At 50.3% G+C, this 70,532-nt stretch overlaps 1 protein-coding gene and 1 non-coding gene across 5 annotated transcripts; both read left to right on the top strand.

The window, feature by feature from the left end:
- The first annotated feature begins 22,529 nt into the window (after window positions 1-22,529).
- Window positions 22,530-39,236, top strand: CHST1 (carbohydrate sulfotransferase 1). Of its 4 annotated transcripts, none has more exons than XM_037069073.1 (4): window positions 22,530-22,899; window positions 35,098-35,212; window positions 35,912-35,985; window positions 37,132-39,236. In XM_037069073.1, exon 4 carries the CDS (start codon window positions 37,174-37,176, stop codon window positions 38,407-38,409), a length of 1,236 nt encoding a protein of 411 aa, XP_036924968.1. In that variant the 5' UTR covers window positions 22,530-22,899; window positions 35,098-35,212; window positions 35,912-35,985; window positions 37,132-37,173; the 3' UTR covers window positions 38,410-39,236. The 4 variants fall into 4 exon arrangements, with proteins under 4 accessions (XP_036924968.1, XP_036924965.1, XP_036924969.1 ...); XM_037069070.1 differs by having other exon boundaries at window positions 35,092-35,212; XM_037069074.1 differs by lacking the exon at window positions 35,098-35,212.
- A 12,600-nt stretch (window positions 39,237-51,836) lies between these two features.
- On the top strand, window positions 51,837-51,969 carry LOC119002992 (small nucleolar RNA SNORA66). The gene has a single exon (XR_005069859.1). It is a non-coding gene; the product is annotated as a small nucleolar RNA SNORA66 (small nucleolar RNA).
- The last annotated feature ends 18,563 nt before the right edge of the window (window positions 51,970-70,532 follow it).

Raw genomic sequence — 70,532 nt, 5'->3', positions numbered from 1 at the left:
GGTGACTGTAATAGAAAGTCCCTATAGCCCTTTAGCTCTGTCTAGTATCAGAAACAGCAGTACAAAAGTATAAGTTGAAGCTTTTGAAATTATTCTCTAGACGTGCAAACTGAGGTCTGTGAGATTCTTCCTGGGAAACCATCTGGGGGTTAAAACCAGAAGCTCCCTAACCATCCACAACCAGCAGAGTCAAGAATTTTAACGCCCTGCCGTGGTCAGACTGAGGTTTGGAAAATAACTCCTGAATGCCAGGTGGTCAGTGACTATTGAAGGTACCTGAAATAGTGCTGTGGCATGAAAAAAAACCCCACGTCAGGCTAGTGTGTGGCTTAGGATTTGAATGCCTATAAGGTGCGAATGAACAGAACTTGCAGAATTCCTGGGGAAGGGCTCTGGCCCACCCAATGGTTTAGCTTCTTGATTACCGTAATTATGAATCCGTAATGCATGTTATAGGAAAGGGAAAAGGCAGCCAGCCCCTGGGCTATAATGATAGTCTAGGCCTGTGTGAGCTGTGTGCAGCCTCTGACATATATCTTAATAGCAGAGGCCATGGATGCACTGGACGGTGCTTATTTCGGTTTCTAACCCATGTTTTACCCAGAGTGCTCCCGCTGCGCCACAGCACCTCAAAGGGAAGGCCAGCTTGGCCCAGTCTAAGCCACGCAGATTTTAGAAGCCAAAATTTAGCTGATGCTGTTGGAAAAAATAAGCAAACAATGGGCCTGGAGTTAAGAGAACCTGGCCTGGATACTCCCGTGTCATTAGCTGTGTCATAGTGCTATGCCTCAGCTTCCTCATTTGGAAAGCGAGGGCAACTTCTGCCCTAAGGCTGCTGTGCAATTGAATACATAAGCCCTTTGGAATGGTCCCGGTGTTTGGTGTTTGATAGGGTGAAGATGAAGACTTGAAAGAAACGTTAGGTAGGGACAGCTCAGCAAACAAGTCTAATTCAAGGGTGTGTGTGTCCCTGTGTGTTCAGTGACTTGTCCTGCTTGTCGCTGTGACGAGGAGAGCTTTTTGCCTGGCTGATTTCGATTTATTGTTTTGACCCTGTGAAGGGTGTTATACCCCCCAAAATGTGTTCAACATTTTTTTTCACCCAAACAATGCCTTTTTCCTTTCTTTTCAAATACGTCCTCTCCTCTGTGCCCTCACCTGATTTGGATGGTGACTGCGTTACTGCTTTGTGAGCAGGGTCCCAGCCTGTGACAGGCTGGAGAGGGGGTCGGGGGAGAAGTAAGCAAGGGGTAGAAGAGCACCTGAGGTGGTGGATGTCCAGCCATAGCCACATGTACCCTGAGGACACTGGTCAGATGAGTAAGAAAAGCCACAGGCAGTCCTGCTGGGGACTAACCTCCCGAGCTCCATGTTCATGACTCAAGTCCTTCCCCAGGGGATCCCAGGCCTTGCTCTCTGCACACATTCCTTCCAGGTTCTTTCCTGCTTCCCTCGAACTCTGTGGCCAGTCGAGGAATGTCCACCCTGACAATGTCTTCCTCCTCCTCTCTGGGTCTCTAATTAGTGTGCTGATCAGGACATGTTTTCTTGGCAGTCTGGATTGTGCTTGTTTAGTTCAGTCTAGTTTCCTACTTCTTAAAAAAGGAAAAGACAAAACAATTTCGTCTTGCCCTAACACAAATGATCATATCCACAAATGCTTACAGGACACCTTCTTTATGCACAGCACTTAACGATTCCTGTATATTAGTAAAATTTCTACATTGACTGGAGCTGGATCTCGTGGCACATTAACCACTTTCTGCCTCTTTGTTTATACGTGTGTCCATGTCTTCCAGCCAAAGGCTATCAAGGCTGAAACACATCTCTAGTTGCACAAATTTGGTTTATCAGGTCATCACAACAAAAAAGAAATGCAGCTCATAGGGAACATGGGGGCAGTCTCTGTAAGAGGGTGTTAGAAAGGACCTATTACAGGATTTGGCCTTTGTTTAAGAAATTTCAGGAGGAGGAGTCAAGGAAGCCGGGCTTTGCTCTGGATTGGATGCTGTCGGGATGAAGCATGACTTCTGTGATTTGTATCTTAATCTTTTCTAAAAGGCAGGAGGAATGAACTGAGACTCATGCCATGATTGCTAACAAAGCCACAGTCTCGGCCACAGTATTAGCCGAGAGAGGAGGATGTCTGGTCATTATTGTGGCTTGGAGAATACAAATGGCTAAGCAATACAGCCAAGTCAGGACCCATCTGGATGCTTTTCTCTTCCTTTGTTTTCCCTCTGGCCAAAGGCAAAGTCAGGCTGCAAGACTTTCATCTCTGATATTCAGGTCACCACCACTGCTGAAGCTTTCCTGATTAGGAAGTTGTGTAGAGAATGCAGTGTGTAGCTGGACAAGAGTTGGTCTCTTATTCTCCTGTGGCAGCCTGAGTTTTCTAATCTTCTGATGTGACAAGGGCTGCACCATAGCTTTGGAGACGCTGAACAAAGTAGAGGAGGCAGCTGTACCAGGGAGTGATCAGAAACGCAACATGGCATTGGTTCTTGTAAGTGATCCTGAAGAAGGTCCTGGATGATCAAATCCAGACAATGAAAACGTGTCCCAGATTCAACGGATTTTTCTTTTAGAGACTTAGGTGACTTTTTCCTTGAGTTGACTGAGAGATTGTCCCGCCCCCACCTGCAGTGTATGGGTGCAGTGAGAAGGACTTGCTCTGTGCAGGTTCCCTTGGGCCACTAAGAAGACCCGAAGGACTCTGTGGTCTTTCCTGGCAACTCCGGCGAAGGCATCCCAATTTAAATGGGTGGGTTTGGCCTCCAGAATAGTAGTTGTGTCGTTTATGACGTCTTCTGGGGTCAGGGGTACACTTTGGACGTGTTTTCCACTGAATTCTCCCTACTGTGGGAATTTTCATGTGCAAACCTCGCATGAAGGTCTGTGCTGCCCATGATTTTCCCAGGTAGTCCGTATTTGCTGCTTCTTGGAAGTTTCTGGACATTCTTTTCAGGGAATCACAATCCACTGGAGGGGCGGTCATTTTAAACTCTGAAAGTCTCTAAAAGTTGTCCTGAAAACAGAGAGGAAGTTAGCGTGTGGCAGGCGGTCCGAGTCTGCTGTCCACGTGGAAAGTCACCCCAGCCAGAGACTGAATTGGCCCTGTCATTTGTCCCAGGAGGAGTGTGTGTGTATGTGCCCTTAGGGTGAGAAGCTTTCCTGAGTGGAGTTAAACAGTTTCTGTAAAGCCAAACTGTGTATCTCTAAAGAGAATAAGCTATTGGAGCAAGAATTCCCCACTACTGGTTTCCATTTCTGATGGGCTCAGTTTTGCTGATCGGTTGTAACGACCCAAACAGAAGTATATTATCCACATGGGGTCCAAGTCCAGTTGGGTAAAAATGTAAGTTTGGGACTAATTATATGAGGAGAACTTAAGTATCAGCTCGAAGGAAATCTACCCTCTGAAGTATTTAAAGGAAGGGTTATTAAATGTTTGTTGTCAACTGTCAGCAACAGCTTATGGCCTGAAAAAAAACAAACAAACTAGAGTTTTCTTTTTTTCTGAAGGGGCAGAAGACCTCAGGGGGTCAAAAATAATAGGACTGAGATAAGAGAGGTCGTGCTGAGAAATCTGATGGGTGGTTCACAGGGAGTGTCAAAGTCCTAAAGAACAGTCAGAGACAAGATTAGTGGGAAAGGGAAAGAAAAATGGCACCGAGGAACTGAAACTCACCTTGTTTTTAGTCTCAGGTGGACGTTTCCCCTTCTGTAGTCAGCAGCTTCTCTGTTGTCTCAGGTAGAACCTCTTCTTGTCTGCAGTCGGCTTTTTCCTGGAGTTTTAGAAGAACCCTCAGTTTGACGTCCTCCACTAGGATCAATGTCCAGTAGTTTGGAGATGTCTCCTCTCCCCTGGAAAAAATGAACCACACCTTGGCGTTGTGTTGCTTGAGTTGTTAACAGGACATGACGAGTTCTTCAAGGCTCAAAGGTTGCTTGTGCGGCTATTTCAGAATTCCAGAACTCGAAACCTCCAGGTGTACAGACCACATAGAGGCACTTAAGTGGGACCTCCCCTAAGTTGTGACCCTGGGGACTCAGATGCATGAACTATTACAGAGTCCAAGATCCTGGGCCAAGGCAGTTAGCTGAGTCCTTCTGGAACCTTCATTTCTGTTGATTTCCTCTTTTCAACATCCCTATCGTTGGACAAGGTTGATTTGTCAACTCACTGTGAGTGAGGAGAACCGTGGGGAAGACTGGTTTCTTTCCCATATGTCCTTGACGCTACTGAAATCTTTAGGAGGATGGAGCCTGGGGCCCACGCGTGGTGTTGTTCCTCACTGTGTCTAGTGTTGCACCCGGCCCAGAGTGGTGGCTTAGAAGACGCCATTTGAGTGGCCAGCTGGGTGAGGCCCCAAGGGATTTTAACCTGTGACCTGGCAGAGCTGGTACATTCTAGGCCCTCTTCTTTCCCTGTTCAGCCAAAGAGACCAAAAAGAAGACACAGACATACTGCACAGAAGATGGAAGGAAGATGAAGACAGCACTCCAGAGAGAGCGACTCCCAGACTAGAGCCCTCCTTCCTGTTGTTTTCCAAGAATGGAAAGTTGAGCTTGTTCACCTGGACTGAATTAAGACCCTGGAGACTGCGTGGGGTGGGGGCTCTGCAGGGAGAAGGAGCTCACAGAGCTGCCTTTCCTGAGGAATATTTGTGATAAGAGCAAGAATAATTACATTGATTTCTCACCTGTTTATCTTGGTTTCATTTGCTCTTCCTTCCTTTTCTTCTTTTTCCTACTTTTGGTCTTGATAATTCAACAAATCCATAAACATTCCTGGTGCTTGTATACCAGGCCCTGGAGCTGGGTTATAAAGATGAGTAAGGCATGATCCCCAGGGTCACCCTGCAGTGATTTATGAGGCTGGGGCTGATGGCAGAGAAGTGGTGACCATCTGCTTCCTATTCTGAGCCCTCTGGGCTCCAGATAGCTTTTTGGTTTCTCTTTGAGTTTCTGTAAGTGTATAGAAAAAGAGGAATCTTCTTGCTCCTTAAAAGGCAAAATGAGAGTCTCCTGATGGCTACCATGGCCATTTGGAGAGAGAGGAGGGACTCACATGCTGGAGTTATGGCCTTAGCCAGCAATTTTCAATGGCCTTGCACTGAAGGGTCTGCAGAGATAGAAGAGAATGTTGGGACAAGGAGTAGAGTGGTTGAGGGGTGATTCAGGTTGAGTCAAGAAGGACCAAGGGCAGAACTAGGGCTGGGCAGTAAGAATGAGGCAGCTTGAGTGGCCTGGTGGAGGGCTGGAGAGAGCCTTGTCCAACAGCCCTCAGGCTCCCCAGCTGCCCCCCCGCCCCCCGCCATCTCCCTGAGGTCAGAGGGAGCAAGGACCTGAGGGCACACTGCCTGGGACTGAGATGACTACCCACTCTCTGCCCTGCAAGACCCTTAGGACGACTGAGGACATCGTGTTTCCCCAGGGCAGTGTCTCTCTCCCAACTTCTCTCCCTCCAAATCCATCTTCATTAGTAACCATAAATGTCAGAGTCAGAGCCATTAGAAGGCTGTGCCTAGATAAATAATGCTTTTCATATTTAATTTATGAGTAGTTCTGCAGCTTCTTTGGGGGTGTGCTGGGTTAATTAGGAGCTGAATTAGATGGAGTTGCATCTTCCTAAGGAGACTCAATTAAACTATTTCTTGGGAAAAAAAAGAGAAAAGAAAAGGTGGTTGAAGAAAGGTGTGCATTGGAAGACATCACCCCTTCATCATGACCTCAACCTGGGGCTGCGTGGAGAGGAGCTTGCAGTGCTTTTAGTTCAGCCTTTCCTTCCTTTACAGTCTGGAGCCCCCTCAGGTCCTTGAGTCAGGAGTTCACAGCTTGTGGGAGGGGCAGGGTGTTGCCTGCGGGGAGCCAGGTCAGCTTTTCTGGCTGGCGTGAGGCTAGTACCCTGTGACCGGGAAACTAGCCTGGAGCTGAGCTGGGCCAGTGTCCATGGGATGCAGCGAGCGGCTGGACGAGGTCCTGGGGAACCTGATGCCCAGGGCTAGCCTCAGTCCAGGACTGTGGCTCTGAAATTCCAACCCCCATTTCCATCCCTCCTGCCCTAGAACTCAGTCTGCTTTGCTGGGACTGAGCAGACAAGGGCCATATATATCCTGATTATTTCATAGGCAGCTGAGAAAATCCCACAGAGCTCTGCTCTCCACTGGGAGAAGCTGTTGTGGCTGGTGGGGACCAAGAGCCCTCCCCAGTGGCACTGCATCCCCTGCTACTCCAGGGGATCCGACTCCGGAGCTCAGACCAGTTGGTCCACTTTTCTAGTTCATGGGGAAGTAATACATTCAAACTCCTATAGTGAGTGAGTTGATACAGAGGTTTGCCCAGAATCCCAGGCTGCTGCCACTGACACACTCAATGCATGTGTGCCTGATCACACACATGCACACACATCTTTTTCACGGGCTCATGGAGACACAGAAGGCTCTTACACACTTCCAAGCTGGTAGTCCTTAGATACCGCATGGCCTCTGGGGACAGAAAGTACCCCCTGGATCACAAGCAGACCCCACCAGTCTTCTGTTCAGACAGGAGCCTCCCCACATCCCTGGATACCCTGTTCCACACCGCATTGTCACAGAGTCTGCATACTTTCAGAGTAATAGACACTGTCAGCACCCCTCTGATCCAAGACATCATGAATAAATGCCAGACACTCACAGACTGTCTCCTGACCTCATCACCACACACTGAACTCTTCATGTGAGCCTGGAGTTGGGAAAACAGTCTCTCTGACAAGCATGCATGCACACACATGTGCCCAGACACACGTCCACACACCTCAGCACAGGGTTCAAGTCTGGACTGCTGCTTGGTGGCGTGTACTCTAAGACTGTCCCTCAGCCTCTGGAGCAGTTATGTGCAGACTTTCCGGCACGTGGAAGATAACCTTCCTTGTGAAGAATAGGAAAAGCACTCCTCTAAGTAGGCGTACCTCTACCCTGTGGGACTCCAAGAGGACACTGTTTGCTCACTCATCCATCAAACCTGGCTTTGTGGCATCTTTTAGTCTGAGGCTGTGGTTCCCTTATAGGGCTCCTATAGCAAAGCAAGCTGAAACTTGGCCTCTGCCCACCCCTTAGGTCAGATCTCTGTCCTTAGGGAGATGCTGAGGCTGAATGGATGGGGTAGGGACTCTTGAGATGGGTGAAGGGGCACTGGTTCTCTCTGCATTGACCTGGTTCCTGATTTGTGGCTTCCCCTCCAGTTTCATGGCCAAGTTCCTATCTGGGGACAGAGTTGGCTTCTCTGGCTGGCCCCAGGAGGAGGGCTTCTCTTTGGGCACAGTTTTGTTCTTCCCCTTGATACCTTAAAGGTATTTACCAGGACCAATTCTCAGGAGAGATGGACTCCCCCAAACAGTGTTGGGGCCATCCATTCTGATTTGAGAGCTGTGAGAGCCTCAGAGATCATTTCTCCCCACTCTCTGCTGTACAGAAGCAGAGGGTGGACTTGCCCATGGCCGCACAGCAGGTCAGGGGAGACTGGATCCCAGCCCAGTGCTCCTGCATCCCCCAAGCCTTCTTCCCTGATACTCTTCACTGTACACACCATGGCTTTTCCTCATTGTAGCTCTTTTACATTGTTTTATTTTTATCTTGCATAGGTATATCTTGCTTTATACAACAGATAAGTTCTTTTAAATGCTGTTTGTAAGGAATAGCACAAGTCATGTTTAAGTAGACAGTATCTAAATGTGCTTTGGTTCTCAGTGTTCAGGGTGAGGTTCCCTCTCTCTATAAAGTTCAGGTTAACACATTCACAAGGTCCTGCATTGACCTGCCACCACATTTCAGTCTCAGCTTGCATTCTGCAATTCAGCTCCAGTAGCCTGTTATTAGCTCCTTATTCCTTTCTACCTCAGGGCCTTTGCACATCCTGTATTCTCTGCTTTAAATGCCCTCTCTCTCTTCTATTCGTTTAGTCAGCTCCTTTTTATAGGGTCAAATGTCACTTCCAAAGGGAAGCCCAACTGATTCCCAGTCTAAGCTGGGTTTCCCCATTTCCAACTCTTTTGACACTCCTTATATCTTCTTCAATAACAAATAGCAATTTTAGAATTAATTATTTTATGCTGTGTCTGTTTTACTGTTGCTGTATTCCTAGGGCATAGAAGAGTGTAGCTAATGGATACTCAGTTAACATTTGTGAAACCAATGACTATGAACATGGAAACAATAAATGTTTATAAAGAGAGCTTTTACACACTAAATTGTACTATAAAGTATGTCCTCACTCCCCAGGGGTTTGCTTGTTAGGCCCTAAAGTTTGTAGCACTGTAGTTTTAAAGGGGCTTTACATATTTCATTTGATTCTCATAAGAGCCCTGGCTAATGGCAAGATGGAAACTGGATTGTTTAGGTATAGTTCTGTGTTCTCCAGTGTGTGCTCCACGGAACATCAGTCCTGAGAAACCTGCTGTGTGAGAAAAGTGTTCCGGGGTCCAATGTGTTTGAGAAATGGTGCATTCTAGTGCTCCCTCCTGGAGACTGACCATGCCTGTCAGTGCACTGAAGGCTGTAGGAAGTCCTGCTCTAAAGTCTTCTTCAGCTCTGCTTTTCTGAACTTTGCTTGACCAGAGAACCCTTTCTTCCTGGTAATACCGGCTCTGCGGAGCACATGGTGGGAGATGCTATCAGTTTATCTTCTGTGTGTTGGGTTCTCACCTCCCGGGTTTAAGTGAGGACCACTGCACACCCCCCACTGCCTTTTTCCCTTGAGCATCCCTGGCCTCCCTGTAGCCCTCAGGACATGAGACACTGTAGCTGTTTTCTTTGGCTCTTAAAGGGGAAGGGATGAGGGCAGGGAGGGCTGGTGGTGGGACTGGGCAGAGTGACCTGAAAAAGCTTCGTAAAACTAAGTGGGACAGAAGGCTAATGAAAGTGAGATCAAGCCACCCTGGAACATGGTTCAGGGAGGGAAGGGTCACGCTTGCTGGCCCTGAGTCTCCCTCACCGCCCCCCAGCCCCCTATCTCCGGCCCTGTTGGCTGAGGGTTCTCCATCATGGACCAGCATTCTCTCTTGAGCTGTTAGTCCAGTCTCCTCCTCCCCTTGTCTTCATTACTTCAACTATAGCTTGGATTCCTTCACCTCTTGCTTGGACTCTGGGCTGAGGTGCTGTGATAAGTCAGGTTTTTCTGTCACCTCCTTTCCTTTGATTATACTGTCTGTCCCTTCCACCTGCCATGGCCCATTTTACCATGTCCTGTTTGAGGCTGGTTTGCTCACATTTGCAGTGTCTGGCCTGGAGCAGGACCTCCCTAAGCACTGACTGGACGACAGGGGGCAGCGCTCACTTTGTGACCCACAGAAGGGATTCCAGTACTGGCCAGGCAAGCATCCCCTGGAGAAGAAGGTGGAACAGGTCTCTCCCATCTTTCCTGAGGCTCTTTTTTGGGTTCAGCCTAAGAGCCAAAGAGCCCTCTGCTATAGCTCTTGCTGACTCAGTGACACTTAAAGTCTCTCCAGAACAAGGCACTTGGCATTTTGGATGCAAGGGTCCACCCTGGCCTGGTGACTTATGATGCTTGGCTCACTGTTTCCTCCCCGCCTGATGCCTCCACAGCCTCTGCCTGGCCACTCATTGCAATGTGCAAGAGGGCAGCAGAGTCCTGGGTGGGAAGCCAGGCAGTTTGGCTTCGGAGAAGCTGTTTTTTGCTTCTCATTTATTAATAAGACTCAGTTTGTTAGTTTTGAATATAAGGGGAAACTAGTACCTTCCTCATTAGTATCTATTGGGAGTGGAATGCAACAATAGGGACATAAAAGTACTTTATAAACTTTAATGAAATAAAGGCAACTTGTCAATTTCCCCCACAGAGAATGGAGAAGCACCCCCACCCCCAACCCCACTTATAGAATTTCCTTGCAAATTAAATGATGGTGCTTAGTTATTATAGGTGTTTGTTGAAAGCGATCTTCTATTTCTCTTACGAAATCTTCCCCCCTGATGTCAGTCACTGGGAAGCCCTGGGCAATGCCACAGCTGCCTGACCCGAGTCAGCCTCAAGCTTCTGTCCCTCTGAAACACAGTGGTTACCTCCAGGACAGAGCCTGCCCCCTTGCACAGTGACCCCCCTGGATGTGGAATCACGACCCCTTGCTAAACACTTCCTATGCGTGGAATTAGTGAAGGATCCTTTCAGAAAAACCTCCCTGGCCGGATATAGGGTCCTTCTCGATCAGTCACCCTGGGGCTGTGGGCAGGGAGCAGTCTCTGAGCACGTGGGACACAGCTGGATTTTACTGGTTTCAGAGCTCCAGTCTCATCCCCACATTCTGCCTCACAGGGTTGTGTTGTAATTGCCCAGTCCTTCCTGCCTATTTCTGGGGCAAGGATGTGGCCAGAGGTCAGCAACTAGTGGCCCTCTGCAAGCAGATCAGAGGTCAAGGCAGCAGGCCGGGCCCCTGGGAGGGAGGATGACACTGTGGGTGGGTGCGTGCTGTTTGGAGCACTCCTCCTCCTTTGACTGGTCTCCTAATTTCTTTCCATCTCTCTGATGCACACCTGTCTGAGCCCTGCTCTGCTTGCTCGGCTCCTGTTGTGGCTGACTCTGGCCCTTATCTNCCTCACAGGGTTGTGTTGTAATTGCCCAGTCCTTCCTGCCTATTTCTGGGGCAAGGATGTGGCCAGAGGTCAGCAACTAGTGGCCCTCTGCAAGCAGATCAGAGGTCAAGGCAGCAGGCCGGGCCCCTGGGAGGGAGGATGACACTGTGGGTGGGTGCGTGCTGTTTGGAGCACTCCTCCTCCTTTGACTGGTCTCCTAATTTCTTTCCATCTCTCTGGTGCACACCTGTCTGAGCCCTGCTCTGCTTGCTCGGCTCCTGTTGCGGCTGACTCTGGCCTTTATCTGCTGCCTGCAGCTGTCCCTGGGGACTCGGACCCCGCCCTCACTTTTCCTCCACTCTCCATTTCTGGCTCTGAAGGCTTTGCACATTTCCAAGCAAGGCCTGAGGTTCCATTCCAGAAGCCCAGAATTTTTTCTGATGGTTGTTTCTTTGCAAGGTTGAGCAGACAGAGGGAGTCAATAATGTGGGGAGGTGTTGGGGAAGGTGGTGGCCGGGGGACCCTTCTCAGGTAGTCTTAAAGTCATAATAATAATAATGGTAACTGGCATTTATTGTCTACTGTGTGCTTGTTACTTTGTTCAATGGTTAATTAATCCATTTATTTCCCTTACTCCTTTCAACAACCTGGGGAGATAGGTACTATCGCTGTTCCCATTTAAATGGAGGCCTGGAGAGCGAGAGAGGGAGCCATCTCCTCACACAGAGGGCTTCCCGCTGGGACTGACTGACAGCCATGCCTGCTGAAGAGGGCTCTGGGTGAAAGTCCCCTTCAGCAGGCCCTCGGTGTCTCGCTCAGTTCGCAGTCCAAAGTCTGTTCTCGCAACCTAAGTGAAATGCTTCCTGTCCCCAGCACGTCCCTGTATTATGGAGAGAGTTAGTGGGAGAGGGCAGTTCTCCTGGGTGTGGGCAGTGGAAGGAGGTGGGGGACAGTATTTTCTGTTACCAGGTTCTCGACTTAGGTCCCTACCTGCTCAGTGGGTTGGAAGCAGGTGTCCGTACCCCAAAAGCCTTCCCCTGGGACTCTATTTCAATGCTCTTCCTTTGGGTCCCAGGACCCCAGTGTTCTCCCTTTGCCACAGAAGCTGGACCTTGGGGCTGGGACTCCCTCACATCCCTGCCAGTAGCCCCCTGCTCTCTGACAGCTGCTACGCTCTGGCCTCAGGAGCAGAGCAAGGGGCCACGAAGGTACTCTGTACCCTGGGATGTGTCTCTGCTGTCCCCACAGCCTGGCCCAGGGCCCTGCAGGTGGCCATTGGAGGAGTTTGCCCTTTAAAACGATGTCTGTCTTTTAGAGGGTGAGCAGCTAGTTATTAATGTGAAGAGACCCTTCTAGGACAGATGTATTCTGGGCCTGCTTGGGAAATAGTTGAGCATTAATGGCTGAACCGCTGGAGAAGGACAGAGATGACTTGCATCCAAGAGAAGTTTTTTTCTGGAATGCCCAGAACACCAAATGGGGTGGTTGGGCATTCCATCACCCCACAGAANGCCCTTTAAAACGATGTCTGTCTTTTAGAGGGTGAGCAGCTAGTTATTAATGTGAAGAGACCCTTCTAGGACAGATGTATTCTGGGCCTGCTTGGGAAATAGTTGAGCATTAATGGCTGAACCGCTGGAGAAGGACAGAGATGACTTGCATCCAAGAGAAGTTTTTTTCTGGAATGCCCAGAACACCAAATGGGGTGGTTGCAATAACTCTAGGTGTTCCCCCACCTGCCTCTTAGACTCTGGGGGGATGCTTGGGCCCAGCAAGGGTCTCTCAGAGGTTAGCACTCAGGGAAGATTCAATAATATAATAGGGGCCTTTTGGAGACAGCATTTCTGGTATGGATTTGAGCAGGAGGAAGGGTATGGGTGAGAGGGTGGGACTGTTTTTAGGGTCTGGGGAGACACTTTCACCCCACAGAAGGGGCTGCCTACAGCTGTCACCTGCCAAGAAACAAAGCTGGGTGGTAGAAAGTTTCTCCCCTCCACAAAGGAGGCAGGGCCTGGCCGGGTACAGCCAGTGACTGGGGGATGCGGGCTGGGTGGGGATGCTCTGAGCAGTGGCAGGAGTGCTGGGTAGCAGCCTGCCCCAGGGAGCGGGGCTCTGGGCCCCCATCCCAGCATGGAGCCTTGGCATGCTCTTCTGTGAAATGGAGGTGTTACCAGTTGTCCCACCTTCCTGACTCCTCACTGCTGCCCTGAGGATGGCTTGAGCCATTGCTGGGGACGCTCAGCACAGACTTATGTCGGGGAGCTTGGGATCTGCAGGTCACTCTCTTCCCAGCAGGATAAACCCCTTCCTCTGTGTCCCAGGGAATTTGTTTCCCCCTTAGTCCTACCATTTATTACCGAGTGTCCTGAACCCTGGCCCTCTCTGGCTTGTCTCCACTGTGTCCCCACCTGGCTGGAGTGCAAGCTCATTCAGGACAGGGCTGCTGCCTGTTTCTTGTTGCCTCTCCTGTGCTCAGCACAAGGCCTCTACACAAAGGGGGTCTGTAATGTCCCTGCATGCAGGCAGCAGAGGGCAACAGACTCTGCATCTTACAGGGCTTCCATCCTGGAGAGAGAGAGAAGGGGTGCTGCTGACTGTCAGTGCTGTTAATAGGCCAGACAGTGCCCGGGCTGGGACATCTGTGCGCCTCACCTCACTGATAGGAAAAACGGGTCTTGGAGATTCAGTGACTTGCCAAAAGCAGCTAAACTTCAGGGACAGAGTGACATAGGCAGGCCCAGGCCCAGGGGCATGTGTGCAGGCCTTGCCTACCCTACACGTGGAGACTGGGGGATCTGGTAAAATGAGGATGTCCTGCCCTAACTCCCAACGTCATTGTCTTGGTTTTGTTCCTTGCAGTAGCTCTTGGCATCCTGGGGAGGGCCCCAGTGCCCCATGAGCCTGCCTGCTTCTCGGCCCTGAGACCTAGAAACCAGGTCTCCAAGCTCCTGGACATCCTGGGGTCCTCCCAACTGTCAACACCCTTCACTTTCTTGACAACCATTGCACAGGGAGAAACCCAGAAGGGACCTGGAACCCTGGTGGGGGCAGAGCCTCCCTCAAGTGCACCCCCTTCTGGGAGGCACTTTATAAACTTTTGTGAAGCTCTGCTTTCGTGATGCTACTCAGTGGTGGTGAGTGGGGTTCTTTAAGACATGCCTGCGCTGCTCCAGGCTCCTCAGCATGTCATTTTACCTCACAATAATCGTGACAAGGATATGTCATTGCTTTCATTGTGGAGATAAGAAAACTGAAGCACGAAGAGACCAGGTTACTTGCCCAAGGTCCTATGGCTGGGGAATGGCAGAGCTGGGATTTGAACCCCAGTGCAAGCTGGCACTTATTAAGAAGCCCATGCTCAGCAATAGTGAGCTTTGCAATTTTCCAAGGATGGCTGCCTCTTGCTGCCTTCCTCCAGCCAAGCTGGGCGGGTGTTCTGGCCACACTTGTTGGGCTCCCTGGCCCAGGCACCTCCTGGGTTTGCTTGGAGACCCCATGGAAGGGAGTATACGAGGCAGTGACAGTAATGGAGACAGTGACCTGGACAGACACTGGCAGCTGGAGGGCCTGGAGGAGGTGGCTGGCAGCCCTGCAGCACCGACCCCCTGCAGGGTGGGGCAGCAGCTTCTCTGAGGCTCCAGCCCCTACCAAGCCTCCTGAGCCTCAGGCCACAGAGGGTTCTGAATGGTCCGTGGTGGAGTCCAGCCATGAACTTCTCCCAGCTGGGCAGCCATAGCCAGTTGCTTTCTGGCTGGATTTAAGGGACGGAGACAGGCTGAAGACAGTGGGAAGAGTGGAGAGAGGCCCTTTGATTTTGAAATTAAATGCACAGAAACAATGGACATAATGGCTTGGGAACTGGCAACCGAGAAACTCACTGTTTTAATTTCACTTACTTCTTGGATAAGTAATACACTTCTGTGGTTTAAGAAAGGGTATATGGCATGGGAAGTCTTGTCCAGCCTCTGTCTGGCAGCATGGCTCAGGTTCGCAGAGGCAGCCATGGTTCAGGCACGTCTGTCTGGAGGTAATCGGAACGTCCGAGCAGGAATGCACAGGCAGCATTTTAAAATATGCATTTGCATGGAAAATACTGTTTTGCACGCCACTCTTTAGCAGTGTATGTTGGTGATCTATATTCATACACAGAGAGCTTCTTTAATTATGGCTAGGTAATATTCCATTCTATGGATGTACCATCATTTTTTAAAGTGAAATAAAATTCACATGCAGAAAAATGCATGAGTCTTCAGTGGATGGCACAGTGAATGCCCACACACGCATCTACCGATGTGGACTCCACCCGAGTTGAGAGCTTCTCCTTACCCCGGAGAGCTCCCTTGCACGGCTTCCCCACCAATATCCCCATCAAGAAGTTAGCATTATTCTGACTTCTATAACCTCATCTGTTCTCTTATCTTTAACATGGCAGTAATCTTTCTGTCACCTCTACTGTGAGGATGAAGACCACCCTCAGCAATCAGACTGCCGACATTCCAGAAAAAGGTCTAGAAAATGTCGACACCACTCTGAAGGGCTGCACGGTTATTGAGAAGTGATCTTGCGGAGGGACTTCAGTCACATCGACATAGAACTCAGTCTCCTTGGAAAGAGAAAGAAGAGGCTCCAGGTGCGGCCCCATGAGCGGCAGGGAACTAGGAACCGGCCGCCTTTCCCACTGTCTGCAGTCACGCACCGAACCTGATCGAGGGTGCATCGCTCCAGGGTCAGTTCTGTGTGTGCCCACTTCCTCGTCAGTGTCGGCATCCAGGAGAATGGCTGTCTTGTTGAAATCAGGACTTTCTTGGGTGAAGAACACATCCACACGGTTCAGATGAGGTCAGGCATCGTCCAGTATTTGAAGCCCAGAAAGATGAGTTAATTCTCAAAGGGCATGGTGTTGAACTTGTGTGAAATTTAGTTGCTCAGATTCGGCAAGCCCCAACAGTTAAAGAAGGATGTCAGAGAATTTGGGGCTGGCACCTGTGCTTCCAAGAGAGGAGCAGTTGAGCAGGTCGACGAACAGGGTCTACGTCGTCCAGCTCCAGGGGCAGCAAGATGCTCGGTGATTCCTCAGACTCCTTTGTGATATTTCAGAGGTGCAATAAAAGCCATGTGTTGATGAAAATGAAATAAAATAGTGGCAGTGTTGGAACTGACTCACTTGGTTGTTGTGAACATAGTGTGAGCACCCAGTACAGTGCCCGGCACACAGGACTTGTCTGACACAGATGGACATCAGGATTCCTATACATGAGTCCCCTGGTTGGTGTTCTTTCTCCTGCCTGTGCCTGGGCTCTCCAGTTACCTCCAGATTCCCTCTTCCTCTCTCTTCCTCTGTCGCGCGCGCACAGACACACACACACACACACACACTCACTCTCACTCACTCACTCTCGCTCACCGTCTAGCCATGGAGATAGACCAAGGAGGTCATTGTGCAAAGCACATGAATGGCCCCATTGTTCCCAGGCTGAGTTCCCAGAGCCAGCCGGTGCGGCACTGACCAGGGCTGGGCTGTCCAGCGGGAGTTGCCCATGGGCCCCTGACCAAGGGCTGACCATACCTGGCAGGACACCCACTTTCCCTTCTTCCACAGAAGAAGGCAGGAAAGAGCCCCAGTTTGGCATGGGGCTGGGCAGGGGGAGCCGAGGGGATACCGGCTCTTCCCTGCATGGCCTCCTGGCTTTCAAATGGCAGGGGCAGGGGTCTTGCAGATGGTGATCTCTGAGCTGGCACCTTGGAGCTGAGAGGCCAGGGGCAGAGGAGGAATGAAAACCAGTGAGAAAAGGGAAGTGGACACGGAATGCTTACTTATCCCTTATCCCTCCTTGGGGTGAATGAATGTGGGTCTGAGGGAGGAACCGGCCTATGGAAGCAGGCCTTCCCTGCCAGGCGGCTCACACCTCAGGAACTGTGGCTGCCTCTGGGCCAGAACCCCCAGCACAGGGCTTCTGTGTACGGGATGAAGGTGAGTCTGTAGGCCTCCCGAGCTTATCCAGGAGGAGGCAAAGAGATGAGGCCTAGGGACAGCCACTTACATCCTGACCTACACCTTCCAATGCCTGGCTGTCAGATGCCGAGCAGTGCCCAGTCTCTCCCTGCTTGTCACTGTCTTCCAACAAGGAATGTGCCAGAAGGGCTTCTCACTTTTTCAGCTCTACTCAGGTCTGGGAAAGGGCTGCCTTAAGGGCCAGTGTGAGGTGACCTCCCATGAGTAAGAGGTTAGGAGGGATGTGGGGTGGTGGGGGGCAGGTGAGGGCAGGAGGCAGAACAGGGAGAGATTTGCCTGGAGGCCAGTGAGGGGACTGGGGGGGGGGGCTTGGGTTTACCTAACCAGGATCCAGACTTTCCGGGTGGTTAGTTTCTTCCTGCTTCAGTTAAGATACTGGCTCTGGGAAGCCTAAGTTCTCAGAGTCTGGGCTGGAGCCCTGGTGGTCCCCCATAGACCTAGGACATACCATTCACTAGTGGCTCCCTGGGCCTAGGCACTGTCCCTTCTTCTCTATTGCTGCCAACTTGGGCATCTGTCCCACAGAGTCTGGGCTTCTACCTGTCCCTTGCTAGCTCTCAGCTGGCCTATGCACGCTGGTCTGAACTGTCCGACCCAGGGGCTGAGGCTTCTGTGGGCAGGGGCAGAGGAGGGAGCTTGCAGCCCTGCCAGGAGCCTATTTTTTCCGGGCCAACCTCCCTTGTCATGGAAATAGCCCTACGGAGGCCTGGGAATTACCCAGGATGGGAGTTTTAATAGCAGCCCAGGATTCTATTCCCCCGCCCCCAACTCCCACCACCTCCCCAGCCCCAGGGCTTGCAAGCCTTTTAGTGTACCTTATTTTTAGATCAGACACAGGGTCTGTGGCCGACTTAGGCCTGGTTTGCCTTTGGTCAGTCTGCCTATCCATCTCCTTGTGGCTCTGTGGCTGCGTGTCTCAGGGTCTGGCCTAGGTGGGGAGCCTGAGGTGGAAACCTCCTCCAGATGGATGGTGGCCCTGTGGCCACTTCTCCATGTCCCAGCAGGCAGGCTCTGGGAAGTGCTGGGCAAGCTTTGGGCCCCAGAGCACCCTGTGATTTTCCTCAGACTGGGCCTCCAGGGGGCGATCGTGGCAATGCCAGCCGAGTGGCTTAGGAAAGGTCAGCTCCTCTGTTGGATCTCTTCCCCAGAGGGCAGCTAGAGCAGGCTGGCCTCTCTGATCTCCCCTTGCTCCCAGAAACTTTGGGGCTTGAATGAGACCTTGGCAAGATTGGGTTGGACCACGTGAGGCCAGGGGAGAGGAGATGGAGCCTGGAGGTGGGGTTGGGGCCATTTTCAATGGGCTGTGGGCCAACACAGCCCACTCCTGACTCCCACCCACGGGGCTGAGCCCTGGGGTAGCTATGATGGTATGGGCAGCAGATGTGTTGTGAGTTAGCTACTTGCCAAAAGCAAATCACTCAGGTTCCCTGTTTCCTTCCATCCACCAAGATTAGCTGGCATATCCTCTAATTTACTTGGGGCATTCTGCTCTCTGTAACTAGAGAATGAGAGGGGCTGTCTATTGCAGGTGATTCTAAGAAGTCCAAGGAAGAAGGCGAGAACGGACCCCTTCCTTCCTGCCCCCTTGGCTTACATGTGAGGCCAGGCGTTAGAAGTTAAAGCCACGAGTAGGACAAGCTCTTTTTAAAGAGATCTTGGGAAACTGGGGAACAAGTGGTTAAGCTTTGGGACCATGGGGACCCAGGATCCCTGTGCTCGGGAAGATGCTGCTCTCCCAGCCTCTGGCAGCCCAGGGACTGGGGCTATGGGAGCATCAGGGGTCCCCTTTGGCCTGGATTAACTTCTCCACAAGGGCCATAATCAGGGAGCCATGGAAGGGAGGGGGTGGGGTATTCTGTCAGGTAGCCTTGTGGCTTTTGGAAAATTCTAGGACAGGAGCAGACCAATATGGCAGATGGCCAGTGGTAACTGTCACTGATAGGCTGGTCTGGGAGCAATGCAACATCCCTTTGGAGGATTCATGGAAACCCTTGTCAATGGGGCAGTGAGGTGACTTCAAGGGCAAGGACAGGAATTTTAGGGTTTTGTCCAAAAGGATGTTGTCTTTTGAATCCAGAATCTGGCCAGGCCTGGCCACTCTGGGCCCACTGATCCATGGAGAGCTTATGAGAAAGAAATAGAATCATGCATATCTGAGGAACAAGTTTAATATCTGGCCAGAGGGAAGGCCCTCAAATATTTGTTTTATTTCCACCACAGAGGAGTTCAGTTCCCTTGATTCAGAAGAACAAGAATTCATCTAGAACAGGGCAGGGCTAAGGGATAAAAGACCTGCAAGTCCCTTTTTCCAAACAGCTGGAGACCCAGCTGAAGGCTCAGCACACTTCTGTTGTCCTTGGGTAAGTTGCTTAACCTTTCTGGACTGCAGTTTGCTCATCTGTGAAATGAGGGGGTTGACTCAGCTTACCCCTGAGGGCTCCCCCAAGCCTGTTACCAAGTGGGCCTCCTGGGCGGCAGCTCCTGCACGTCATCCATGGGGAAACTGAGGCTCCAGGAGCCGGGTGCCCTGGGCCTGGCTTCCTCTGCCCGGGCTATTTTGATGGGAACTTTTTCTCTAGGTGCATGCGAGCTCTCAGGCCTGATGTTAGGGAAGAAGCCATCCTCTGTGTGATGGCTGCCTTGTCATTGTCCCCCATGAGACAGGGGAAATTGAGGATCGGAGACACAGATCTTAAATCAAAGCCCAGGCCATCCATCTCCTTGAACAGACTGAAATAACAAGGTGGGTGGCACAGACTGCCACCGCGTGAACAGGCAGGAGATATTAAAAAGCCGAAGCCTTGAGCCCCCAAATCCCTTAACCAATTTCCAAACACCCCAGAGATCTGCCTGCTGGGGGGAGAAGAGGGAATGCCTCATTTTAGATTTCCCAGGAAGGCAGTGGGGGCTCTATTTCAGGGGAATTCTCTGCCTGGGGCTCTGATGGCCCCCACCCCACCGTTGTGCTCCAGGGCCCACTCCACCACCTGTCCTTTCCTGAGAACACCCCCACTAGAGTCAGGCTGCCACACTTGGCCCAGCGGAGTGGTTAGGGTGTGCAGACAGACTGTCATCTTCTTTGGACTATAAGACGCACCCTCCAATTTGGGAGGAAAGTGGGGGTGCATCTTATAGTCTGAATGTGGCTACCTGGCTTGTGGGGGCAGTAGGGGTGGGTGGTGGTGGCCTATGTTATTTATGTTATTAAATATTTTACCAAATTTTTTTGCCTCAAAATTTCCCCCCCAATTTTCCTCCTTTAAAACCTAGGTGCATCTGATGGTCCAGTGTGTCTTACAGTTCGAAAACATGGGTAAATCCTGGCTCCGCTGCTCACCAGCTCTGCAGACCTGGGTGAGTGGCCTAAACTCTTTGGCTTTTAGTTTCCTCATCTGTAAACTGGCAATGATAACACCTACTTCAGAGGGTTGTTTTAAAAGTTAAACAATATAGCCCACACAAAACAAATAGCACAGTGCCAGGCCCAGGGTAATATCTCAAATGTTAACCATTAATATTAATCTCTCTATTATCTCATCAATAAGCTCCACCTGGCTGCTGCTTCCTCTCTGTCACAGGCTTTCCTGCCTTTTTACACTCTATCCATCCCTCAAGCCTCAGTTTAACTGCCTCCTCCAGGAAGCCTTCGCTGCATGATTCTCCAAGGCTCCACCTTCTTCTGACTTCAAAGGGTAGGTATTTTAGACTCAGTCATGTTTTCAGCAACTGTTTTTTGCAGTTTCATTGTGTGGAATCAAAATCCCCTGAACCAAGGCCTCTGCTTCTGCTTTCTCCCTCCTCTCTTTCCCCTATACCACTTGCCCGAGTGTAGCACACACAGTAGGTGCTCATGAAACACTTAGGCTTGTCAACTGGGAGATTCCAGGAAACTGGAGACAGAATCCTGGTGTTCTAGAGATGAGGTGTTTTGTCTATTTTTAGAGTTTAAGTGGTCTTAAAAAACATACATCCAAATTCCACTCTGTCTTTACATTACAACCACACCAATCTTTTCCTGTCAGCCAGATGTACACTTCCGTCTTCTCTGCCCAAAGTACATGAGAGTTTGAAAAATGAGGTGCTGGATCTGAGAGTGTGAGATAGAGAAAGTGCTCTCTAAACCCTCACTACTCTTGTCAGGCTGAAGACTTGGGGAGGAATTAGCTCTGGGGGAAAGCGAAGGTTCTGATAGCTCAGCTCTGGGTTTTTAGAAGTTAGTTTTCTGTGGAGGGACAAACTGGACTTTGAAACACGAAGTCCTGTTTCCAGAACGTCAGCACTCTCTGTAGGTACCTCAGAGCCCTGCCACTTCCTGGGGGCAGGTGGGGAACAGATCTAGTCACCGTGAAGTCAGGACTGAGGGCCGGCATTTCCACCCTGGCTGCAGTGGGTGGTGGTGGTGGTGGGGGCAGGGCTGGGGCCGGGCTACTGTCCCCGCTGCAGGAAAACACTGGAAGGTGACCTGGGATCCCACGGGTTCACACTCTGGCTTGATGGGGATCCATTGTAGGGTGAGTGGTGGTGGTGGGAGTTCATTATTACGGATTTGCTGCTGTGACCAAGATACACCACCATTTGGTCTGGTGGGACCCTGGAGGCAGGGGCCTTGGTGTCATCTGGTTCTGGGAGCACAGAGAGACTTGATGGCCAGAGTCCCCCGTCCTCCTCGGGAGCACAGAGGCCACATTTTCCTCTGGGTGAGCGAGTGAATGTTTGCTCTGGCTACCCTGAATACCGACCAGCCAATAGCAGTATCAACACTTCACAATTATTAAGCACTTAGCATGTGCCAGACACTGTGCTGAATGCTTTACATGAGTTTTTCCATCTGGTGTTTTACAGTGGCTCTGTGATTGGCGGGGGGGGGGGGGGGGGCCNGCGGGTGGGGGGGACGGACGACCAGTATCTCCATCTTCCAGATAAGGAGACAAACCTCTAAGGCGGCCAGCCCAGCACAGCCAGAGGTGGTGGCAGAGCCGGGCGGGACTCCCGAATCCTCTCCAGTCCTGGGGCCGCCAATCACATGGTGTTCTCTGCCTGTTTACTGAGCCTCTCCACTACACTCTGGGAGGCCAGGAGTCTGTTTGTCTTGTCACCAACGAGCCCCTGGTGCCCAAGCAGGCCTGGCCTGGGGGAGATGCCCAGTCAATATTTACGAAAAGCACGAAGGACTTAAGGTGCCCAGGTCTGTCTGCATAAGCGCAGCAGTGGGTCCAGAGTCCCAGCAAGGCAGCAGCGGTCCGGTAGGAAGGGGACTGCAGGACTGGCCTGGAAGGCTGTCTGCCAGCAAATCCACTCGAACATCCCCTGAGCCCCTCCTTGACCCTGCCCAAGAGGCACAACTGGATTCGTTTCCACACCTGAGAAGTAAAGGGGTGGGGGATGGGCTCGGGGTGTGTGTTGGGGCATTGACAAGGAAAGGTGGTCGGCTCTAGTTCTGGGTTCTGGAGTCCCTCCGTTGCACTGGATGGGGAAGAGGTAGAGGACAGCTGGGCCACGGGCCAGGCTGGGGCTCCTGCGGGACTTGAAGGGGGCACTCAGGCGGAAGGCCCTCGGGGAGCGCCCGCGGTGGAGGATGGGTGGGAGGGTAAGGGAAGAGGTGCAGTGGGCAGCCGGCGTTTTCGCTCGCCTGCCTTCCAAAACCCGGGGCGTGGGTGTGGCTCTCCTCGGGGGTGGTTGGGGGCTGGCGCCGGAGCCGGCCTGCCGAGGGGTGTCCGCAGCGCGGTGGATGGGGCAGCGCCGAACGGGGAGGGGGGCGGCGGGGAAAGAAGGGAGCCGGTAAGGCGGCGCGGAGAGCGGAGGGCGCGCGCTGGCTGGGTGGGGAAGAGCAGGGGGCGGGCAGCCGCCAAGGGGCGGGCGGCTTTGGGGGGTGGAGCCGGGACCGCAGCACCCGCCGCTCGCTCAGCGCTGTAGCCGCCGCCGCCGCCGCCGCTGCCGCCGCTGCCGCCGCCGCTCGGGGCTTCGGGCGCAGGGCGCTCGGAGAGGGTCCGGCGCCCGCGGCTGCTGCTCTTCTCCGGCACCCGGGCTGCTGTGGGTTCCGGCCGCTGGCCCGGCGCCCCTCGGTCGGGGATCTCGCGCCCTGCCCTGGAGAAAGCTCTCCGCCGGCTGAGCCGCCCCGGGATCGCGTCCCTGGGCCATGAAGAGGGGCCCGTGAGGGGCTTAAGGAGGCAGCGGAGGAGGGAGGCCGAAGAGGAGGGCGCGGGAGGCGGAATATGCAGCCGCCACCGTCGCCCGCTGAGACCGGGCGAGCCTGACTCCAGACCCGATGATGGAGCCGGTGCAGGGCGCTGCAGCGGCTCCCGGTGCGCCCCCGACCAGGTATCGGCCGGGCCCGGCTGGCCTCGGGGCGGGCGGGAGGGGACACTCGCTGCAGCAGTCGGGAGGGCGCGGGCGTGGTGGGAGTCGCCCCTATGATCGGGGACAGTAGCTACTGACGGTGTCGGGCTGGGGTGGACAGCAGCGTGTTGCGCGCAGGACGGGGTTCCCTGGGCTAGTGGTGGGTGAGCGCTGCGATCGCCCCAGCCCTCCCTGCCCCCATTCAGGGAGGGCAGCAAAACTTGAGACGCGCTGCGTCCCTGAGGCGCCCTGCTCCCCGCCGCTGCGGAGACTCCGGGGCTGCCCCGGCTCACTGTCCCATGCCCCGCCTGGCTCTGGGCTGCTGAGTCTACTCGAGAACCTGAGGTCCCCACAGCTGCACCAACTTTCCAAATCAGGGCTGCACTTAAAGACAGGGGCTTCCCCCTTCTCCCAGCCCCGGCTTGCTGCTCCCAGTCCCGGCTCCGAATCAAACCCTCACGACCACTTTGCGATGAGCTGTCTGGCTCCCCGTGGGGCCCGGGCCCCTGGCTGGTGCAGAGGTGTCCACGGGAAGCCAAAGCCAGCCTCCAGCTTTTCTCTGGGTAGGACGCCGGGATCACTTCTTCCCAGGTTCTGGGAACTCACTGCTTGGTTTCACAGTAACAGCCCTAAATAGCCCTGGCTGGTAAGCTAGGGGTTAAATGGTAGGACTTGAGGATTCTCCTAGGGTGGTATCTTGGTGCCCTGATTTTCGATGGCTAGGGTGTCCCCTCTCCCCATCCAGGGCCTGCCCTTTCCCAGGATTAGGTTCCTCACCTCTGATGCCAGTTTTCTTCCATAAACTTAAATACGTCTTCTGAGTGGGAGACTGCTAAGAAGGGCAGTTGGGGATTCCAGGTGCCAGAGGATGGGTACTGTTGACACAGAGGTGAAGGTTGCAGTTTGAGCCCAGCATCTTTGGACAGACATTGAGCCTAGCATCTTTCTGAGGGCTGGTAAGGGTGGTGAGCAGAGTGGACCTAGCACTGGGGCAGGAGGTGGACACCCTGGCCAGGAAGGTAGCTGCTTTGGCAAGCCAGAGGCACCGATAGATGTAAGAGGCAAGCAGGTGGGGGCCGAGGTACCAGGTTCCTGTCTTCAGGGGTTGCTCAACCCCTCAAGCTCGGGCCAGATGCCTCAGGCATCTGCTTACCTGGGCAGGCAGTTTCCAACTCCAGTCCCCAGCAGCTGGGGGCACTGACAGGCGTCGGCGTGACCCTGTTTCTTTTTCCAAGTGCTCTCACCGCCATGACTCACACACTGGATTCACCCGGGAGGTATCAAGCCTCCGAACCTCTTCTCTTCCCTCCTTCTTGGGTCTTCAGGGAGCTGCTGGCGAAAGGAGGGGGGAATTTGGGGGCTTTAGTCCCCTGTGGGAGACCAGGAGTCTGTCACTGCAAACTTTGATTTCTCTGCTATTGTTCCAATCAGAGCAGGTGAATGGCCATTGTCCAGGCGAGGATGGGGGCAAGTACGAGGAGGTCTGTGCTAATGATCCCCCATCCCTGCAGCTGGAGGTAGGGTGGGGGTGGGACTTTGAAATTATGACCAGTGCTTCCTCAAGGAACATAGGCTAACACTTAAGCCTCCTCATCTCCATGCAGAAGTACATTTCCCCTTGAAAATCCAAATTTCCCTCTTTGCTGAATATTGCAGTGCTTTTAGCCCGAGGTTTCCTCCTTGGCATCTGAAGGCAGACTCCTGTAGACCACTTCCCTCCTCCCTGGCCCTTCAGCCCCTTCTGCCATGTGAGGTCCCCACTAGGAGAAATGTCAAGCCCCCTTGCTTCCCTGCCCCTGCCCAAACCCGAGATCCTTGGGAAGGCTGGTACTGATGCTGGGGTGTGTGTGTACCGGCTCTACACACATGGAGATGTACATCTGTGCTCCATTGAGTCTGCAGGGGACCCAAATGTCAGGTTGTCACTGGGGGGCCCGGGGTTGTGCCCTGCCCTCCACCCTGCCTTCTCCTTGCTCACTTCCCTATCTTCCTCTCTTGCCCACCGTGTCTCTACTTTTCCAACTCACTCTGCATCGGTGTGGGGAGGGAGCATTTGATATTCATAATCTGGTTCAGAGAAGGTCCCGAAGCCCTGAGTCACTGTATGGTTTCCATGGAAACAGACTTGTTCAGAGGACTTGGTGTAGCTCAGCAGTGGTAGGGGAGAGGGAAACATAGTAAAATCAGGCTCCACAAGTGTGTCAGGAGTTGGACCAACTCCTGTTAAGGGGGACAGGGAGAGGCTGGGCAAGGCTCTGGGGGCCCCATAGGAGGTGCTGCCTCTTCCTACCCACTGGGGTCCCCCATCAGGAGCTGCGCATCTCCCACTGTAGAACTTGGCAGGCTGCTGCTCCTCCCATGGGTCTTCTGGCTAGGTGCCAAGGCTCCTGGCTGCTACTCTGTGCCTCAGTTTCTCCCTCTTTGAAATGGAGAAAATAAGAGGACGCACCTCATAGGGCTGTCGTGAAGGTCAAATGTGTTAAGCTGAGGAACATACTCTGAATGAAGCCATAGTAAGTGTTCAGTCAGAGTCATTATTACTAATTCAGGAGGTTGGAAGAAACCCCCCCAGCATATTCACCTGGATCCATCCTCTGTGTCCTGATATCGAGGGGATGGCCTTGACATCTGGCAGGGCCAGCCCCCTGCTCTGGCAGAGCTGCCTGAGGCAGCCCTGGTACACCCCCAGTTGGGAACCAGCCATCCGTTTCTCCCTCCCACAGAGCATTTATTTAGGTTGTGGGGGGCCTGGCACTATGCTAGAGAGCCCTGACTCCTGCTGAGACCCCTCTGCTCAAGGAGCCTTATGGGAACCAGTCCAAGTCCAGATGAACGGGTGGCTTTTTGCCTCAGCCTGCTTGGTACCCGGTGAGAGGGAGGGAGAGGCACAGGAGAGGTCCCAGCTCTGAGGTCAGAGAGACAGGATTGGGGTGACTCTCCTTGATCCGGGAGAGGCTAGGTCACCTGGCTGGGCAGGCCCCTCCCTCTTGATGATCTGCCCAGGAGGGATTAGGAACTCTCCAGCAAGATAACAGACCCTGGCCTTTGCCCCCCACACCTCAGTCTCCCCTGCCTGGGTTAAACCTCTTTCACTTAACTGCTCCTAGCCTATCCTACTGGTCTGGATGGCCTTGGCCCCAGCCTGTCCCACCAGCAGCTGGGATAGGGGCCTGCCCACTGCTGCTTACCCCAGCCGCACTGCCTCTGGGCAGTTGTTTCGGGGCCATTCAGGGTGCTAGTGATGGGCCCCCAGAGTCTCCCTTGCCAGCCCTCTCGATGGCTGCCCTTCCCTCCCTGGCCTGCAGACAATCCCCCCTCTTTGTGTCACTGTTGCTCCCCTGTCCTCCCACAAGGTGGGCTTCAGCTCTGGGCTCCCATCCCTGCTGGCGCTTAGAGCTGCAAGACATCCTTCCTGCCAGCCCTTCTATTTTACACACAGGAAAACTGAGATTCCTGGGGTTGCCTCTTTGGCCAGAACCCAAGCTAGCTGTGGCTGCTTCCAGCTCCTCGCAAGCCCTGGGATGCCCTTCCTTCTTCCCTGGCTCTCCAGGTAGCCCCAGTCGCTGGTCAACACCTCCCCCAAACCCCACGCTCCCCCCATGCTCTCAGTTTCCTGCCAAGGCTCTTCCCCACCCCCATCCCCCAGGGTCTCTCTGGACCGTTTTGCTTTTCTCATTGGTGTTCACAACACCTTCCAATTTAATATCCTCTGCAAATTTCATTAACGGACTGTTTACTCCCTCTCTCAGGACCATTAATGAAGATGTTAGGTAAGGCCTGACCCAGCACTGGGTCTTGGCAGCCCTGCCCCCACTCCCAGTCTCTGTCCCTGAACCCCTTCACCCCAGGGTGCCTCCTCCACCCGGGACCCTTGGGAACTGGCCCCTCCTGCTTTTGGCCACATGGCAAGTGCTTAGGGCCAAGTCTGTTTGAATTAATTTTGTAAGATTACTCGAGGCACTGTTATCAAGTGCTTTGCTAAAAATCAAGATATATTACCCTGCCTGCATTTCCTTCACCTACCAGTCTTGTAATTCTATCAAAAAAGCTATCAAGTTTGTCAGGCATGATTTGTTCTTTATAAATCCCACAGTGCCACGTGGGGCACAGAGTTCCCGCGTTTTCTAAATGTTTAGAGAGTCCCTCGTTGTGTTTGTTCCTTGATTAGAGCTGAAAGGCTATGGGCTGGGAATTGTCGGGATGCTCGTCTCCTCCTTGGGGACAGGGGTCAGGGCACAGCCCTTCTCCACTCGGATCACTGCTGGGGACCGAGAGTGGTTTAGCGCCCATAGAGTTTCTGCAGTGCACTGGGGGCCCCAAGCTGGGCATCAGAGGTGAGGGTGGGTGGGTGGAAGGAGGGCCTGGTGCTCTCCCTGGTGGATTCTGCAGGTGGATGATGAGGACAGACAAGTGTGATGCCAGCATTCGACGGTATCCCTAACTGAGTGATTGCTGTACACCAGCCAGCATGCTAAGAGCATTATAGGCAAGGAGATCTCATTTAAGCCCCTCACCTGCCCTGGGAGGTGAGCATGCTCTCCCCTCCCTGGCCACTTGGGTTGGGCTCAGAGAGGGCCAGGCTAGCCAGGACCCAAGGTCTGGGTTTCATGCTCTGCTAACTAGTTTCTAAGCACTTACGGGTGTGCACAGGACCAGGGGAGCTGCTTGGAGTGGTTCAGATCCAACGGTATTAGGACGTCAGAAGAGGAAGGCAGGGAAATCTGGAGGGAGAGCCTTGGTGAGGTGAGGACCTTGCTGCATGTGCAGGTCACAGATAGTGCCACAGAGTCTGAATCCAGTCCCCACCCTGCCACCTCCTGGCCGTGGGAGCAAGTCCCTGGGCCTCCATGAGCCTGGGTCTCCCACCTGGCAAATGGATCCCCGCTGAGCAGCTGCCTGCTCAGAAGCTGTGTCTACTTCCGCTGGTCCCTGTTGATGTAGGGGCAGCGATGCTCATCGACTGTCATGTTACCAGTGGGTAGCTCTCACCAGTGCTGCTTGCCCAGGAGACAGAGGTGTGACAGGTTGAGCTCTGCTGGCATCCTTGTGATCTGCTGTGGGCTGGTGATAAGTTCTGAACTTAGGGAGCTGGAGGCTCTACTCTGGGCCTTGAGCCAAACCCTGTGCCCCACTGCAGACATCTTTTGGTGTCCCCTTGGCTGCAAAGGATTTGAGCCTTCCTGGCTCCTTGACCACAAAGCTGCCCACTCTTCCATCATCTTTCCTAGCTAGACCTGGAGCCTCAGGCTGGGGAACAGAGTGAGTTTTGGCTACTGCCTGTCATGTGCCATCGCTGCACCAGGAATGTCTGCATTGGGATGTCCTGGTACCTGGTCGTGAACATTGGCCCTGCACCCCCTGCCCTTCCCCTCTGGTCTCCAGGAATTGGGTGATGCTTTTGCTCTTGGGTGTGGTGTGAGGCTTAGCTTTGTGGTTAGGGTCAGGGCCAGCACTTGGAACTGAACTTGAATCCTGGCCCCACCACGGATTAGCCGCTCGTGTGGTAAGGGCCTGCTTAATGAGAGCCAGAACCCTGATAGTTTCTGGGTATCTGCTCCCATACTCTCCTCTATCCTGGGTTAGAGCCCCAAGGGTCAGGTGAACCTCCCCCAAGCCCAGCCCTCCCTGGTCCCCAGAGGCCAGCTGGGCCTTATGCAAGTGCTTCAGGGCCTGGAGGCTCTGGGATCCAGGGACAGACGCCTCTGTCCTGACTCTTCTGGCAGCAGCTGCCTATACTCAAGCTGCTCTTGGTAGTTTCCCATCCTTGAAGATGGGAGGATGGGCCCAAGCCTGGGTGTCCAGGGGGTGGGGCCTCAGGACTATTCTGACTCTGACTGTGGCTGCTGGAGAGGGGAGGGAGGACAGGAAACTGGGCTGTCTGCCCAGTGTCCGATCTGCCTACCACAGGCCAGGCTATAGGACCGACCGAGGGAACTGGGCTCTTCTGACTCATCCCCCCCACCCCCCAGAGGTGCCGGGCACACTTGGGCCTTGAGCCAGGAGGTCAGTCAGTCTCCCCATTGCCTGGGAGAACTTTCCCTGGGTCTGGCCGCTGAGACCCTGCTCACTGGCTGCCGGGTGGGGTGGGACTGTGAGGTGGTCTCTGCCACCAAAACAGCAAGGGTCTCCAAGCACACAGGCTGTGGGGGCTTCCGTTGAGGAGCCTGCGGCATCTGTTTTAACTTCCTTAAACATTTCCAGGCCACTCCTCCCTGTTTGTGGGTTAGAGCAGCCCCTGGAAATCACGCTTGGGGGTCCTGCCTTGTGGGGACGGCCCTGTGCCCAGCACTGTGCTGTGCTGTTGGCAGTCACCAGCTTTCTGTCTCACAGCCCAAATACTTGAAAGATTCTGTGACCATCCTTCTCATTTCGTAGATGAGGACCACTGAGGCCTGTGCTGGGTAAGTGGCCTGGTTGGTCTCCGAGCTGTAAGGCAGCAGCAGTGGGAGTCACAGAGGGTGCCCAGCTGAGGGTGCCCAGCTGCCACCCTGCCTGTCTCTTCACATGCCTGTAGGTGACTCTCATGGAGGCTTGAGATACCCGTGGGGGTCCCCAGAGCCATCACGTGTGGACACTAGAGCAGCTTGCACTGGAGACGTGAGAGCTCCTAAGAGGCAGCTGAGGGGCTCTGCCACTGATGGGAAGAGCACCCTCAGTGCGTCAGTCATTCTCTGCGAGCCTGTCTTTGGAGCCAGGACTAGGAGCACTCTCGCCCCACCCCCGGAGGTAACCAAAGGACGTGCTGGTTTCTGCCCATGGGATCTGTGCATAGGCCACAGGGCCCAGGATTTCAGAGATTATTGAACAGAAACACCGTGTTTGTGTTGGTGCAGATTCTGGGAGCAATCCACAGACTTCACGGTGTTTCAGGTTGAGCGGCAGGACCCCAAAGGGAAATCCAGTGAAAGTGCCTCTAGTCTCCTCTTAGGCCATCCTGGACCATGGAGACTAAGTCTGGACACCATCAGTTCGCCTTACCTGGCAAGGCTGCGTTGGCTGAATTATGTGCTGGCATATTGTGCACCTTGAAGGATGTTCGAAAATACAGCCCCAGGGCTCTCTAGCAGACCCCTCAGGAGAAATCTGGTGCTGAAGTCAATATTAGAAGTAGCTGGGTATTTCTTGAGCTGATGCTTTAATCTTCATCTTATGAATCCTACAAAATATATAAATGAAATATTTCCCTTTTCGCATTGGCTGCCAGGTAGCTCTGACTTATATGCGTAGCCCAGAAGTGACTTGGTGCTTGTACACTGACCTGGCTTCTAGTTCTTTCAGACTTTCATATTCTTGTTTTCCACCTGCCTCATTTCATTACCACATTTTCCTTAGGAAGGGAAAAACCTTGCTGTTTTACGTGTTTTAGCCCCAACTAAACAAACATCTATGGCGGATTAGTGCTGGCCACTACCAATGTAGGATTAAGCATTTCCTTTCTGCAGTCTCCTTCCTAGAGGCCTGTTTGCCAACTCCTCCCTCCCTGTCCAGTTTGCCCTGCCCCTTGCTCCAGAGCCTTGGGGCCCCTCCAGACTGGCTCCTGGGTCTGGTTAGAAATATGATATTCAGGTTTTTTTTCTTTGCTCTCTTTAGGTCCCTAGAACTTCACAAACTGTTTTGGGGGAGAAAAAGCCGGGAGAGCAGTCATTTCCCCAATTTAGGCCTCTGCTGCCCCCCACAGCCTTGGGTCCTCTTTGAGGTCTCGCTCTTTTTCAGCAGCCCCAGCTGACTGCTGTCCTTAGGGGTCTGCCTGAGCAGACAGAGCCCCATTTTGGTGGAAAGGTAGTGACTTTGATCCTGGTGCCTTGGAAATGGGGGAGGAGAAAGTTGGCTGGCAGTGCCGTGGGGGCAGAATAGTTGGCACAGGGAAGTGCCAGTGCTGATTTTGGGGGCCCCACCCTGTCATTAGTCTTCCAGTTCTTGCATGGGTGGCTTCACTCTGTTCCAAAAAGTTAATAAATTCAAACTGAACCAAAAAGCTCTGTGTAAACTGTGACTTCCTTGCATCTCCATCTCCTAGCTCCCCTGCTGGGGCTTCTACAATTACTGGTTCAGCACATGTTCTTTCAGGGGTTGTTTATGTATATGCATGTATGTATGTATATATATATATATATATATATATATATATATATATATATATACATACATACACACACACACAAATATTCCTGTTCAAAACCCAGAAATGGCAGTATACTATTGCACACGTGTTTTCTGGCCCTAGCTTTTTTTGGTTAATAATAAATCATGGGTAATGTCTGCAGAACCTTCTCTGATAGCGTTACCTGCAAAGAAAATCCTGGGGTTGGGTGAGTGCTACTAGTAGGTTCCTGGACCTCTGAAAGTCCACCCATGGGTGCCCCTTCTTTCCCCTAGAGACTTAACCTCTCCAATTGTGTGTGTAAAATTGTGGGCACAAAGGGATCTTTCTGAGAGGAGGGATTGTGTCTCTCTAAGGGGCCTGTGGCCCAGGAAAGGCAGAGTCACATCTCTGGGTGGCCTGGGATTTCATAGAGGGGGAGACATGAGGTTGAGGGCAGGTGGTGCCGACTCAGCAGAGGGCACAGCCCCTTGTTCCTTGGGCTGGACTGCACCAGCCATGGATCAGGCTGAGGTGGTGGGCAGAGTGCTCTGCCCATCCTTAGTATCTTCTGGGAAGATGACTTGGGCCTTCCCACTCCCAAAGAAGGGTCCCTAACTTCAGAGAGAATGGCCCTGCCTCTGAGTGTAGAGTATGGGGCCTTCCTGGGCTCAGAAACCCCCTGTGGTCAGACCTGGGAGGCCCTTAGTGTTGCTGGATCCGCTGAAAAACTGAGACACAGAGCCCACGATCACCAAGCCAGGGAAAGGCAGAGGCTGTGGGCTGCTCCTGCCTGTGATGATCAGTTCACAGTTTCTTCCCTTACCAGAGCAGAATGAGATCAGGGAGGAGAAGCCCTCGAGATGAGGTTTGGCTGCCTGTTGCTGCTTGCCTCTTGGTGTGCGGATAAGGAAGAGGAGGTGCACAGAGCAGAAGCCACAGCCAGGGTGGGCGTGTAATCATCACACCTCACTGCATCCTGCAACATCACCTCCTGTGGGCTGCATCTTCACACTAAGCAGCCGCCGACCAGCCAGGAATTCTGAACACAGCAAAGACGCAGGGCTAAGAGGCTGCACTATAGGATATAGCCACTAGAGGGAAGCAGGAAAACCACTGCGGTAGCTCAGCGTGAGAAAGTTCTAGGCCTGAGAGAGGAGCCAGGGAAGAAGAGGCAGTGGGCAGGGGCCTGCTTGGCAGGGGTCTGGGCACAATGGTGAGAGAGACTGTGTGCCAGAGCCAGTGGTGATTTGTTCTGGGGCATCTCCCCAAGACAAAAGAGCAAATAATACATTTAATGGTAACAGTAGGTTACATTCATTGAATGCTTACTCTATGCTAAACTCCATTAATGCATTAATCCTCACAACAGCCTTGTTAAAATTATCGCCACGTTTCCAGGGAGAAAACAGAGGTCAAGAGAGATTAAGAAATCTGGCCATCCAGGGGCCTAGTGTCAGAGCCCATGTCCAAGGCATGAGACTGTGCCCTAGTCTATGCCAGGCATTGGTGAAATGCTTTAAGTCCTTCAATTCTATGATATACCCACTTTACATGTGGGGAAACTGAGGTGCAGAGACAGTCAGTCACCCAGGCCCACACACCTGCTAAGTGACATCTAGGTGGGCGTGGTTCCATGACTTGAGCTCTCAGCTCTGAATTACAGTTCTCCAACACAGGTGTGCCACCTGCCCACCCCGTGTGGTGGTGCTCTGTGCCTTAATATCAACGTGGCTGACACTGAAATCTGAGCTTCCCGTTGCGAGGGGAGTTTCACCGTTTCACCGACTCCTGTGCCTTCCAACAGAAGTTACAGATTCTGGGCCTCAGATCTGCCTGGCTTTTGACTAACCAGAGGTGCAGGGAAGCCATTGCCAGAGGATGCTTGAAGCTCAGGGAGGGGACCTGGGACTCACTGTCTAGCTTGGAGGTCGAGGGTGTTGAAGATTCCCTTGCAGTGACCAAAGCTCCCCTGGGAACAATGAGACCTGGCCTAGGGCCTCTGGTTTTCAGGGCATATGCATTTAGCATATCAAGAAGGCTTGGCCAGCCCTAGGCCCTGCTCTGCCAGGCTGGCAGGACAACGGGACATTTCTGGGAGGACCTGACTTCCTCCATCTTCCTGTTCCCATGCCCTGGTTTTGCCCTTCTGAGGGGAAGGGGATGGCTAGCCACTGGGCTCTTGAACACATCCCCCTCCTTGGAACCCAAGCTGCACCTTACGAATCTGAGTCCCATTTTCGTAGAGATTTGTAACATCAAGATGCTTCTGTGACTTCTGATTCATTGGCCAAGGCAGCAGCTTCCAATCCAGCCTTAAGTTTCTCTGGGTGGGGGAGAGCAGGGACAGTGGAGGGAAGAAACAGAAATGGTCCCCTCCCTGCAGCATGTTCCTCTTCATTCTGTTTTTAGGACCAGAATCCTGTAGTTAAATGAAATTTCTTTAAGGGTTCTGTTTGCAGTCTTGATGAGGACCGAACAGGGAGGAGTGTGAGTGGAGGAGGATTTGGCGGGGGGGGGGGGGTGGGGTGTGTGGCTGGGGGAGGGATTGGACTCCAGAGCACAGCGTCTGGGCTGAAATCCTGGCTCTGCCCCTTACTAGAGGTGCGACCTTGGGAAATCTGTCTCACCTTGCAGAACCTCAGCTTCCTTACCTGTAAAATGGGGCTGTGACGGCATCAGTCTTACGGGGTTGGCAGGAGGGCAGGAGGAGCCGATGCCTGTGAAGGGAGCATGTGCCTGGGAGAAACATCGTGGATGCCCAGGAAGTGCTCCCCTGCCTTTGTGCTGTTTTGCCCATAGTGCCTGTCTCAGGCTGGGTAGCTGACAGATGTGAAAAAAGACAAAGTGAGTACAAACCAATGCAATGGCATTGCAACTGAAGTACAGGGCCCTGAAATATTAGCTAGCACTATTATTGATGGCCGTCCCTACCTGTTCTTCCAAGGTGTTCATGTTTGTCTCGGGTTACTCAGGCAGGGCAGACCTGCACTCTGCAGGGGAATGAGATTGAAAGCAGAGAGGATGTTCTCTCTGGGTACCTCATCCACTCTAGCATCTTCTGCTGCAGTGGGGTGAAGTAGGGGTTGGATGGGATGTGGTCAGGGTTGTGTTTTTTTCTCTTTTCACATTGGAGGTTCTCAAGAACATAGACTGTGCCCTTCATGCATTCCCTGCCACTTGGTAACATGATACTGCTTTCCAAAGGTACTAAGTGGAGTTTCATACTGAAAACAGGACTCTTAGGCCCCAGAGCCTCAGCAGGCCCATTGCCAGCTCAGCCCAGCCTGTGCACCGCTCCCCAAGCTGATGGTGAAGGGGCCAGAGCACTGGCCTGCAAATCTGACCCAGAGGGGTTTGAGTCTCTGCTACTTCTTATTTGCTTATACATGTATGCCTAGTCTTTGAGGCTTAGTTTCTCCATGTGAACAATGGAAGTGAGGACCCTGACCTCCCACAGGGGCCTTGTGAGGGATAATGTGGTGTTGAGAGTTGGGTGAGCAGAGCCAGGCACTATTGCAGGGTTGGGACATGAGGACCCCTTTGCCCCACCCCCAGAGAAGTCATACCAATAGCACAATGGGGGAAGACTATTCACAAAGTGTGTGGGTTTGGTCCCTCGGCCGTGGGCCAACTGAGCAATGAGACCAGGCAGCAAAGAGAAGGAATATGCTCTAAGTCCCGGAAATCATCTGTCCGCCCCCATCTAATGCCCAGTCCCTCTCACACCAGTTTGCAGATGGGCTGGGAACGTTAATTCAGTGCATGTTTGAAGGCCAAGTACACGTAAGCTGGAGGAACAGAAAGTCAAATCTTCAAGGGAGAAGGGTGTGGGCTCTGGACAACCTGCTGGCCGTGGGTCGCTTTAGCTCTGTGCCTCCACTGTCCTGCCTGTGGGATGGAGTTTATTGTATTGGCTCCCACCTGAAGTTCTTGGGGCAAATACATGAGCTTCGAGGTAAAGGGCTTACTTAGCACTTTGGCCATGTTCAGTAGGTGCTAACCAAAATAATGCAGTGATCTTGGTGTTTTAACTTTGAATCCGTGGAGAGCATGAAGGTCAGGGATGCTCCCTGGTCCACTCTTGCTTTGAGTTTCAGGTAGCCTTTCTCTCCCTGGCGTGGCTGGAAGGAGAACCTCCTGCCCCAACTGCCCTTTCCTTGGGAGCCTCAGCGGCTGTTGTGACTGATCTGCCTTTCTGCCTGGAGGTGTGAGGTGAGGCCCCCTGCCCTTGCTGATTTCCACGAACCCCTCCTGGGCAGTCACTGAACAAGTTGAATTTTGGAAGCTCAGGATGTGCTATTGATTTAAAATGCAGAACCGATGGGGGTGGTCCACCTGCTACTTTTTGGGATGAGTTTGACTTTGGCACTCTGTTCTGTTGCTGGAGGCTGAACGTGGTGGCTGGTCGGGCCAATCTGGACACTAGGGCCGAATGAACAGAGCTAGCCAGGCCTGGGGGTATTTGTGGCCAGTGAAATTCTTTTCAGTTCCATTGGGTGGTGGGTGTGTGTGGGTGAGTGCCTCCCTGGGGTGTTTGCTCATGTGGGGCAGCGACTCTTGGTCAGCTGGGGTTGCAGGCTTGCCAGTTCCTTCCCCACTAGTTTCTGGTGGGAGTAGAGGGACTAGGGCTCCTTAGGAGGGTGTGGGTGGGTGGGTGGGTGGGTGGGGAAAGTTAGTGGAGGGGGTGGGATGGCGTGTAGGACTCAGAGGGCTGGATGCAGGGATCAGAGTTGGTGCTGGGTTATTTGGAGCCCCGAGTCGGTGATAGATAACGGAGAGCAGGCAGGGCCCTCATCACCCAGCCATGGGGGCAGTCAGTGGGGCCCAGGATGCAGCAGAGCAGGGGTAGGGAGGGAGGCACTGGAGCCCGACCCCTTTTTCAGAACCCCTCCTCTCCCTGTTTCCCTGAAGTCTGTTGGCCACAGGGCTGCCACGAAGGAGACCTGCTGGCTGTGGACTCCCTGGCTTGGAGCAGCCCCTCTTTGGTGAGTAGTGGGTCCCTCCCTGCAGCCTAGTAGCTGAGCTAGCCTTTGCTGGTGGACTTTCGGATGCTCAGGTTGGCTCCTTGCCTTGAACCCTGGGCACACCCTTTGCTTTCACAGCTCTCCCGGGGCCTTCCTCATCCCTCATGCTTTCCTTGGGGTGCTCCTTCTGTTCCCTCCTTTCCTCTTCTCTCTGTCCAGCCTGGTTCTCTGGGGTCATTGCTGGGTTGGGGTAGGTCCCTGAGCTCACCCTATGGACAGAAGAGGCCAAGGGCCTGAGGGTAGAGGCCCTTGAGGACTGGCTGAGGTGGAGGGGTCAGTTCGCTCTGCTGTCATGGGAGTCATCTGCTCCATGCTCTGGACCTCTGCCCCCTGTGGCAGGGAGCAAAAGTGGGGGGACACTGGGGTTTGGGAAGGGATCCTTCTCAGCAGCCCCTGGACTTGTTTCTGATGTGAGCCAGCTGACTCTTTGGGACCCCAGGGGCCCCAGGAGTCTTCATCTGGAGTAAGCTGGTCACCTGCATCCATAAGTTGGGGGATGTGGTGCTTGACACAGCTGTACACCTTTCCTGGCCCCGTGGGTGTGGGTGAGCTGGAGTTGGCAGCCGGTGACTCACAGAGCACCAGGACCCTTTCAGCACCGGGCTTCTGCCTTGGACTCTTCCTCCCCCCGGTGGGGGTTGAACAGGGGATGGAGAAAAGATGACCGTGTGGGTTAGTTCATGAGGGTGGACGACGGTGGACGTTGCAGGTGGGCCCAGGAGATGCCAGCACTGGGCGACAGGCAGTGGCTGGAGGCAGGACCTGGTCATTCCCTCCGTGGGGGTTGGGGGAGTTAGTTTCCTGTCCAGTAGTTTCCCATCGAGGAACCCAGAGGTCCTGCAGGGAGGCCCCTGCAGCTTTCTGTGGGTTCAACCTTGCAGAATGGGGCACAGAGAATCGGTTGGTTCAGTCTGAAGTGGCTCCCCCAGAGACTGGTGAATAGTGTGTACAAGCTGCTCAGGCCTTTAGTACCGGAGCAAGCACTAGACAGGAAGACAGGGAGGCCTCCCTGGTTGCCTCCCCCCATGCACCCCAGAGACCAATTCTTCTTTCATGTGAGGGACCCAAGCCCAGCTGCCCCTGACCACTGCCTGCTCTTGCCCGCAGCCCTTGAAAGGTGGAGAAGCAGCCCCATGAAGGTGCCCAGCCATGCAATGTTCCTGGAAGGCTGTCCTCCTCCTTGCCCTGGCCTCCATCGCCATCCAGTACACGGCCATCCGCACCTTCACCGCCAAGTCCTTCCACACCTGCCCCGGCCTGGCTGAGGCAGGGCTGGCCGAGCGTCTGTGTGAGGAAGGACCCACCTTCACCTACAACCTCTCCCGCAAGACCCACATCCTCATCCTGGCCACCACGCGCAGTGGCTCCTCTTTCGTGGGCCAGCTCTTCAACCAGCACCTGGACGTCTTCTACCTGTTTGAACCCCTCTACCACGTCCAGAACACGCTCATCCCCCGCTTCACCCAGGGCAAGAGCCCCGCGGACCGGCGGGTCATGCTGGGCGCCAGCCGAGACCTCCTGCGGAGCCTCTATGACTGCGACCTCCACTTCCTGGAGAACTACATCAAGCCGCCGCCGGTCAACCACACCACGGACAGGATCTTCCGCCGCGGGGCCAGCCGGGTGCTGTGCTCTCGGCCCGTGTGCGACCCCCCGGGCTCCGCGGACCTGGTGCTAGAGGAAGGGGACTGCGTGCGCAAGTGCGGCCTGCTGAACTTGACGGTAGCCGCCGAGGCTTGTCGTGAGCGCAGCCATGTGGCCATCAAGACAGTGAGGGTGCCTGAGGTTAATGACCTGCGAGCCCTGGTTGAAGACCCCCGGTTAAACCTCAAGGTCATCCAGCTGGTGCGAGACCCCCGTGGCATTCTGGCTTCCCGCAGCGAGACCTTCCGCGACACGTACCGGCTCTGGCGGCTTTGGTATGGCACCGGGAGGAAGCCCTACAACCTGGACGTGACGCAGCTGACTACGGTGTGCGAGGACTTCTCCAACTCCGTGTCCACCGGCCTCATGCGGCCCCCATGGCTCAAAGGCAAGTACATGCTGGTGCGCTATGAGGACCTGGCCAGGAACCCCATGAAGAAGACCGAGGAGATCTACGGGTTCCTGGGCATCCCCTTGGACAGCCACGTGGCCCGCTGGATCCAGAACAACACGCAGGGTGACCCCGCCTTGGGCAAGCACAAGTACGGCACCGTGCGCAACTCAGCGGCCACGGCTGAGAAGTGGCGCTTCCGCCTCTCCTACGACATTGTGGCCTTCGCCCAGAATGCCTGTCAGAGGGTGCTGGCTCAGCTGGGCTACAAGATGGCCAACTCGGAGGAGGAGCTCAAGAACCCCTCCATTAGCCTGGTGGAGGAGCGGGACTTTCGCCCTTTCTTGTGACAAGGGCTCTGCAGGTGGGGGTGAGGGGCACCTGGTGTCGGTTTTGATAAAATGGACCGTTTTTAACTGTTGCCTTATTTCCCCCTCCCTCTCCCACACTGTCTTTGTGTCCTTCCGCCCACCCCACACTTCCTTCTGCCTCTTTTGTCTCTGAAATTTGCACTATGTCTTGGACAGGAGTCGCTGGGGCAGAAGGGGAGTGAGCGGGGTGCAACCCGCACCGCACCCCATTCAGACACACGGATGTTGGGTGTCTGTGTGGATGGTGACCATGTTTACAAGCACCGCACTCACACATTCACCTACATGCACACACGCGGGTGCGCACAAGGGGAGACGCCCCAAGCCACACAACTCCTGAAGCGCTCTGAATGGGCGAGTGGTCAGGGAATGGTAGTTTTGGCCCTGTCTAACTTCTACAAGGTAAGAGGTTAAAGAAAAGGCCACCTCCCTCTAATTTATGAATGGTGTCTGTCCCTCCTCACCCTGCTTCCTGCACCCCATGCCCACTGCCCCCTTTGGAGCATAGAACTGCCCCCCTCCTGCCCACCCTTGCCTGTCAGTGAGCAGGTTTTTACTGTGAGGTGAATGTGGACCTTCTTTATTTTTTCCAGACTGTGGCAATGCTGTCTGTCTGTCTGTCTGAGTCTTGTGGCTGCCCCTGGACCAGTAATGACTGATAAATCTTATGGGTTTCTGATTGATCTTGGGGTCCATCTGTGATCTTTTCTTTGTGCCAAAAAGAAAAAAAAAGAGTGGATCAGTTTGCTAAATGAACATGGAAATGCTTTATCTGTGTTTTATGTAAATAAAAGAGTGCAATAATATCTTGTTGGATTGTAGGATATTCTGCATGGGTGAGGGCAGGCCTCAGTGGGGCCTGGGGGTTTCTGGCTTTGGGGAGGAGAAAAGGAGGTGAAGAGGGGTTCAATAACCAGTCTTGGGCTTTCAGAACTCACCCTCCACACACAACAGACAGTTGAGGTCAGGCGCCTTATAGCCAGGGCTGATATTCGAAACATCTACTAGTTCAGCCAGTTCAGTCTTCAAGGGATTTATCTACGGGGCTTCTCTGCCTAATATTCGAAACATTGGCTGATATTCAAAACATTTAGGAAGCTTGCTGAATGAATGTCCAGAGGTCAGGAAGGGAGTACCGGGACCCTCCTGTGCCAGGTCTTACTCCTTTAATTGCTGGATCTGGGGCAAAGATAGCTGGGGGGTGGGCAGGGTGGGGTGGGGCATTTGAGGGATGGGTTGGGTTGGGGTGGGGCAGTGGCCTGGGAGGATTTCAGTGTTTTAACAATTAGTGCAGGTGCACTGGTGTCCACACTGGTGGAGAATCAAATGTGCTAATTTCCCTTCCCATCCTTGGTAATCTAGTAGCTCCCTCCAAGCAGATTTCCCAACTCTTGTTCCAAGAAAACAGCTGGTTCCTGGGGTGGAGGTCACAGCTCTGTTGTCCTCATACAATAAGAGTGCCTGGGATTCAGTAGCCACAGTGGTCCAGGGCTTCCTGAGGAAACCTGGTCCTGGCTGTATTATGAGTCAGGAGGGTACAGATGAAGCTGTGATAGCAAACACCTTCGATAATAGTATCTTAATCAAGGTGGGCTCCTTTCTTTCATACTCACTTGGCAGTGCATGCCAAGTTGTGTCCCCATGTTGTGTGCCCAGGTGTCAGGGACCCTGGTTCTTTCCATGTTGTTGCTCTTCTATTACTCTAAGGTGTTGCCCTTGGCTATATGGTCCAGGATGGCTCATCAGGCAGTAGTGGTAAGGAGAAAAATGAGGCACACCTCCCCATCCTTTGTGAACAGAACTCCAAAGTCAGAGACGTTACTTCCAAACACATCTCACTGGCTGGAACCTGGTCACGTTTAGCTGCAAGGAAAGCTGGGAAATGTAGTCTTTTACTTGGGTGGCCATGACAATTAAAGTGGCCAATGGTTAAAAGGCTTATCTCCCTGAGCTTCAGGTTTCTTTTCTGTAAATGGGAGACAGTATGATTTAAACCCTCACTTCTAAGACCAGGAAGCCGGTATGGAAATATCTCTGTTATGACTAGTGGGCAGGGCCTGGAGGTTTCGTGCCCACTTCTCAGCCCCTGTTCCAGAGGCTGGTTCTCCAGCCGTGGTGAGCGAGTCAACCTATAATTTGGCTTCCTGGCATAACTGCCTCCATCAGTGCCCCTGGGCAGCTGTTCTAGCACTCAGGGGAGACCTGCTCCAGTGGAGGCCACTGTAGGCTGGTTCTCACTGCGTTACAGTAAATGACGTTGCAGCGCTTGTCTCTTAAGGAGCTCCCTTCTCTTCACTCTCCCACTGCCCTGCCTTGGATTGTTCCAGAGCCTGGGGGCTTCTCTCCTCTGGGTGGGTGGCTTTATGTGGAACCTGGGAGACATGGGAGCCCCTGACCTCATTGGAAAGACACCTTTCCCTCAACTGCCATGACAGAAGACTTTAATAATGCTGACTGGGGCTTTCAGAGGAAAATCTCGTTTAGTGATGGATTCATTTGTTCGTTCACTCATTCAAGTATTTCTGACTCTTCTAAATGCAGGCTCTGGGTTTACGGGCTCTCCTTCAAGAAAGAGAGTGTAGTGGGGGGTAAACATAAAATGATGGCTATAGCACAGGCAGAGCACTGTGCCCACAGGTGTGTGCCACATGGGCAGGGCTGGGACTCGAACTGACTTGGTTTTACAAACCCCAAGGTCACCACGAGTCACAGGCTTGTTTCCCAGTCCTCTTGGTGTCATTTGACATGTTACTGGTCTCGGGGCTTAAAGGAGCCAGGGAGGGTTTCTCTGAGGTGGTGTGCCTGAACTGAGTCTGGGGAGGTAGGCACTGGCCGCACGTAGGGCATGAGAAGATTGTTTCCAGCAGAGGGACAAGCAGGTGCCCTGGCACAGAGGCGGGAAGGTACGGGGCGTTCACATCTGTGTGGGCTGTGAGCAGGGGCATGTGGGGTGGACCATGCTGGCTTCTAAGCTAACTTCTGAAGCTTAGAAAATCCGTTCTACTAGTTCAGCCAGTTCAGTCTTCAAGGGATTTATCTACGCCGACCAAACCCACAAGACAGAAGGTCAGAAATCAGAGGGCATGCCTGCTTTTAAGGTAAAGACCAAAAACTCCTAGTGTGTTCTGAGGCCCCGTGTCCTGGCCCCACCTACTACTTCTAGTTTCACCTGCCTCACATTCCCCCTCACTGGCCACTCTTCAGTTTTCCCACTTTTTAAAAAATATAACTTAAAATGTTTTTTATTTACCGATTTTATTTTATTTTATTTTTTTTGTTTTTTTGTTTTTCAGACTTTTATGTTTATTTACCTACATTTTACAAAAGAGTTGTCATAGGCCTTTTGTTTTCCCTCCTTTGCTTTTTACTTTGGGAATTTACAGTATGGCCCAATGCTCAAGAATAGAATAACGTTGCCCCACAGAATCATCACCAAGCTTTAACCCTCGTCAGTATTTGCTCATCTTGTTGCCTCTATCTTTCTTACACACACCACCCTCTGCCTCCCCGCCAGGTCTGAAGAAAAAAAAGATTCGAGAAAAGAGGGAAGGGGTGGCTAAGTTCGCTCAAAAGTATAGAATTAAGATTGACTTTCCTAAAGAGAACAACGACTATTAAAATACTGACTACCCAAAAGGAAAAAAGGCAGCCTTGAGGAAAGGGGCTGTGCCGCAGGAGATTCGGGAAACGTAGTCCGGAGAAGATCCGCAGGGTGAGAGGCAATTACACTCCCGGAAAGCCCCCTTTAAAGCATTTGGTTGGAGCAAATAACACAAGTATACAATACAGCTCTCTTAAGTTCGGGAGCATTTCGGCTGCAGAAAGGCCCGATTTTATTTATTTTATACACACACACACACACACACACACATATATTTTAGATAGAGAGAGAGACTTCAATTTGTTGTTCCACTTATTTATGCATTCACTGGTTGACTCCTGTATGTATGTGCCCTGACCAGGTATCGAACCCACAATCTTGACATAGAGGATGATGCTCTAACCAACTGAGCTATGCTGCCAGGGCCCTGCTCTCTTTCAATTCCTTGAGCACACTGAAGTAGATTATTGCAGTTACAGCCCCAGTTCGTTCACACTTGACTCTGCGCTTAGCCATGGGCCTTGCTCTGGGCGATTGGATGAAAACCAGTGGGATGGAAGCAGAGACTGAGAAGTACCTGAGCTTTGGTGGTTGCCCTTTTTGGCTGCTTTGTGGGAGCCTTTAACTGCGGTGGGAAGGCAGCCACGGTGGTTTGCTGCAGCATGACAGATTGTGAGGGGAAGAACCGAAGAGCCCCACCCAGTGAGTGGTTAGCTGGCAGACACAGATGCACAAGAGAGCCCCTGCCAAGGTGGGCCACAGCGTTACCTAGATCATTGGAACTCCCTGGCTGAACCCAGCCAAATGTATGACTCACAAAATTGTGGATTAAAAGAAGTGATTGTTGTTTCCAGCCCCTAGGTTTTGGAGTAACTTGTTATGCATTGAAACCTAACCAATACGCAGGCTGCTCTGTCTCTTGGCAGGCTTTTTGCACAGACTGTTCCTTACGCCTGGGTTGCCCCTATTCCTGTTCACCTAACTCATGTCTACCCATCCTTTGGAGCTCAGCTTCATTATCAACTCTTCCTCGGTTTTACCAGTTCTGCTGTCCTGATGATAGGCCCTTGTATAACTGACTATATATCTAATCTATCCCGATCATAGGCCCTTCTGGCACAGCGTACATCTCTTTTATGGTGCTTAGCACAGTTATAATTGCACTTTTTATTACAGGACCTGGCACACAACAGGTATCCAATAAACGCTAGCTGAATGAAAAGAAATGAATAAAACAGGTGATCCCCACCTGATACAATAACTTGCTTGTGCTCGGCCTTCCTGCGGGGCTAGGCAAGGCCTGGGAGGGATCTAAACGAGGCCTAAAGCAGCTACTGGCTCCCCAGCCGTTTCTGATAGCACATGGGGTGGGAAGTGGGGGTGTTTGAGCTGAGTTTTGTTCCAAGAATCCACATCCACCCTCCCCCACCCCAGAGTCCACAGTTCTGTCTGACTCTAGGCCTGCACTTCAGCTCTGCCATTTCTTTGTTGCACCTGTCTTCCCGATGAACACAGGAAGAAGGAGAGAAATGAACAATTCTACAGTTGACAAGCGTACTTCCTCCTCCTCTTAGTCACACCTCTGCAGGGCTGTTTCCTGCTCACCCAGAGGCATTTGTCCTGCCAGGAAATAGTGATCAGAGCCCCACGTAGCAGGACTGGCCCTGCCCCCACCTCTTCTGTGTGCAGCCCTTGATATCTTAGATTCTAAGGAGTAACTTCCTGGTCTTGTCCCCACAGTCAGCGCCCCTCTCAGCTGGTGGCTCTGGAGGCCATGTGCTCTCAATTCTTCTCCTCACAGGCTTCCTCTGTTTGTTCGTCCCCACCTGCTCCCTCCTTGTCAACAGCACACACTCTGGTGTCCAGGCCCCACTTCCCTGGGGCTCTGGGAAGCATGGGGGACTATATTTCTATCATCCCTAGACAGTGTTGTCCAGGACGAGCCTGTCCTCCCTGGCTCATCCTCTCCCCGGGGAAGAAGTTCTCGCTGCTGGAATGCCTTTGCTTGATGGGAAGGAGAAGATGTGAGAGATGCCCCTTCACAGACCCACTGAGAAAACATGCCTCTGTTTCCCCAGGGCTGGAAAATAGGCTGCAACTGAGTCCTCACAGGCAGGTAGCTGAGGTTGGGGTTCATATCGCTACCAGCCATGGTCTGCATGGTCACTGGAAGGGCTTTGTGTGCATGTGTAGGTGCAGCTGGGAGACAGAGGCCCAAGTTGAGGAACTGGCTGGGCTGGGGTCCTGCGGCCTGCCAGCCTGGGACAATTATTACCCAGAACAATTACTGAGGTTTCACAGAGCCCAGAAATGCCCTCTCTAAACCTTGGATCTGCCTCCCTCAAGTTGCACTTTCTGTTTCTGGGAGTTGCTACCTGCTGATGACTTATAATTGCAGTTATGTCTATCCATCTTGGAACCATTGTGACAAAAAGCACGGTTCTAGGTTCCAGTCCCATCTTGGCCACTATCTGCTGCATGACCTTGGGTGCATCACTTAACCTTTCTGAGCCCCCAATTTCTTACTATACAGAGAAAATCATTATAAAACCTATCTCAGAGGGCTACTCTGAAGATTGCATAAGGTGCACAGCATGGCGCTTGGCATGCAGGGAGTATTCAGTAAATGCTGGTCATTATGTTGCCATCACCACCGTCATCGACATCACTATTTTATCCACAGTTCCCAGCAAGGCGCCTAGAATAGGATAGCTGCTCAATGAACATTTGTTGAATGAATGCATCTTTTTTGTGTACTCATCTAATCTGTAGGCAGGAATTGGGTTCTTCCACGGGATCACAAGAAAAGCATTTCAAGGACCCACTCATGGGAGACCGTGGTGTGGTATGGTTTTTTGTGTGGGACTAAAAGCTGTCCCCTGGGTTTCCAACGTCCCATCTCTGTCTGTCTCACCATGGAAGGAGTCCAAGCTTGTCTTCAGTAGGGCCAGGGTGAAGGCCCCTGCCCATGTCCTGGTACAGCCCAGTCTAGCATCTGACTAGCTCAGTGTGTGTTTCCAACTGTAGACCATTTCAGGCTCCCTCCTGGAGTGGAGCCTGCGTGTGGAGTTGTATGGTCATGGAGAGGACATGAAAATACATGGGGAGAGTGCGAGTCACCTTGACAAGAGAAAGAGCTTTTTTGTTCCCCTGGGATGGTATTAGCTTGGGTGTGGGATGAACAAACTGCCCTTTCAAAAGAATCAATTAATTTCCCAAGCTTCTGAGGGCTTTGGATGGGCCAACTTCCCAACCAATCCCTTCTTTTCCCAGGCAAGACTGACAGGCCTCTCTGGCCCAGCACCTCCCCCTGTACCATTTTGACTTCTATTGCACAGTTGTCTGCCTTCCCCTGCTCCCACCAAAGGGGATGGGAGGGGGGAGTGTTAATCCCCTTGGGGGACCAATGCTGTAATTCCCTGGGGTGTGAAGTTGTGGCTTCCAGGCTAGCAAGCAGCTTATGCTCCCCCGTTTTATTAAGATCAATGTCTAAATCCTTTTGCTCCCTTTTTCAGCTAAATACTGATGGTAACACTACCTATGCACAAAGTTACACCTGAATAAAATGGCACAGAGCCCTTATCAGCCAAGGCCTAGAACCAAGGGCTAACTAGAGAGAGACATGTGGAGAACTGCCAGATATGCCCAGAGGGTGGCCAGTTAACAAAGGGACAAATTGGCCTAGTCGCAGTTCAGAGCCGTAGGCTCTGGCCACCTGGGAGGAGTACAAGTTGGCTGAGTTGACCTGCTGTCTTCTGGCCACATTCTCGAGATTGTCTAACATCCTGGGGAAATGGTTTCCTGGGGTGGCCGAAAGGCAGCTGCTCAGCCACCACCTCCAGGTCAGATGGACTTGGCCTTTGTGACCCCTTTAAGGCACCTGCAGCTGTGCTCCTTGTTTATTCACAAAAGACCGTTTTTTAGCACGGGCATCCAGAAAATCTTCTTCCTCTCTTTGGCCCAGGGAAGTCCACCGTCTCCAGGGGTGGAGGATGTTGAGTTTTCTTAAGCCTGAATCTTCTGTCTCCCTGGAGTGTGTCTGGGAGCAGCAAGGCGACCACATCCCACTGCAGGAGGCTTCCTCTTCTGACAAACAGGAGCACCAGGGCCACAGGCGTTGCTTCCTGCCTTCTTCCTTCCTTGGAAACACCTCAGCCTTCAGCATTTCACCCTGGCCTTGGGCTGGCTTTGTGAACCCGGATATGGCTTTGGGACAAAGGCAGTAGTCCTGGGGGTGGGGGGCATTTAAAACCATCCAGGAAGAATAGAAAATGAATGATTTGGAGGACAAGAGCCCCACCTTGAGATCTTGTTCCCCTGCATCTTGCTGGACTAGTCAGGATTCTTCCCTGAGCCTCAGAGTCTCAGCGAGAGCCCGGGACAACGACGGAAAAGAATGTGTCTTCTGCAGTCATCAAGAATAGTGAGCTACATCGTCCATCCCGTCAAGTTAAACATGTTGGCTAAATATCTTTCCTGTCCTAAAAAAAAAAATCTGTTCACTCTAGTGATTACTGAGAAAGGCACAGTAAAGACCTCACACTAGGAGTGTAGGTACATTGATTCATCTATTTCCCCATGTAGGTCTGTCACTCTTTTGCTTCTGATTTTGAGACTGCGTTTTTTAGGTGCATACAGTTCTAAAATTGTTATGCATTTCAACTTACAACCTGAACGTTTTGCCATTATGAAGCATTCCCACTGACCATTGTGATGCTTTTGTTTTGAAGTCCGTTTTATCTAATGTCAATACAGAACCACTGGTGTTCCTGGGTGGAACTCGTGGGAATTATTTGTCCGTCTTGAAGTCCATACAAATGCTGTGTAATTGCTGATTATTTAAACTTATAGCTATCATCTTATTTTGCGCTCCCTACTTGTTCCACCCATTATGTTCTTTTTTTCCTCACCCCACTTTTGACTCAGTACTTTTTGTCTATATACCTTCTTCCCTTCAGTGATTAGAAAATGACATATCTGTTTCTTTCCTTTAGTGGTAATCTTAGAAATAACAAATTCCTTTCTCAGTTTATCCAAGTCTTAGTTAATCAATATCTTTACCCTTCCTTTGAAAACCACACTTAATACCTTAATACCTTTTAATTCCGTTTGCCTACTTTTAAACTTCAGTGTTGTGGTGGTGCATTTTTTAAAGCGAAAGTCTCACATATAGTCTTTTGTGTGTTTCCCCCTCCAAGTCAACTTCATTAGGTGTTCGTTTACACACAATAAACTTCACTCATTTTAAGAAAACTGTTTGATAGGTTTCGATCAATGTGTGTACTTATGTAAATGCCACAATCAAGAACTAGAACCTCACCATCCACCCAGAGCTTCCCTATGCTCTCTTGTGGACCATCTCCTTCCCCCCACGCAGCTCTTGGAAACCATTGAAGTCTTGATGTCACTCTACTTTTACCTCCTCTAGGATTTTACATCAACGGAATCCTGTAATACGTAGTCTTTTGGGTCTGGCTTCTTCCGTGTCGGTGATGCTGGGAGTCACCGTGGTGAGTGTGTGCAGGCCTGATTCTTTTTCTCTGTTCCTCTGTGTGGATCCAAAGTCCCACCTGATGCCCAGCTCCTTCTGCCTGAACAGCTCTGTACCTAATATTTCTTGGAGAGCAGATGAACCCTCCCAGAGTTTGTAAGCAAGTCTTTATTTTCACCTTCATTTTTGAAAGACATTTTCACTGGCTTTAGAATTCTAAGTCGGTAGTTTTTCTTGCAGCGATTTAAAGATTTGATTCATCATAGGGGAAAAGGGAATGGACTCACATGAACAAGTATAAAGGACACATGGACAGTAACTAAGGGTGGGGGGTGGAAAGGGGAGGAAGGCGGGGAGCATGGGGCGGGGGGCGGGCAGGGTTGGGAATATAAGACAGAAACCTGTACTTGAACAAGAATTAAATAAAAATTATATTAAAAAAAGATTTGATTCATTGTTTTCTGCCTTGGACTGCTTCTGATGAGAAGTCTGCCATAATTCTTAATTTTTTTCTTCATATATAAGATATTTTTTTCTCTGGCTGCTTTCAAGATTGCCTCCTTATCACTGGTTTTTAGCAACTCTGAGTGTGATGTGATTTTGTATGTTTTACTTGGGGTCCATCAAATTTCTTGTATTTGTTGCATTCCCAACAATTCTGGGGAAGTTTCAGCCATTTTTCTTCAGATATTTTTTCTGTTGCCCCTCTTTTCTGGGACTCTGATTACATATGCGTAAGGCCCCCCAACTTTGCTTCACAAGTGACTGATGTTTATTCTTTTTACTTCATTTTTTCCTCTTTGCACTTAATTTGGATAGTTTCTAATGCCACATTCTCACGTTGTCTGAGCTTTTCTTCTGCAAATTCTAACTTACTGTCAATCCCAGCCAGCATATTTTTCAGGTCAGATTTGTATTTTTCATCTCCTATGGCCCTTGGGTCCTTTTATTTTGCATATTTCATATACCCTCATTGTATTCATGTTCACCTTTGTATCTTTGAGCATTTTTATAAGATTTATAAAGACCCCTGATGACTAATTCTATCATCCCTGTAATTTATGGGTCTGTTTTTGTTGATTGATTTCTTTCCCTCTTGGTTATAAGTCATATTTACCTGCCTTTTTTTTGCATGCCTAGTCATTTTTGATTGGATGCTGGGTGTTTCAGTCAAGGGTGAGGAAAAGACAGAAACCACATGAGTAATTTGAACAGGGACGAATTAATGTAAGTAATTATTAGCTAGTAAAATGTGGTTAATTACAAAAAGGGGTAATAGGAGACTCTAAGGAATATAGGAATAACAAATGCAGGAAGCCCTACTTCCTCTAGGGCTATGGGAGAGAAGACAAGGAAGGAATTAAGAACTTAGAAGAAGCATTCCTGCCTCCAGCCCTGCTTATTTTTTGTGAATTATAAAAATATTTCATTTATTTATTTTTAGAGAGAGAGGAAAGGAGGGGGAAACATCTATTGCTTGCTTCCCCCTGCCCACTGTGACCTGGTCTGCAATCCAGGCATGTGCCCTGACCAGAAATTGAACCAGCAACCTTCCATTCCACAGGTCAGTGTTCAATCCACTGAGCCACACCAACCAGGGAACCACCCCTGCTTAGATTCACACCTTGTTACAGAAGGTGTGGCTGTTATATGAACACATAGTAGAGAACAAAATTGCCAGGGGTGTGGGACAGAGATTTCCATAGCAACAGCCCATTGGATGGCTGCAAAACTCATTAGAGGGTATAAGTGTTCCATAGCTGGTTTACAGGATCTTCCTGTCAACTAGCCAACAAGCTAGTGTGTCAGCGGACCAGAGCTGGTCCAGGAAGGTGGTCCATTGTAGTAGTCCCCAACCTTTTTGGCACCAGGGATGAGTTTTGTGGAAGACAATTTTTCCGTAGATGGGGAGGGAAGTTGGAGGGATGGGGGTGGACAGGAGGCAGATCTCAGGTGGTAATGTGAATGAAATTTCACTTACTGGCCTGCCACTCACCTTCTGCTGTGCTGCCTGGCTCCTAACAGGCCATGGACTGGTGCTGGTTCTGGCCCCGGGGTTGGGGACCCCTGGTCTACTGGGTTTCTAGAGAACATGTTGGGGAATGTGTGCCACTAGGCCTCCTAAATACCACTCACAGCTGTGGAGATAAAATACATCAGAACCAGGAAGAGGATCTTCTTGCAATGGTCTTGCATGACACCTACCCACCTGCCTCAGCACACTTTTAAGACAAAATCTGACATAGTACTTAGTATCAGAGACTAGCTCCAGTGTCACAAAGCAGGGCAAAAAGCAGTGCATTTAGAGATGAAAAGCAATAAGCTGGCATATGGACATTATGCATTTTCTGTTGTTGAGTGCTGGATTCTGTTGGATTCCTTTCTAGAGTATTGACATTTGTTCTAGCACACAGTTGAGTTACTTGAGATCCTTATGATTCATTGAGGCTTGATTTTAAGTTTTTTTTTTTAAAATGATGGATCCAAAGCAGAGCTACTTTAGTGCTACTACTTAACCGTGACCCTTCCAAGGACTCTATCCAATGTCCCATGTATTGTGAGGTGTCACCATCTGGATGGTGGCAACATGAACAATTCTCCTCTCTGTGTGGACCCCTGGACTTGTTTTGCTTGCTACTAACTTCCAGCGATTCTTTCCTGGCTCTTGACCTTCATAGAATTTCACCCTATGCATGTGTAGATTTTGCTCAGCCAAAGACTCCATGGGACCTCTTTGCAGATCTCTCTACCTCCCCCACAATTTATCTCTCTGCATGTCCCATTTCTCTGGGAACCTGACTCACAGATTTTAGCTACACTGATTTTCCTAAATTCTGATATCCACTTACTGAACTCAGTGAAACTGGGCTCTATTTGCATTATTTGTCCTTGCACTAGAGTCTAGAAACTGTTTCCAGGCAGTTAGCTGGGACAATCACAGGGCTCATTGCATTTGTTTCTCTTCTTTCAAGCAGTTTATTTTCCAATATCTGAAGACAGTCCTTCTCTTCTTCCCCTTCCTTCCTTCCTTCTTTCTTCTTTGTACATTTTCCAAATTGTTTATAGTGATAGTGCAAATCCTGTGGAAGTTTAATTGTTTATGAGCAGATGTCTTTTGTTATGCATTTAAATTCTATCTATATTTAAAAATTTTCTTGATACTTTCCTTTTCATGTAATTTCATGTAGTCAATATTTGATTGGATTTACCCATATAGTTACCACTTCACTTGTATCTCAGATCTTTTTTCTGAAATTTTGTTTTTTTCCTTTTGTACAGCTTTCATTGAGAGTCTGCTAGTATACCTTTTTTTTAAAAATGAAACCCTTGATCTTTCAAGATATCTTCTCTGGGTATGAAATTTTGGTTTGATATTTATTTATTTTCTCAGCATGTTGAAGATAATATTTCACTTTCTTCTGGTTTCTATGACTGCTGATGAGAATCAGCCACCATCCAGTGGTACTTCTTCTAAAAATAATCAGTATTTTCTTTCTGGCTGCTTCAAAAAGCTTCCCACTGAATTTGGAGTTTGAAGTTTTACTATGAATCTAAATGTGGGATTCTTTTTGTTGAAACTTCTTGGATTCACTGGAGTTTTGAACCTGAGGGTTGATGGCTACTATCAGTTCTAAAAAGATCTTAGCCATTAGCTTTTAAAATATTGTGTCTGATTCATTCTTTCGCATTTTCCTTCTGGGACTCTAATTAGCCATATATTAGGCTTTCTTACTCTATTCTTCATTCTTTTGTACCCACTTAATAGGCTGTCTTTTGGCATTTTGTGCTCAATGTTGGATTGTTTCTTTGTAATTCTTTTCCAGTTCACCAGTTCCCTCTTTAGCTGTGTTTAATTTGCAGTTAAGTATGCTCACCTAGTATTTAATTTAGGTTACAGTATTTTTTCATTTCTAGATGTTGTCTTTGTTTCTTTTTCAAATCTGCTTAGTTGTTCTTTGCTATTTCTTGTTCTCTGAACATACTTTAAGACATTTAAAAATATGTTTTAAAATGGCACACATAATTATTTTCCAAGTTGTATGATAAGTCCAGGACCCGAGTCCCTTGAAAATCTGTTCTCCTGCTAGTTGTTTCTGTCAGTCCTCAGTCATGTTGCTTTGTTTCCTCATGTATTTGGTTGGTTTCATGCTATGGTTTGCTCATTTTGGGGGGGATTTTTACTTATGGAAATTTGTTAGACCTGGGATTGCAGAGGACTCTTCCAAAGAATATTTGTTTTTATTTTTTTCATCTGCCAAGTCACTGGGGGCACTTTCTGGCAGCAACCAGTGTAAATTAAATTCTTGGTTTGTGGTGCAAACTCGATCACTAACTCTGCATGATGTTGCAGAAATGAAGGGAACCAGGTTTGCTCAAATAGTTGTGGTGATGGAAGTGTACTGGCCTCAGAAGCTACTGAGGCAGTCCATTCTATCCTAGGACAGTGTAAAAAATAAAATAAAAAAATAAATTCTTGGTTTGTGGAGTTTGGGACCATCTAGGTTATGTAAATTCAGCTTACAAAGTTGTGTAAGGGGTGGCTGGTACTTCAAAACTCTCAGTAGTTACTTTTTCCACTTTTTACTTAAGACAATCCACTTGCAATCCCCACAAAGGAGGGATTGGTTGGTATTTCTCCTTTGTCCTTAACCTGAGAGTACAGCCCTTCGAAGTCTCAGCTATTTGAGGGAAGAAACTCCTATCAGACTCCCCACCTTGGGCATTCCCTTGGCTTTGTCAGCTTAGTCCTAGGACACCAGGAAAGCAAAACTCTGTCACAAGGTTCAGTGAATGTCTTCTGAGCAAACACAGCTGCTACCCTCCTTACCTCTTTGGTTCCTGCTTTCATTCATTGCATTTTTTTTTTACCTCATGCATTATTTACTTTCTTGCCAGCTATCTGGCATTTAAGAAGACTTTTTCTTATTCTATCCAGATATTTAGTAGTTTTCAATAACAGGGTCATCCCAGGTATGTGACACTTTTTATCACCCCAAACTGCAATACCAGGGTATCCTTTTTCAGTATCTAACACACAGTAGGTTCTCAGACACTGTTTGGCAAATAAATGAATGAACAAAGGAATGAGTGAAGACCTATACACACAGTTTTGGCTGCATGAACTGTTAGCCATCCAGAAAATACCATGAAGTCGGAACCTTTCCTGATGAGTTCACCACTTTCTGAGACTCTCTGTAATGACACATGCAGGGGTCTAGCTGATGTCAACTGGTCTTGAAATTGAGCGGCTCAGAGGCAACAGGAAATCTGTCCTCACGGGTGACACTTGCCCTGCTGCAGAGAGCAGCTCTCCAAATCTGTGGGCCTTTGTGGGTGATTGGTTTTCAAATGGTGGGGACAGAATTCAGGGACACTGTTCTGCTCTTTTCCTTGCTCCTCTGGGACTGTCAGCTGCAGATTTCCTTTCACAGCGATGGCATCTTGTCTTTGGTTTCAGTGCTGTGACCCAAGCTCTTGCAGCTCAAAGCGTGGTTTATGCCCCAGCATCATCTGTCTCACCTGGGTGCCCGTTAGAAAGGTAGAATGTTGGGCTCTGTCCAGACTACTGATTCAGAATCTCCATTTAAGGTAAGTTTTCCAAGATCGTTCATGTACACACGATCCTTTGATAAACACCGTTCTAACCTGATGTGTGAGTGCAACACATGGGTTACAAATGTGCAGCAAGAAGCTGATTTCTTATGACCTTCAGGCAGCCACGTAGGATGACCAACTCATTGCAGCTTGCCTGGGGCTTTCCCAATTTTAGCACAGAAAGAACCACATTCTTGGGAAACTCTCAGTCCCAGGCAAACTGGGGTGGTGTGTCCCTGCACTGGACAGAGCCCAGGCACCCTAGCCTCTCGGAGAGAAACACAGCTGGCCCTGTGCTTCCCACAGGTTTCAGAATGACTAGCCACATCTCATACCATGTTTGGCTGGGCATGGCTGAGGGGGCGCTTTGCCACCTGGACACCTGTGTCAGCAGCCACCTGTAGTTCACCTTCCTGGTGCCCTGGTGCACCGTGCCCAGTCCAGTGTAGGCAAAGTCACAGAGTGGGTGGTCAAGAAGCTGGTCAGGATCTCCACGGGGAAGCAGCTCTGGGAGAAGGCTCTGCACCCCCGTCTTCACGTAAGGCAGCAACTTTAGCCCACCTGCAGGTGGAGTGTCTCGTTAGTGGCATCTGTTCTGCAGGGGAGAGCTCCAACAATATGTGCCTTCTCTGCAAATTGGAACATTATCATTATTTTGAAATACTCGATATGAAATGTTTGATGGTATTCACAATCCATTCACATTGTAACAAGAAATCTCAACACGACATTTGTCAAGGAAAGAAGAAGAGCTGTTAGATTCTTTTCATATAATTTCGAGTGTTATATATTTTTGAATGGTTATGAAATGGTCTTACATTTTTATTGTGTACTTGTGTGAACAAGTTTCCTATCGATAGTGACTTTTAAGAATTTTAAGAGATCATCATTAAAAAGGCCCCATCAAAAACTGAGTATGGCCATTTCGCAAGTAAAACCTGATGTTAAAAAAACCGTGTTCATGGAAGAATGCTCAAGTTTCTTATTAAATTTTTTGAAGATTTTATTGGGAAGTTTTGTACATATTCAATATTTAATATTCTCCCTATTTTGTACTCATTTTTCTTATAAAATTATGTAATATAAGGAAAATGTAATATTAAAGTTTTTTTCCACCTAGTTCCCAATAGATGCTCCGAAGCTGCCTGCAGGTTACCCTAAAGCACTGTGCAAATTTGACCATCTTCTCTGCATGCTGAGGTTTATGGTACCTGGGAGTTTTACTGTAATCCTCTAGGCTCTCCATTTCTCTGAACTTGCCCAGGCTCCTGTGCTCACTGGGGCAGAGAACAAGGTGGCTGACAACACCTTCCAAGACTCTCCTTCCCCCTCCTCCCCTCCAATATCCCCCCTTGTCTCTGATGGACCCCTTCTTTAGAGAAAATCTCAGCTACCTGAAATGGTTGCTATGGCAACCCTAGAGCTGGGAGGAGCAGGGGTGGCCTGGCTTGCGGATGGGCTTCAATGGCAAAGCTGCACCTTTTGGGGGGCAAAACTGTGATGGTGGGCAGATGGGTCAGGGCACTCAGGGGCCTCAGAGCTACCTGCCAGGGACATGCCCTGGCCTCGGGTCCCCCAGACACCTGGCTCCCACACTTCACAGAGGCCTCAAGGTTTATTCATTCTATAGCTACACTCTCTGATCACAGCTGGTTTCAACTGGCTTTTTCTCTAAGGCCCCAGGGGTACATCTTGTCTCAACTGTTAGCGGCTCAGACCTGACTTTGGCTTTTAAAGTTTTGTAGGGGGACTCGAGGTTCCAGGTGCTCTGGGCCTTGTGTCAGGGCTTTGGAGCCAGAAAGACGTGGGTTCAAGTCTTGGCTCTGCCACTCACTAGCTCTGGAACTGGGCCGGACATTGAACCACGCTGAGCCTCAGTCTTGCACACAGATGATGGATCCGCCCCACCCATCTCACAGTGTGGTAGCGCGTGAGTTCATGCTTTGTCAAGCTCTCAGCCCTGCTCCTGTGCTCAGCAGGCCCTGGATTAAGAAGATTGCTGTTGCCCCTATAATCCGGATGTTGGAACGTTTAAAGATGTCCTGGAGGTTCCTAAACCTCTCCTCATTTTTTTGAATTCTCATTTCTTCATTCCTTTCTGGTTGGATGTTTCGTTCTTCCTTCTGGTCCATTCCATTGATTTGAGTCCCAGTTTCCTTTCCATCACTATTGGTTTCCTATGCATCTCCCTTCATTTCAATTAGTTTAGTCTTCATATGTTCCTCTAATTTGTGACTATAATCAACCAGTTCTGTGAGCATCCTGATAAACAGTGTCTTGAATTGTGCTTCTGAGAGGCTGGCAATCTCTCGGTCGCTTAGAGTTATCGGCTCTGGGACTTTGAGTTCTTCTTGCACCATCTTTTGGGCTGTTCGTGCCTGTTACGTAGCAGGATCAGAGCCCTAGGTGTTCACCAGAGCAGGGCAACGCAGTTGCTGGGTTGTGACACTGTATGTACCAGAAGGGGGAAAGAAACAGCCACGAGTGGAACACTTATTTGAACAAATAATAAAGGAGAACTTCCCCAGTCTGGCAAAGGAAATAGACTTCCAGGAAATCCAGGAAGCTCAGAGAGTCCCAAAGAAGTTGGACCCAAGAAGGAACACACCAAGGTACATCATAATTACATTAGCCAAGACTAAAATGAAGGAGAGAATCCTAGAAGCAGCAAGAGATAAGGGGACAGTCACCTACAAAGGAGTACCCATCAGACTGTCAGCGGATTTCTCAAAAGAGACCTTACAGGCAAGAAGGGGCTGGAAAGAAGTATTCCAAGTCATGAAATCCAAAGACCTACAGCCAAGATTGCTTTATCCAGCAAAACTTTCATTTAGAATGGAAGGACAGATAAAGTGCTTCTCAGATAAGGTCAAGTTCAAGGAGTTCATCATCACCAAGCCCTTATTATATGAAATGCTAAAGGGACCTATATAAGAAAGAGATGATGAAAAATATTAACAGTGAAAGGACAGCAAACACACAGTTATTAACAACTACACCTAAAACAAAAGCAAACCAAGAGGACAGCTAGATCAGGAGTGGAACCATAGAAATGAAGAACACATGGAGGGTTAGCAACAGGGGAGTGGGAGGAGGAGAAGAGGGGAGAAGGTACAGAAAATAGCATAGACAGTAGGTAGAAAATAGATAGGGGGGAGGGCAAGAATAGTAGGGGAAATATAGAATCTAAAGAACTTGAGACACGTGGTTATAAACTAAGGGGGGGAGAATGGTGGGGGAGGGAGTGTGCGGGTGGAGGGGAATGAAGGAGGGGAATAGAACAACTGTGATGGTATAATCAATAAAATATATTAAAAAAATAAATAAAATACAAAAAAAAGAAGATTGCTGTTGTTTTCCCCTCTGCTCCCTGAATTGCTCCTTTGTTCTCTTCTTTTCTCTTCTCTTCCCTTCCTTCCTCTTCTTTTCTTATAGCTGTGACCTCTTCAGGTCTTTATGTAAACCTGACTCTCAAAGAAAACAGAACCCTGTAGTGGAAAAAACCTCAAACTTTATGCACATAAGCCAATAATTCTGCACAAAGTGAAGGTAATTAATAAATGAAACCACTAGGCAATACCCAAGAGGGCTTATTATAGAAGAAAGTAGTGTTCAGAGCCACACAGGCGGGGTTGTGCACTCAGCTCAGCGTTCGGAAGCTCTGTCCGGCGGGTCAGTGGCATTCGGGGACTGACTCTGTGGCTGCCCTCATTGAATATGTGGCTGGAGGGGGAATTTAGCCTGTTTGTTTTAAAGTTTGTTTTCTGACAGTAAACTAATAATAACTGGTCAGTAACAAATAACATTGATATTGTTGTTCTTGCTGCTTTTTAAGCAAATTTCCAAACACCAAGCAGCATTCCAGGTCTGGCTCCGGGGAAATGGCGCGAGGCCAGCTGCGCGTGCAGGACGTCTGTCAGCGCTGGTGCCGCTTGCAGCCCCTTGCTCTGTGCCTGGTGTGCTCGACGAACTTGCCTTTATCTTTGTGACTTTATGAAACCTACATTACTTCATGTCCATGTATTCTAATTTATGTAAATAGTGTAAACAGTATTGTGCTAAAAACCTGATTCTATTTTTTTCCCTCTCTCAGTGTTATAGTTTTACAGGTCTATCCAGGTTGCTGTGTGCACCCCCAGGTGGGGCCACCAATTGCTGCATCCTCCACATTTATTCCTCCCCCAGCAGTGGAGGCCAGACGGCTCTGAGCCTCCTCGCCTCTCCTTCCTGTCCTCAGACAGCCCCACAGTGGCAATCCTCACCTTCTCTTTCCAGATCTATGTGACAATTTCTCTGGGATCTACATCCAGGAGTGAGTTTCTGGTATAGGTGTATATGCATACTTAATTGGGCTAAATACACTTTCACTTTTCATTATTAAAGGGCTCTGCCCTCATCGAGCCCTGGGGCTCACTAGATGACGAAATTTCTCAACTGGAAGATGCTAGAGAATGACTTAACATTTTTTCTTTTGAAGCACTTGGCCAGCACTTCACACAGAACACAGGAGACGGATTCAGGCCACTGGAATTCAGTTTACACACTTTGAATGGAAGGCCCAGACCCAAACTTGCCTTCACTTTGATGTTTGCACTCCAAAGGCAATGCGTTCTTGACATCTCACGCGTGTCTCTTCAGGGCAGGGTCTGGTCCACACTAATGAGCCCTGAGCGATGCGCAAGCCCTCTTCGAACAGGCGCGGGTCAGAACCCCCAAAAGGCTGTCAGCACGTCTGTGTGTTGTGAGAGAGAACATTAGCAGCCTGGCTGACCTTACCTCTCTCTTGAGCCCCGGTCTTTTGGGATCATCACCTGTCAGAGCAGATGAGATTCATCTGCTGGGAGGTGCTCCCCAGCCAGTTCCAGCTTTCCGCTAACAGCTCCTCCCTGGAAGCTGAGGAGGGGAGGAAGAGGCCTGGGGGGTGAGAGTTGTCTGAGTTCCGGCTGCTGTAACCAAATACCATAAACTAGGTGGCTTATAAATAACAGAAATCTATTTTTCACGTTTCTGGGGGCTGGAAGTCCACGATCGGGGTGCCAGCACGGCTGGGGTCTGCTGAGGGCACCCTTCTGGGTGGCAGACTGCTGACTTTTGGTTGTGTTCTCACTTGGCAGAAAGGGAGGGAGAACAAGCTGCTTCTTCTTGCAAGAGCGCTAATCCCATTCACCTGGGCCCCATCTCACAGCCCGCTTGCCTCCCCAAGACCCCAGCTCCAAACACCTTCACCTTGGGGATGGGATTTCAGGGTATGCCCTTCTGGCGGATGCAGACATTCGGCTATAACGGGGATCTCTGGGGCTCGCTGCGGCTCTTCCAGCAAAAACAAATATTGCAGTTGTTCTGTTTCTCTCCAGCTGGTGAGAGCCCTTGACAGTGGGCGATGTCCCAAACATTGTGCAGCCTTAGACAATAGCCACAGGTGTCCAGATAGTCTCTGTACCATTTGGTTTTAAATGAGAAAAGTGTAATAGCTTTAAGTCTTCCTGTTTGAAATAGAGTATCTGGGGTTCCAGCTGGTCCAGCCATTCATTCCCAAATCCCCAGTCGGGTTTACTGAAGTTGGCCCCACGCGTCTGGACTTCCTAAGGCCAGATGGCCACCTCTCAGGCCACTCTTTGTAGAGCAGAGGGAAAGGATTAGGATGTTAAGGTTCTGGAGTCAGATGGTACCAGGTACTCACCTGGTCTGCTACTTGTAGTGACCTTGGACAAGCCTTTCTTGTCTCCAAGCCTCAGTTTCCTCATCTACGAGATGCGGACACTATCTCCCATCGGAAGATTAGATGAGAATAGTTGTTAAGCCATCTAGCGGTGCCCGGCATATGACAAGAAGTAAGTGGATGGAATTTCAAAAAGCAGCCCAGGGGATCCTGGGATGCAAGCGAGTTTAGAGAAATACAGCAACAGTAAGTATCTCCTTGGACCTGTGGTGTGCCAGGCACTGTGCCAGAAACCTCAACGCCTTGCACCATGTCCTACTTACCTGGATGGAGGCTGCTGAGGGACTTGGGCATCCATTGAGGATGAGGATGAGGAGAGGAGGAAGGGCTTAGATGGGACGCACAGTGAGGTCTCCTCTCTAGCCCCCAGTGTGAGAGGTGATTTCAAAATGTTTATTTACTGAGTTGCAAATATTGGAACCCATTATGGCTAGTTTAAGCTGAAAAGGGATTTAGTAAACTCTAGGAGATAATGCACGGATGGTGGGGAGGGCAAGAGAAACAGACTTGATGGGAGGCTTCCAGGAGGAACTCAGAACCTCAGCGCAGCACCGGCTTGATGGCAAAGGTGTCACGGCGGCCAGTGAGCTGGATGCCAGGAGCTGACCTCACTGCAATCATGGTCTCTTCTGCCCCCGGAAGCTGATGTTGTGACTGAGGCCGCCCTGAAAGCTGGACCACACAGCAGAAGTCTGTGCCTGCTTCTGGAGCTCAGTCCTGAATCAGGGATTCTCAGGGCAGAGCCCAAGTCACTTGTGCGCATGTCCTCACTTCCTTGGGGCCTGGGAATTGACTTTTGAAACATATAGGGGCAAAAGTAGGTTTACAGTTGTGAGTACGCATAACACAGTATTTATTCTTGTTTTATTATTTATTAATTATTGTATTATTTTCCATATGAACAACTGTAACCCTACTTTTGTCCTCATAGTATTTGGGAAGGTTGACGTCAGAGGGAATTTCTTACAATGAAAAGATTTTCAGAGGATGAATGATGTGCAGCCACCAATATGGCTGTGTCCTTACGCCCCTCCTCAAAGTACCAAGTACAGAATGTGGGGAAACGTGGCGGGGCTGGACCAGCTCTGAGAGCTGCTCACTGTCTAGTCGGGGAGACAGGTATGCACACAAGTAACAGTGCAGGTGAGGGAGTGACACCCATCCAGAGCAGGCAGTTTCCCACATGGCAGGTCTCGGGTGTGGAGACAGGCAGGGGCAGGCGAGAGCAGGCAGAGGCCGTACTTGCCTCTTCCAGCCCCAAGGCTCGGCGACCTCCCAGCTTTCTAACACTGGGAGTTGTCTGGGGGACTCCACAGAGGCGGGGAGGGATGATAGGGGCTGACCCCCAGAGCTGTACAACTGGGGCATCTGGATTCCCAACCACTGGCTTCTTCCCTGGGGAAACTGAGTCAACTGCTACTACCTTTTCCTCAAGTTCCCACCTGCCCACATAGGATGCATCTCATAAAGCCCCAGAGAGGAGCCCCAGAGTCCTCTCCTTAGGAAACAATATCCTGGAGGGGACAGTTTAGGGTGGTAGGAAGAGTGGAAAGGCTTTGGAACCTGGCAGACTTGCTTTTGACTGCTGGTTCCTTCTCCCTTTGCAGTGACCTGGGGCAAGTGACTTTCTGTCCTAACCTGCGTGCTGGACATTTACGTATTTCTTCCATGGGGTTATCACGAGATCAGTGTGATAACATGTGGACCTGATAGAATTTCCTGCCTCCGAGTAGGCTGGATAGCCACTTGTATCCTAAACTATTCTCTGTTTTTCTCTCTCTGAGAAACAGAGCGGTTGCCCATCCACAGGTTAGGACTGACTCAAATGCAATGTCTCAGAAAGGCAGAGATTTTAAACATCCTGAAAAAAGATGGGAATGATAGACAAATTTGAGGAATGGTATACATGATTCATGGCGTGAGACTCTAGAGGGGGAAGACCGCTCAAGAAAGTGATTGGGATTTGGAAAGTTCCAAAAAGTGCAATTTCAACCACTCAATTCTGAATAATTCAATGAGGATCAGAAGAACGGTGTCTAAAGACATTAGGCTTAAAAAGAGCAGGTTCAGAGAGGGAAGAAAAGACACAAGCAAGCAGAAAACCCCCTTCAAGCTGGGTTAAACTAAAAGGAACTTTACCAAAAAGTATAGGGGTTGGTCTAGTTTCAGGTACAGTTAGATTCAGGAGCTCAGATGAGGTTATGGGACACAGCCCAGGAGTCCACGCTTGCTCTGTTCTCACACAGGAACCCCTCCCATGATAGCCAGTTCCCAACTTACATGCTCCCAGATCCTAGTCCAGCAGGAGACAGAGACCAGCAGTCCTAGGAAATGTCTCATGGGGTGGATTGGTTCATGTGGCCATTACCGAACTAAGCAAAGAAGGCAATGCTTTCGTTACCTGGTTGGCATCATATGCCTTCCAATGGGGGTGGGGACAGTCTGAAGTCAACACCAGCCTTGTCCCTGAACTGAGAGCCAGAAAGGCTGGCTCCCTTGAAGGAAATTAAGCACCATTAAAAATACAAAAGAGAAGAAAGGAAAAAGAAAAAAAATGGATCCCGGGTGCTCCAAAAAGCAAGCGCCCACTCTGGTAGGTGTGAGTAGACAGTTGCAGGAAAGAGAAGGCCACGTCTTTCTAGAACATCAGGGACAACAGAAGGGGTTTTCTTTGTGGGGGGAGGGTGGGTAAAATTTACAGCAAAAAGAAACTCAGGAATAAAAGATCTATTACTTGGGTAAAGATAGTATATTTAAATTTTTTTCAGCCTGGCTGGTATAGCTCAGTGCGTTGAGCACAGGCCTACAAACCAAAGGGTTGCAGGTTTGATTCCCAGTCAGGGCACATGCCTGGGTTGCAGGCCAGGTCCCCAGTGGGGGCCATGTGAGAGGCAACCACACACTGATGATTCTCTCCCTCTCTTTCTCCCTCCCTTCCCCTCTCTAAAAATAAGTAAATAAATAAAAGTCTTACAATTTTTTTCAAATGGAGACATTTAAAATTTATTTGTTTTTGAAAACTTTTATTATTTGTTTCTACTTTTATAATACTTGGTCAGAGATGGTAACTTACATACTTCCTACTATTTGGAATTCACTAGAGTTTGACTTGGGACTCGGTGTATGATTGGATCGTGAAAGTCACAGACACTTAACAAAGATAGAGTCTCTGCAGGATGCAAGTTCAATATCCATTAATTTATGTATTAATGATATGGTTTGAATCTCTTTTGCTTTATTAAGTTTGCCTTCTTGATCTTACATGAGTTGAGACAAGTATGCCAAAGTCTTCCACTATAATTGAATTTCTGTCCATTTCTACCCACACTTCTGAGAGTTTGTGCTTAATGCATTTCAACGCTATGTTCTCCAGTCCATTAAAGTTCATGGACCAAACTGCGATTTCACTATTGATCATAACTTTCATCAATATCAAACGACTCTCTTTGCCCTACTTAATGCACTTTGCCTTGAATTTTATACTGTTCATTCTCCATAATGCCTTTTTCTTTTGGTTCCCATTTTCCTCATATATTTATGCTTTAGGTCCAACCGAGCTTGGGGAAGATGGCATAATGTCTTTTAGGGATGGGTGGAGCAGAGTTCTTCATCTCCTATTTGGCTCCTGTCCCTTCTCTTCGGTAATACAAGCGTGGAATGGAAGCATGAGACGGATGGGAAAGTTGCCTGTACTCACCTGGGCACTCTGGCTCCAGAAGACTGGCCAAACACAGATCTCCTGGTCCTGGAACATTTGCAGAGACCCCTGAGGAATCATGGGGGAGGAAGCGTTCCTGAAGATACGCAAGCAGTGGGTATCCTTCCTCTTCTCAAAAGAGAGAAGAACATGGATTCTGAACCTACTGACCAGCACACTTTCTCCATGGAAGACATCAAGATGGATTATCAGGTATCATTAGGGAAGTGGGTATCATTAGGCCCCAACATGGGTTTGTTCAGAACAATTCTTGTCAAAGAACATAATTTCTCTCTTTGACAGTTCTACAGGACTTGAGCAAGCTTTTCTTAAACCTTAATTTTAAAAATGAAGACAAATGTAATATAGAAAGAATAACATAATGAGCCCAACCTACCCATCTCCCAGCTTCAACAATATTCAACTGAATTTTAACATTTGCTTCACTTCCAACCATACCCTCCCCCCATTATTTTGAAACAAATCTTGGAAATTATATAAATATTTCACTGTATCTCAGAAAACCATAACCATAACACCATCACCACACCTGTGTTAGCTGTCTGTTGCTGCTAAAAGTTAGCAGCTTAAATTAACAGTGAGATCTAGAGATCTGGCCAATTTCAGGTTCAGTTTCTTTTTCTCTTCTTTTCATTTTAGCAAAGTCCTGTACCATTTAGGGGTCCACTGAGGAAAACAGTACCCACACCACACTGGGCCTTTCAGCAGAGGTAATATCTATAGAAGGCAGCCACCGTCCTTAAGGATGGGGACAAGGAGATGAGGTTGGGGGGACAGAACTGCAGAGCATGGCCGCTGCCACCCGGCTGCAGAGGCTAGGTCCTCTGAGGGGGCATGATGAAGGGTCAGGGCTGGAATGAGAGTGTCAGAACCCAATGGAAAAATTAGTAAGTCCCTTCTCCCTTCTCTTGTCTTCCTATCTTGCCTTAGTGTCCCCATGGGCAGAGCAAAGAATGAAGTCAACTTGCAAAGGAGAAGGTTGTTTCTCAGAGAGCCAGCCCCAGCTTCTCAGAGCAGGGAGGGGAGGGGGCCTGGAGCTGAGAGACAGGAGCTGAATGACTGACACCCCTTTGCACAGGTAGGGCTATGTATTCATCAGGAGGTTCATAATGCTTGAGGATTCTTTTTATATGTTTCTATCAGCTGTTGATGATGATTACCTCAATCAATTAATTCATTTGGGATTACGAAGTCAGAAAGTATTTGACAAGTTATGCTGTGATATCCATGTGGACCAGATGGTGAGATAAGGAGTGGATGGAAAGCTGTCTGGGTGGAGTAGTATTTAGATGAACACATGCAGTGGTGATGAATGGGGCTCCGTGTCCACCTAGAGGGAGGTTTCTCGTGGTTGCATTTTTGTCCTTGACCCTGCACTGTTAAGCATTTTCATCAATAACTTGAATGAAGACAAAAGGTATGGAGAGGGTCATTCAAAGACATTTGCTGAGAGCAGTGTGGCAGACTGTCTTTTCTCACATCATGGTACTCATGGACATTGTTAATATTGTACAGCCCACTGGTGAAATTGAAGAGACGAAATCACAGCCTAGGTGACCGGCCTGGAATCTGGCTGCCACCTTAGGCTCTGTTCCAAGGACCAAAGGGATCAATACCTCAAAACCCAAGGGATCGATATCTGGGCCACACCCAAACTTACCACAGCTCACTGGCTTGGAAGTTCCGGTCTCAAGAGGTGGGTGTTGCCAGAATTCTGCCTTAAACCATAGCCGGCCCTCCCCAGTACAGTCCCAAGGGAGGAGAGCAAATGGGAAGTCAAATTACTACTTTGTTATTGATTGTGTTGAAGTCTGAATGCCCAGTGATGAACTCTCTGGTAACCTGAACTGGACCATGAGGAGTCAGCCTGAGGCTTAGGTCGGGTGGAGAAGGAGCTGTCTCCTTTTGAGCCTCAAAGTAGTTAGGTACCTAAAAGGAAGCTGAAGTGGGCCTTGTTTCCACACAGATCCAGAGACTAAGCCCGCTCCTGTGCAAGAGAGGGTGTAACCTCTCGTTTCCACAGCTCGAGTGAGAGGAGAGGACAGGCCCAAAGAGAGAGCAGAGGGTCTGGCTTCCTCCCACGGTGGGGTGTGGCGGGGGCAGGCAGGCAGGCAAGGAAGAGCCTATGCTGACTAACTGATGGGACCACATGGACTGAAAAGGAAAAGACCTAGTTCCACGTGAGTGACATGTTAAAATGCACTGTGCCCCTGCCCACAGTACACGTGACCATTGTTGTCTTGAGACCTGCAACCTGGTGATCAACTCCTTGTCCCCAGGTGTGTGTGTGCGGGGCCATTTGTTATCCATCGCGACAGAACACACCACCCCCAGCATCTGTGATCTCACAATGACGAGGGCAGTTCTGGTTCTCTCTCAAGGCTACGGTCAAGGCTACGGGCTGGGGCTGTTGTCATTGGAAGCCTGGAGGGTCCCCCTCCACATTCACCCACTTGCCTGTTGGCAGAAGACTTTGGTATGTGGGCTTTTCCATGGGGCTGCTCATAACATGGCTTTTTTCCACTCAGAGTGGAGAGAGGGAGAGAGAGATGAGAGAGAGGGAGAAGTGAAATATTACTTTGGTCACACAGACCAATCTGGTACAACATGGGAGGGGGCTAGACAAAGATGTGGATGTGAGGAGGAGGGAATCATGGGGGTCCACTTTGGAGATTGGGTACAACAGGTGGTCAGTAGGCTGACGGGGAGATAACTCCCCTCTTCTAGAGCCCTGATAGGATATGACAGGCCCACCTAATTACAGAAGACAGAGTGCTGGGAGGCATGATCAATTCCCCTCATAATAGAACAAAGATCTAAAAAGATCTTCATGGTATTGAGTGATGGATCAAACCTAAAAAGATGAAACTTAACAGAAATAATGAGGGGTCTTTTCATTCCATTCCCAGAGAAGCACCCACAGCAGCGCTAAATCAGAGGATAGATAGATCTTTCATTGCAAATGTAACAATGACCTAGGGTTTTCATTGTCATTGGGTCCTAATGAATCGACAGTAAGATGTGGCTGCTAAAATTGCTGCTGTGGACTGGGCCTCAGCTGATAGAAGAATAAGGAGGAGAGAGTTCTTTCTGACCCCTCTCTGGTCTGCTGCTCTGGGAGTGCTGAGCTCTCCTGGTGCCAAAGGGAGACGGACTGGGATGTATTCAAAGGAAGGGGCACAGGATGGTCCGGAGACAGGAAACGTTGTCCCAAGGAACGAGAGCGGCTGTGTGAGGTGTGTGGCTTATAGAAGAGGTTACTGGGGATACCAGAGCTGCTTCTGTTTTTAAAAGGCATCCAGCTTGTTCTTTTTGACCATAAGCCCCAGGAATGGGAGACAGGAAGGTGGGATAAACAATTGGTTTAATTGTTAAACAATTAGAACAATTTCTGATAGAAAGGCTTGCCCAGGGAAGTCATGGGTGTCTAGTTACTGGAAGTGGTATGAGCTGAGGCTGAGAGGTTGTGCAGTGGGCTTGCACATGGATGGGGAATTAGGCAGGATGACTTGTATGCTTCTTTCTGACCTTCATATTCCTCTTAAGACCAGAGTAGACCCAGCCTCATAGCCTTGCAAGGGAGGAACTCTAGCTTTGGAAGGGTATGCAACAGTGGGAGGTAAGAGTCTTAAACTAGGGGACCATGGCCCAAGGAAACAGGGGAAGACGACCTCCCTTGCGGCTCTCACATCCAGACATGGGCCTCTCCCCTAGTTCAATATGCTGTGGGCTCTGTCCTGCTGTGACTGAAAGCTCCCCTACCCTCACCCAGACACGAAGAAACAAGTTTCTTTGGTTAGTGTCTTGTCACAGACCCTAACGAATGCCCCTTATCTCTGCGGCCCCAATTGCTGTTCTGAGGCCCGAGTCTCCCCTGGCAGTGTCCCTCACTGGCTGGGTCACAAGACAAGGACAGCAGGTGGGGATTTATTGTGAAAACCCACAGTATAAAGAAAGGTTTTGTGCTTTCATTGACAAAGCCAGTCCCATCCCTCCAGGTGAAAGAGTGACAAAGCCTGAGGGGCTACTTGGGCTTAACCTTCAATGTAAGGAGAAAGAACACACACCTTGACCTTCCCCTGGGCAGCACAGGGACTCTTCCCAACTACAGCAGACCCGTGGTGTCTGTGGTGCTGCAGACTGCTCACAGGCTCATCTCACCACCCTTAGGCTTGCCATGGGCCAGGGGTCACATCTGTCTTAATAAGTTACAAGCATTGGCTGTAAATCCAGGGAATAGTCCCCCAGAGTCCCCCACATGTTATGTAGTAATGCTGCAGAGTTCTTCACCCTCTAGATCATTGTACTTGCTAAGGTTGCTATTTGGGTTCCTTCCTTGAGTCTGCCCATGGGAAAAGGAAGAAATAGGTGGGTCCACTTATTTGAATGGTACAAAGTGTTGAGAAAACATCATCTATTCATGTATCCATGCCACTATGGCCAATCACCCACCAGACCATTAATCATTTACAAAGTCATGTATCTGTGAATTTATCCATTCATCATCCATGCATCTGTGCATCCAGCCATCCATTTATCCGTCCATCTATCATCCAGGTACCCATTTGCCCATCCATCTATCCATCCATCCACCCATTCATCCATCATCTAGGGGTCCATTCATCCAATTACCCATTCCCACGTCATCTATGAATTCATTCTCTATCCATTCAACTATCCATCTAGTCAACTATGAATTTATCCATCATCCATCACCCATCATGTCCATCTGTGGTGAACACTGTGATTTGTTGCTCAGATCCCTTTGCAATGAAGGACTTGTTGCCCTGACTTCTAGGAGTGCTTGTGTCAACATCCTTAGAGATCAGTTCTTTCAAGGATGTTCTCAGCTGCAGATAGTTGCCTTGCCCAAGGTCATGTCCCTTCCCAGGCAGCCCACATCTGATGACTAATGAATGTGTGAGTTTAAGGCCTAACAGTCTTGGCCCATCAGGACAACTTTGAAGGTCTGTTCTTGCTTCAGAACTCTCCATGGTGTTTTTGGCCAAGGCTATTGTTGGACCCGCATTGCAACTTGACTTCCCTTCTGCCCAGTCCTGCTTCCTTCCCCTTCCTTCCACAGGTGTCGATTTCAATGGCACCCCTTAACAAAAGTCCTGCACAATAACTCTGCCTCAGGGTTTGCTTGTGGAGGAATTCAACCTATGACTCTGATCCCATCCTTCCACTCATAAATGCATTCCTCTATTCATGTGTCTTTCCATCCAATAAATAAACATTTACCTTAAACTTGCTATTTGTATGAGAGTTGGGCATTATGAAGGATACAGACATAAATCAAACATGGGGCCTGCCTTCAAGGACCTCACGGTCTCATAGGAATGATTAGATCTGTCTACCAGTAGCTCCCACCAGGAAGTCGGAATGGGGCGTGGTCAATTCAGGCTGAGGGGACCAGGGAGAGCTCCATGGAGGTGGTAGTACTGGAGATGGGCCATGAGGGGTGGAGGGGTGGCAAAGTGAATTTGGTTATGTGAAATTGGGAGGGAGGTGGCTTTTAATGTAATAATAGTAGCCTGTGCAAAGGCATGCAGAGTGTAGACTGAGAATTATCTACCTTAAGGAAGAGGCAGGTGTGACAGCTCAGGGCTGCTGAACCTTGAGTGATCTCATGACATCTACTTCCTGTGCTCTCCACCATTTCTCCCTGCCAGCCCTTCCTTTGTTCCCAGCTCTTTCTCCCACCACCTGTCTGTCCTGACAGGAAGTGCAATTTGGTCACCAGCCAAAGCTTTGTGGCCGAGCCATGGGGGAAGAGTCTGGAAACCATAGCCTAGACGAGGGCAGGATGCAGGGAAGAGAAGGCGATGGCATGCTTGGCAGGCTCTTTGACCCAGGGCTTCTTGCTCCCCAGAAGGGTGCTTCTTCTACCTTACTGTTGGGTTAATAAGGAAGCCAGATGGGCTCAGCTGGTTGGTGAGAGTCATGTGCTAATGAGGACAAGGTTGCAGCATGATCCCTGGAAGGACCTGGAAGATTTACCCACAGGAATTCTGTTTACAGATCTCTGACGCAGGCCCAGTGGTAACTTTGACCTTTGCTAGGTATACAGCTCCTGGCCCTTGCCATGGACTGAGACTTGTCCCTGATCACAGTGTAAGCCCTGTGTCTAACTATAGAATGAGCCCCAAACACCAATCAATCAATCAATCAATCAATCCATCAGCCATCTGACAGCTCTATGTGGAAGAACTTCTCGTGCTGCTAAGGTCTGTTCTAGGACAATGGGGGATGAAGGCACCTCCTTAGGGGTTATAGCTGGCAGGCACAGTACTAGGCTCCAGAAGTACCAGATGGCATACCTGGGTCCCAGGAAGACATGCTCAGGGATGCTGGCTTCTGCTCTTTGTCATGAAGGACTTTGTCTCTCGGCTCCCCCACAATGCCCTTGTAGGTAGTGAGCTCCCTGTCAGAGGAAGTGTCTAGTAGGTAGTGGTTGGAAAATCATCCATCAGTATCTCTTAAGGAGGATGCTTGCACTGAGGGGGCCCCTCCTTGGATGCACAAATTGCTGACTCTGTGATCTAGGGCAATAACTTACCTTCTTGAAGCCTCAATTTCCCCAACTGTGCAACAACGGTAAGACAATACTTCCTGGCCCTGTAGTAAGTGCTCAGCGAGGCTGTGTGTGAAGCACCAAGCACAGCACTCAGTGAGTGCTCAGTACATCAGGGGCATTTTTATTATTGCTTGAGGACTATCCACAGAAGGAGGGCTGTCAAGTTATCTGTGTCTCAGGCATTTGAGAAGGGTCGTAATGAACCTGCCCATCTTAGCAGACAGTCATGGTTAAGAGATCGCCCTGTGGCCTAGAGAAGGACCAGGGCCGTGCACTCTACAGCTTGTTCTCTGCACCCCAACCCCTATCCAGTAAGGCTCCTGGGCCTTATGTTTTGAGAAGTTTAAGGGTCCCGGGACCCTCCATCCATGGGGAATACCAAGAAGTACTCCCACCCTGGGCTCAGGCAGGATCAGTGCCATTCTGCAGCCTCAGCAAGAATCTCAGCAGCCTCTAATGGTTGCCATAGCAACATTGCACAGGGAAGAGCAAGGTGGGCCTGACTGGGGATGGGAAGCCTGAATTTCTAAGGCAGTGAGTGCTGCTGTTGGTTTACTGCACAGTTAGGATCCCCAGTAGAGATGGGGTGGGAGGGATGGCAAAGTGCTCAGGGATGGCCTACCCTCCCCCCACCCAGACCCACGACCTCTGCCCTCAGAGCTGCTGGGCACATGCCTCAGGTTCTCCAACTGCCTGGCTTTTGCCCATCACAGCATCTTTCACCAGGAGCCTGGCTGTGACCTGTCCTTCACCCTGGTTCCCTCTGTCCTGGCAGACCCCCCAATGATATCCCTGACTCAGGTTGTACCCCAAACTTTCCAGAATTACTCTCATGCTCAAGACATTGCCAGGAAAAGAATGTGAGAGGACAGAATGAATTTACTAAAATTCAAATTTGATTATGTCTCCTTTCTGTTTATAAACCTTCAGTGGGTTTCCAGGGTCCTCAGGACAATGGCCAACACTTTATCACTGCTTACGGGCTCTTGGCACCTGCTCCTCTACCTCCTCATCTCTTTTCCTGTGTTCCCCACCTTGCTCCTGAGCTCCATCCATCCCAGGAGTCTTCAGGGCCTCTGGAGGGGTGCCCTCTCTCTCACCCTTGGGCCATGGCCTGTGTTATTTCTCTCTTCCTGGACAGTCTGTCTGCTTCCCTGGCTGCCTTCCATTCACTCTCCTTTTCTTAGCCAAGCTGGTGTCTCCCCTGGAAAGCTCCTGGCAGGCTAATGGCCCCTCTTTGCTCCCAGAGCACTGCTTCTCAACAGAGCACGGATCTCCTAGGTTGGTTCGAATTGTCCATCTACGCCTCATCTTCTTTCTCCAGGGGGCCACACCCCACAGAGTGTGGTTTGGGTATGCACACAGGAGATGCTTGCTAATAGAAGCATACCCTAATGG

Source organism: Sturnira hondurensis, unplaced genomic scaffold (assembly GCF_014824575.4).
Source record: "Sturnira hondurensis isolate 20B ecotype Veracruz unplaced genomic scaffold, ASM1482457v3 Scaffold0018399, whole genome shotgun sequence".
In the NCBI taxonomy this organism is placed as follows: Eukaryota; Metazoa; Chordata; class Mammalia; order Chiroptera; family Phyllostomidae; genus Sturnira; species Sturnira hondurensis.
This window is presented reverse-complemented; position numbering and strand designations above follow the sequence as displayed.

Coding starts and splice junctions, on each gene's coding strand:
- CHST1 (XM_037069074.1), top strand. CDS start 37,174: ATGCAATGTTCCTGGAAGGCTGTCCTCCTCCTTGCCCTGGCCTCCATC.